The sequence below is a fragment of the Cupressus sempervirens genome, chromosome 3, assembly GCF_028749045.1.
Source record: "Cupressus sempervirens isolate cs-2001-9-10 chromosome 3, ASM2874904v1, whole genome shotgun sequence".
In the NCBI taxonomy this organism is placed as follows: Eukaryota; Viridiplantae; Streptophyta; class Pinopsida; order Cupressales; family Cupressaceae; genus Cupressus; species Cupressus sempervirens.
The window spans coordinates 1,093,310,441-1,093,382,529 of record NC_143120.1 but is presented as its reverse complement, the minus strand read 5'-3'; positions in this window follow the sequence as shown (position 1 = coordinate 1,093,382,529).

Sequence of the window (72,089 nt, the reverse complement as noted above, 5' to 3'; positions counted from 1 at the left end):
TGGTTCTTTGTTCCTAACTTTCTCTTTTGGTTTAGTAATCAGAGAATAAACTTGAAAATCCTCTTTCTTAGTTAACTAAAGGAACTCCTTACCTCTGATTAGTTTAATTGCACTATCATCTTGGTCTTTCACCATATGATTAGGCAAAGGTTCCATCCTAAACTATCTGTCATCCTTCTCTATCAAATATGCATTATTTTCACCATTATTTTGTTCTTTCACATCATACTTTCATGGCCTTCCTAGGATCAAATGATAGGCATCCATTGGAATGATTGCACATAGAACCCTATCCTTGTACTCACGAAGCTCAAATTTTACCCATGCTTGCTCTTCTACTATATAGCTATGACTCTTATTTAATCAAAAAACCTCATGGGGTGCTAAATGAGGTAACCTCTTAAGCATACACTTTTCAACCATTTCTAGAGATACAACATTCTCTGTGGATCAAGAGTCAATTATAATTCTGCACAATTTTTCTTATGCCTTATCTTGAGTTCTAAATAGGGATTTCCTTTGTGGTGGCTCTTTATTCAAAGGCATCTTCAACATAGTCCTCCTTAACATCATGTTCTCTCCATCAAATATTGGTGTTACACTCCCCAGTTGTGTGGTACTACTACTGTAACAAGCTTCATCATTTATGATCAATTGATTCCTTCTATCTCTATTCTAGTTAGGAGGATTTGTGGTTTTGAGTGGACACTAAACCATTGTATTCCATGGATACCCATAGAAATAACACTTCAGGGTCCCATGTCCCCTTCCTTATCCACCTTCATATCCTCTAGCTTTGTTAAATGGCCTTCTCTTCCCTTTGAATCCTTGATTTCCCATGTGAGAGTTTTCACCCCTGTTACCACCTTCATTTCTTAGCTCATTTTGCTTATGGTCTTCTAGCCTCCTTAGAAAGTATCAAATTCTCCTTTATTGATTAGTTCTTCCTCCTCTACCCCTATTTGAATTCTTTGGTCTCCTCTTTATCTTTTCTTTTAATCTTTATTGCTATCTGAAAGCATTTCACCACTATATTGGGCCATAAAATGGTGACTTCTTCCTATATATTGTAACTTAGACCAGTTAAGTATCTAGATACCTTCACACTCTTTGGCTCCACCATCCTTGATCTTATGTAGAGCCTATGAAACTCCTATGTATATGAGCTCACATCCATCTTCTTTTGCATTAGATTTTGGATTCTCATGTGTAACTGGACTTCATAGTGTTAAGTAACATGGATCATTTCTTCAAATGCATAATCATTGCTATTGTAATTGATGATTTTCAAATGCAGATTTGTATCTCATATAAATATGAGAGGAGGAGACATGTCTCTATAGTTAATTGCCATTTAGTTTATAAACAACTATATGTCTAACTCATCTTTAACATATATATAATATTAATATATTAACCATATATGTAATATAATATAATATTATTATATTATTATATAATAATATATAATGCATAATATATATAATACATATTATATTACATATTTTATATATATATTATCAATATAAGATATATAATGTATAATTTATAATGTATATATATATATATATATATATATATATATATATATATATATATATATATATATATATGTATATATATAAGATACTTATCATAACGACAATTTATCATCAATGAGGTAGCTTTAATAAAATCAATCCAATAGAGGCTACAACAAAGTCATGTCCCATAGCTTATGTAAGTCATAGACATACATACACACACACACACACACACACACACACATATACATATATACATACATACATATATACATACATACATATACATATATACATATACATATATACATATATACATATATACATATATATATATATGTATATATGTATATATGTATATATATATATATATATGTATATATATATATATATATATATATATATATATATATATATATAATATGACACATAAAACAATGTTCATATAAATCATGAATACAAATACTCAATGTAATGAGTATATCACTTCGACTAATGCTATACTTCAACATTCTCTCTTAGCAAGGGAGAAGTAACAAAAACATTTTATGAGACATCAGAGTCAAGGATATCTATACACAACATATTATTTGGCTTTAACACTTTGAAACAGTGACTTGTCAAATAACTATAATCACAATGTTATGAACACTATCATAACATATATTATGATCTCTAATTGTCTAAAACAATATCTAGAGTAATCGTAATAGATATGCTATCTATGATCTCTAATTATTTGAAACAATATCTAGAGAAGTCCATGATAACACAATATATTCGTTACCTATGATCTCTAATTTTTCAAAACAATATCTAGAGATGTCCATGGTAACATAATGGATTCATTATCTATGATCTCTAATTGTCTAAAACAATGTCTAGAGATTTTAATGATAACATGCCTATCATTTGCAAGATCGTTTCCTTATAAACAATTTCCTTTTGTTTGTTTGTTATCATGGTGTCCAAAAAAATCCGGCCCAAAGAACTAGGATAATAGGTCTACCATTTACAAGATCATCATCTTATAATGGTTACCTTCTTTTTATACATGTCAATGAAATATTGTCACCTTTCATTAAATATCATATGTGAAATAGTAACTACCATGAACCTAATCATAGGGTGGTACAAAGGGTTTTCACTTATATTTCTCTCTCATATAGAAGAGCACATTATAAAGAATTTCTCTTAGAACTTTCCCTCATATACAAGATATCATCTACAAAGGATTGCATCACAAAAATTTCTCCCTCTAAACATTGATTTTGGGAAGTCAAGTCCTCTTGTTACTTCCTCAGAAACTCTCTTTACCCAAGGATACTTGTCAAACTCATCAATTCCTTATGATATATGTAGGAGTAGGCCTACCAACATCATGCAGTCACCTACATGTATTTCTAAACTCCCTTTGAGTATCAATCTTCTAAGCTCCAACATTTTCTTCAAAGAAGTGTCATACTCCCTCTTAATGTATAATAATCTCATAATCTTAATCATCAAAGATGTTTTCTTCAAAAGCCTCACTTTATCTATCTTAATCATTAGGGTCTTTAGAGCTACTGTCATTAGATTTAGTCTGCACAATATTTGGTAGCATATGTGAAGTACGAACCTTCTTTTCCTGTAAGAATATCTTCAAACATAAAGGAAAAGATCAAAGCAAATAACCACTACAATATTTATAGAATTAAAAATAAATGAATAGATAAATCTAAAAGACGCAAGTTTTTATCTACCCATGAGGGTCATGGAATATTTCCTTTCCTAAGGATGGTTCAAGTGGGAATCAAACATTGCCTATTATTCCACCCACAATGTAAAATTCCCACTCTTATATTATTGAACACTTTTACATCACATCAAGTTTGACAGCTTCTTTCTTGCTCTTTTCATCCATTGAAGCTTCAAACATTCATTAAGCTTAATAGTAGATGCTAACACAAACTCATCCACAATACACCAATATCTTAATTGAGTATGATTGTGCTACTTGAATGACTCTACAACTCATATGTCAAGTTTCATTTATCAAAGAGAGACTTGTAGATAGTTTAATTTAAAGTCACAACTTTCTTATGATGTAAACAAGGGGTAGGCTCATTCACATAGTTTTATGAATTTCAGTCCTCTTGACTATTATAATTTATTGATCACTGAAGATTCCATCAAAACATTTTTTTACTCCCTTTGAATTAATATGATCGATATCACTGATGATTAATGAAGCCATATCCTCTATTTACTCCCTTTGATGAATGTGTCTGAATCCTTCTAAACATAAACCTTCTAAGCTTCTAAAATAAACTTCCCTTTATCAAAATTTTAGACTTTCTCTAAATCTAATATTAATCCTCCTTTTCCTACAAGAACATTCTCGGAGGAAAAGATCAAGGCAAATACTTGTATAGAAAAAACAAGCGAGATATTACAAAGATTAGATAAACAAAATACTCAGGGATAATAAATAAGATTATTTCAATATATTATTTGGTTATGTAAATAACTATGTTTGAAATACTTCCTTATTCATTATTCAAATAATATATTAGTCACCATAATGATTATAGAATTTACATAATATTTTCTCTATCCTCAATATAATATAATTATTTTTTTACAATACATGCAATTTTATAATTAAGAGAAACACATGTATAACTCAAAAAATTCATATAAAATATATCATATATCATATATATAGTATAAACAAATAATTAATTCATAAATTGCCTATAAATGTATTCATGATAACTTATAGACATAAATGTATCCACGTTAGCCTTTAAATACTAATGTATAAACATAATACATTACTTTTTAACTCGCCTTATTGGCTATATAGAGAGAGTTTGGGCTTTGCAATACATTACAACCCTTTTCTACTATATTTCTCCTCATGTTAATATCTCATTTTATTAAATAAATTAGAAACTCATATTTTGTTTAGTGGTAATTTTGATATTAGAAAAACAATATAAAATATGTTTATAATATAAAGGATGTGTTACATAGTAAATTCATTTAACAAATAAATAAAAAAATTTATAATAAAACAAATTATCTTTACATAACATACCTCATGTATTTCCCCCCCTAGAATTTCATCCTTTATGAATTCATGTTTATGTTTATCTCCATATGTTTCGGTGCTAAATTTATCTCCATGGTTCCTGTGCTAAATCTTTCATATAAATTCCCACATATGCTCATCAGAGTTGTATATTGAGGTTTCAAATCATGTTTTAATTTCCACGAGAAAGTTGTGAGGTAGTTTTATTCATTATATTTGTATCTCTTAGTAGTGGTGAAGAATATAAAGTAATGTTAGTATAGAGAGAAGAAGATTTGATCTCTTTTAACATGGCCCATCACTCTTGGCAAGAGATATAAGATAACCATTAATATATAGAGACAACTCTCACATATGGAATGGGGGTGGTCTAAGGAAGGCATGCCAATTGAACAACTTGAGACTTTCACTTCTTTCCAAACCACTCATCTAGTGATGTGGGCTGAATTTAGAATGTGTTTATCCCTGGGATTTATGACAAGTCAACTACTAGAAGCCATCCAATTGCATATTATGCTAGAACATTTAATTGCATATAGTCATCAACGTCCATAGTCCACCCAATCGACATCTCAACAAGGAGATGCCCTTATCAAAATTCTCTCCACTTCCTCACTATAATTCATAAAATCTTTTAGAATTTTCCCTTGCAACTTTGTAAGAGTAGTGCAATGACATTAAATAGAAAGGAAACAACATCAAAATAATCATAAAATTTATTAAACATGGCCTTTGCAATAGTGGTGTAGTATGTGAAATAAATCTCACATTTGGCAAAACAAGATAAAATTATTGATTTTTGGCCAACGATAGCACTAGAAAAGCTTCTCAACTGCAACATCATATGATATCTGTAATTTTTATTTGGAACATAGCACGAAAGATTTAATTATGAGCCAAAACATACTGCCATCACCTAGATGCAACTTTGATATGCAAATAATTTTTTCACACATCTGCGATAAAGACAATAGTACTGTGCCAGACAAAATAAAATATGTTATTGAATAAACTATGAGTGTTATACCAATAGGTTCAAGGTTCATTCCAATCAAAACCCTTTAGGTAGAGTCTTATTTTCAATTTGAAGATCTTTACATGACTTTTATACACTTGGTGAATATGCAACATCTTTCCTTGGGGTCTACTCAATTTATGTTTACCATATGCTATATATACTCTTTCCAATACTCATGACTTTTAATATATTTGGTGATACTATTTATTTCTGATTGCCAAATGTAGAACTCGCACACTCTCATGCTTCACAATCTCTTTATTATATTATTTTTTGATTTACATCTGCAAGTAGGTTCTAATACAATGTTAAGTAACATGGATCATTTCTTCAAATGTATAATCATTGCCATTGTAATTGATGATTTCCAAATGCAGATTTGGATCTCATATAAATATGAGAGGAGGAGACATGTCTATAGTTAATGGCCATTTAGTTTATAAATAGCTATATGTATAACTTATCTTTAACATATATAATATTAATATACTACCCATATATGTAATATAATATAATATTATTATACAATAATATATAATGCATAATATATAATACATATTATATATCATATATATATATATATTATATATAAGATACTGATCTTAAGGATAATTTTTCATCAATGAGGTAGCTTTAATAAAATCAATCTAATAGAGGTTACAACAAAGTCATGTCTCGTAGCTTATGTAAGATATAGGCATACATACATACATGCATACATACATATATTTATCAGTAATATGAGATATAAAACAATTTTCATATAAATCATGAATACAAATACTCAATGTAATGAGTATATCACTTCAATTGATGCTATACTTCAACACATAGTCCTCTGGAACACAAGTATCCATTATCATATTACACATTACCTTCCATGAAGTAATTTTGTTCTTACCTTCTCTAAATCTCTCCTCCTAAATGAAATTCCACCATTTGAGATCTTCTCCTTTCATTATTGATTGGGCTAGACTCACTCTCTTTCCCTCTGCTATCCCATGGCATTCAAAATGACTATCAAGAGCCTCCATGCAATCCATTATAGCACCAGGATCCATCTTTCCTCCAAAAATAGGAGTGCCAATGAATTCACTCCCAAAAGTCTCTAGGGCTTTTATCACTGTTGGATGGTCTACAGGCATGTTATCATACTCATCATCTACATACTGCTCTTCCTTCTTATCCATCTCTCCTCCTTTGTTGAGATCTTCCTTAATCTTTTCTGTAGTTTTCTCTACTACTCCCATCTTGTTTTCCAATTTTTCTAGCCTCTCTTTCAATTGATTACTCTCATCTTTCTATTCTTGAATTTCCTTGGTGAATTCTACATTTGTCACCATTTAGTTTATCCCTAATGTAGATCATTGATCAGGTGCAAACATCCAATCCACAATCTCTAATATGAGCTCTGATACCACTTATGATGCAAGTAATGGGTGTTAATCACTCGATTATCCCCAAAATCCTTCCTTGAACTTATCCTATCCTCAATCTCTTCCTTAGGACCTACTCAAGATTAGAGTGGTGGTGAATGGCTTCCCTAATATCCTCACTTCACTTCCCAATACCATCTCTATCTTCAATGTATCCTCAAGCCTTCAAAAAGGCCACCAAATCTTCTCCACACTTCACTCCCTTACAACCTCTAGGATCTCAAACTCTACTACACCTCTTTGTACTCTTTTCCATCATTTCACCAAGTTTCACAACCATCTGATAGGTTTTGGGATTCCTTCTGAGGCAAAACTACCAGTTGCTCTCGGAGGCCTTAAAGGGGCTCTTTCCTAGCAACCTTGTCCAACCAAGTTATTCACCAAACTTCCAAAACTTACAAAGAAATCACCAAAAAAATTACAAAATCTCTAATGAGATATGAAAACCTAAAAAACTCTATAAGATAGGTTTTGGGTTGACTCTCCTTACCCCTTAACTCTCGAGCCCTAGTTTAGGACCAAATAGGCTTAATGCCACTGTATGAGCTAACATACCATCAACACTAAAACCCACACTAGAAATGCATTTATCAACACTTGGGGCATGCTTCCGCATTATGAGCTAAAAAACCTCAAGTACACATGACCTTCCTTATGCCTCCTATAGCATGATCTCTAACTATCTTCACGCTAAACACATGTATATGCTTAGCTCAAATGTTGTTAGAATACTACAAGCATGTGGTTGGTAGTAAAATAAGAAGCAAAAAAATCATCTCCATCCTATGCCCCTTCTATACAACAAAAGGTATGGTTTTCTAGCATGGGGATTAGGAAGGAGACTCCATTTCAATTAAAAGCCTAAGCACAGATTAGGGTAACCAAAAAACACCGATGACACAATCCCCAATTTTGAATACCATTCTAATGTTTGAGTCAAATTGAGCCCTTATAAGCACTTTTCTTGCATGTGTGCCCAACTATCATTTTTGAGGCCTATGAGGTGTCCTATGTTTCTAACACCTTGTATGCAGTATATCCATACATCCCATGATGTAAAATTTCCATTCCAAGTCATTTCGTGAAGTGTCATTTTGAGCATTGTTCATATCTACATTTTTGCCTAAGTGTAAAACATCAACAAGAGGCTTAATTTGAATTTGAATATCTTGCATTTGATTATTTTTCATGACTCACCACATTGGGAGGTTGTATTATGCATATCAAAGAACCTATCTTTCAATTTTCAATTCATTTCAATATATTTTGACTAGGTTTTGAACCCCTCAAAGTTGGTTGTTTACTGTTGTCATGCTTATGCATATATCTTAGAATTTTGGGAAGCCATGTTTGACTAGTTATAACTTTGACCTAGTTGACTCTTCTCATAAAATTCCTTTTACATTGCATTCTAGAGGTTAGACATGTGATATGCTCCAGATTTGAGCCAATGACGAATCTATTTGGCTAGTTTTCAAACATGATTCCAAATATAATTTGTAAAGTTTTACTCGTGTCTAAAAGTGCAAATTGACTAGTACCCCTATTCAGATTTCATAACTCTGAACCCATGATAGATGAGATCAAATGGATTATACCACTATGTTTCTACACGCTTTCCTAGCTCCATTCCATTTGAAAAAATCACTATCCTGCCAATGTTCCCAATTTTGCAATTTTGAGTACCTAATTTTGACCATTTGGCAAATGCACCTAATTATTTGTCATGAGACCAAATCAAATATTTATACTCTCCTTATGATAGAGAATGAATACCCCAGTTTTTGTGCTTCCAAATTTCCTTTTGACCTTTTTCAAAGCCAAAACCAAACACACTTTATTGTTTTTTGACATGTTTATTTGTAGGCAGTTTAGAGAAGGAAATTTCAACGGTCAATATATTTTGACCTTGAATTTTTCATAACATGAAATCTGATAGGGTACAAGAATGTAGACCAAAAAAGCAACATGTCAATTTTTAGGTCCCAGTTGTTTGTTTTAGTCAATTTTTAAGGCTGGCTCAAACCTTCTTAGAAGAAAGTTATAGTTTGGAAAACAAGGTAAAATAAGTTTTAAATGATAATTTAGTGGTTGATTTTGATATTAATCAGTGCCAGGTGTTCATTGGATCAATTTGAGATATTAGGTATTTCAGTTCAAATTCTTTTTTGCTGAACCCACTTTGGGGCCCAACTAATTTCATCTGGTTACTAAGATAACATTGTGGGATTCATTAGTTTTTAAAGGGTGATATCATGAAGAGGATTTATAAGTGTTCAATGCATTTCAACATGATAAGAGAATTCAAAATCACATATAAATAAGATATATTAAATCACTAATGATGAATAGATTTGTAAACATTTCTAGTACATAAAGAGGCCACTAGATCTATAAATGGTAGCTATGAGGTGTTGAGATTGAGTTGTCACTTATCCAAAGGTTGAAGAGGGCATTGTTCAAGCTTAAAATCTATCCCTCAATGTGGGTCCTATTCTTCTAAGGGTAAGATCACCATGATATTCTACTAGATACCATAGAAAAACATGCATATACCATCTTTTGAAACCAAAGATGTGTCTAGTTTATACACATAGTGAACAAAGAAACTTCAGTGAGATTGTGCATCTCTTTTTATAGCATTGAACCAAAGTTTCTTCAAATTATTTTCCTAACCTATCCAACCCATATATTCATATGCTATAATAAATAATGGGGACCATTCTTATTTACTAAAGTGAAGAGTAAAAATGTTCCTTGAGTATTGTTGTCCCATTGCTTGATTTTCGATGGATTATGCATTTTGTATCAACTACTTTCATGTCGTGCCCCAAAAAATGTTGTGAATATAATTTTTGGTGTGACATTGATAATCTGATTACACTTCTCCAACCTTTATTGATGTGGACTTTGCATTCAATTTTGTTCTGGTTTCTGTTGGGCATTCATTTTGCACGAGTTCAACAGCAAGAATCCATAGTGTAATTCCTCTCTTGAAAAGAAAATCTTTTTAAGGATCTGCTCCAAGGTTCAATGTTTGTCTTGTGACGTACCAAAATCCACTCAGTAGAAGATAAATGTGAGTGTTCACAAGGAGGCCTTTGCTAGTTCTAGAAACTCTTTTGTCTTGGAATCAAAGTAAAATATGTTTTTTGTCTCAAAATATCACACCAAAAGAAAAATATTTTTGTATTTTCTATTTTTTCAATGAATGCAATTCTAACAATGCAACTACTATGAGGTCCTATTCTAACAAGGGGGTTAGCAAAGAAAATAACGAAACTAAAAGCAAATAACATGAAATCAAATGACTTGAAATTGAAATTCCTAAACGAACATAAGCTATAGAACACAACATGCTATGAGTTAAACCTTTGAAGAAATCAATAGAAAACCAATGAAAATAGGAGCAACGCTTCCTAGAATCCACTAATGCAATTGTCGGTGAGAATCTTTAACAAATCGAATGATATTTCACTCTTCATCAAATTGCAAGGCCACGAAAGTTGCGCTCATGCGAGACAAAAAACTATGTAGACACAATAGGATGATCTCTTCTCAAGCTCATTACATCAGTGGAATTCATATATCTATAGAAAACACCAAAACTAAAAGATCACACAACTAGAAACAACACAATAAACCTTTGGCTCAATCACAATCTCATGAATAAAATCCACAAAACAATGACATATTCAGGCAAGAATAACTACACTCCGAATGCTAGCACCAAAAGCATAATTTTATTGGATAATAATGGCGGCCCTTTGTTACATTTTACAATGGGGTATTTATAAGAAATTGTCTCCTCAATTTGTGTTGAGAGTGAGAGATACCTTAATGCAATAAAAGGCTTTTAAAACATTTAAAACAAACTAAATATATACAAACTGATAATCTAACTGGTGCTTAGAGGGATTCCATCCATATTTTATTCATTAATTGGATGCATGAGCCCTTTACATGTCAAAAAAAAATGAAAGCATGAGAGAGAAAGTAGGAGGAAGCCATCAGTCAAAGTAGAAGTGCTTGGAGGCTTCAAAAATGGAAACTAGCCCTTCACTTGATGTGTGTCGAAGTTAACTTGCCATCAAAATATGCTCCCAATGCATAGAAATTGTTATTTTTGGAACTGGTAGTCAACTATCGGGGCACCTCTGAATTGTGGACCTGCGGAGCTGTGAACCTCATTTGGGTCAAAGTCTCAAAATTTTACTGAGTGTCAAAATTGAAATTCTGGCATCTGGGTTTTGCTCATCTTTATCCTAAAGATATGTTTGGATGTTTGCCCTTGAATTTCTCTATAATCTCAATAATCTTAGTAGCATCAGGAAGATCCAAAGCCTCATACTTGTCTTTGACCTTCTGTCTATAGTTGTCCACCTCAATTCGAGTTTCTACAAAATCTTCAAGTTTGGTATCCAACTCTAACAGTGCTTCTTCTATCCTGAAGGCTTGTCTGATGTCTTCATCACTAGATGCTTCCTCTAAATTTTTTTTGAAATTCTCCACAACTAACTCAACTAGTAAAATCTTCTCTTGTTCTTCATCTTCAAAAATGTCCAAGCATGCATCACTATACAACTTTTCTACTTCCAAAATTCCTCTCGGGCTTGGTCCTTGAGCCTATGTATCTCATCATGCAATGTTTCCATCACTTTATTTCCATCTGCAATCTTTTCTATCCAATCATCTATCATGTCTAACTCTTCTTTGGTATATACATCAATTAGAATGTAGTACCTTTGCCTTTTTATGGCTTGTAGAGTTTTTAAATCCTTGCTCCATACCCATACCTTATCCATAATACTAAAGTCCTGCCTCAAAATTGCCACGATCTTATCAACATTCTCTTGTGTAGCATGTAATAACTTCAGACTTCCTGTGATTATAGTGACACCCCTATCCTCAAGGCTGTCTCACCAATCCTGACAAGCTCTCAAAAATGGACTGAGCTATACACCTTCCCCTTCTCTAAGAATGGTATTCAAAGTTTTCTCAAGGTGTTAAGAATCAAGAGGACCAATAAATTTAGCTAAATATCCTTTTAAGATTTCAACTTGCCTTCAAAGTGTTCTGATTTCAATCTCATCCTATTCCATATGGTTAAGAACCTATAGTCATCATCTATCAAGAAGTATCCTGTGTAGGCTTTCCTAACATGATATCCTTCACTTCATAGTCTTGAAGGGTAACAGCTTCTTCATCTGTACCTTTCGAAGGGTGAGCCACCTGTGCAAATAAGTCCTAGTTTCAGGTAGTAGTAATGAATGCAAAAGGTGTTGCATCATGTAATGGAGAGTCGGGCTTGTTCAAAATCTTTACAATGTCACAAATATCATCCTCTGAAGCAAGGAATTGATGCTTAGCACTTCTCATTATTTCTTTCCAAAACCATCTCGAGATATGTCTTTCTATAACCTTGGCTCTAGATGATGAAGGTATGTGTTCAACTACCTCCTTCCCTTTATTTCTCTTTCTTGGAGTCTCCTATTATGAGGGTTCTTCTTCTATAGTCTCAATTTCTGTAGATCCCATAGTTTGATCCTCAACTTCCTGAGAAGGTTGTTGTATACATTCTACTACTTGTGCCTCTTTTGATGGCTCATCAGTAACCCTTGGTTCTGGTTCTTCTTGTAATAATGATTCCTTTTAAACATGTTCTTCTAAACTCAGAGGTGGAGGTGTCGTTGAAACCTTATCTACCATCATAACCTAAGGTGAAGATGGGGAAGTTGGATGAGGATCTTATGTCTCTGGTGGCATCTATGTCCAATCTTGCTGTTGAAATTCACCTGTAGGAGTATCTCTAATCTTATCTCCAACCAATTCTATAACCACTGGCATGAAATCAAAATTTGGGATGGAGAGAACATCATCACTTAGCTCCCTTTGCTCATTCACCCATTGTTGTACTTCTTCTTCCAAAGAAGAGAGTTCTATCATTTTAGTTTGGGTGGGTGGTGGGGTATTTGTGACACTCTTCTTTCTTTCCAATTCTGTGGCTTTGGCTAGTCGATTTCTCCTTTGTAGAGGCACTTGCTCCTCCTCCTCATCTGACTCTATTTCCCCCTCATCTAATTCTTCCTTAGAAATGGTTTCAGGAATAGAGGGATTAGGTACTAATCTTTTATGAACTCTTTGCCTCTTGTTCATTGTAACCTTGACCCTCTTTTTCTTCTATGGAACCATAGGAGAAGCGAGCTCTTCATGCATCAGATGAATGGATGTCTCTGGAATCTTTCCCTCTTCTTGTTGGCTTGACAAAATAGGAGGTAAACGAAAATCAACCTAGATATGGGAAATTCTAGAGTCTTGGGGCTCATGGGTAGTAGATTCTCGTTGCTGCAAAGGGGACTATTCTTCAACATGCTCTATCTAAATCCTTTGAGGAGAGGCTCTCTTCCTCTTTTCCTTCTTCTTCTTTGAAGAATGGTAGTATCCCACTAGACGATCAAGTTGGTAGACTATTTCTGGCCTAGTAGGAGACTGGAGCGCAAAGATAGGAACTATGAATTTCTTCCCCTTTACCCTTTCTAGGCGAGCATGTGCATGGAATATCACTGTATCTAGAATTGGATCAAGTGGAAAGGGTTTCTTGATCCAACTCTTTGTCATTCTGATGATATGTCTTACTCAATGATTAATATCATCTCCTTCCTCTCTATCAATTTTTGCATTCAGGATGGGCCTCTCACCAACTTTATCGATATTGAATAAGGGATCTAGTAGCTCCTATGAATCTTGTAGCCTTATCTCATCCAGGATGGTCAAATGGAGAGCCTTCTCTACTAAATACAAAGTCATTCTAAAATAGTCCCTAATAAAAACATCATAATCATTTGTGGCATTCATCCAATGATCTTCAATGGCATCCTCGTGGTAGAACTCTTTTCTTGCCAAGTTTTCCACTTTACCAACATTGTCAAAGAATGGCTAGGGAGAGTTATATTATTCAAGAGGATAATTCTCCCATTCTCACTCGAAAGTCAAGATATCTTGCTTTCTCTTTGCCTAGTATGCTCCTATTACAAAAGGCCAATCCTAATAAGGCCTTCGTTATTTTTTGATCCTCTCATAAACTGACTCAATTTACTATGAAATTTCCATTAGAACTAACTTGTCACTTGGGTATCTTGGGAGCTTCTTTGGATGGATGGATGCACCACCAACCTGAATGTATGTGAATGTCTGGAACTGGATGAAATATGCATCGAGAGCTGTGATCTATGCCTTGGCCTCATCAAAAAATATCTTCCCATAATCCCCTTCGATGAATCAAATGATGGCAAAGATGAAGGCATCATTCACAATTCTGTACTCCTTGCTCTGTGGTGAGAGTTTCTTCTTAACTAGCTGAGGATGGACTATATACAGCCATGCATTAGGATCCTACATACTACCCTTCTTGTACAACCCAAGATAGTCAATGGCTCTTGCTACAAGTAGATATACCACATAAGAAGTCATATACAACTTCTTCTTGTCCTTTACTATCCGCAACTAGTCACACAAGTTGTCATTAAGTGTGGTGGACCAATCTAGTGGCATCTTTGCGTGTCTAATGGTCTCAATGAAGTTGACCATGAATGGAGCGAGATGACCTACTATAGGCAATCCCATAACTCTACTTAGGAGAATGATTGAATATCTAATGTCATCCTTCATGTATCCTCAAGCCATATCTACTTTGCTGATTATCTTCCCTCGAGGTGGCTTCTCAATGAAGTATGAGGAATATATGATGTCGATGGCCTCCTAGTAATGATCCTTATGCCACCTCTCAGCTGCTTCATATGAAAGTATGATAAACTAATCAGCTCTAGGTAGGTGAAAAACCCTCTTGATATTATCAGGTCATAGATCTGAGACCACTTCCCTAGTGATGCTCTTTACCACCCTTTCATCAGGAACAAAATGTCGAGATAGGGTCATAATCAATTCAGCTAACTGCACGGCCCCAGGATATTATGCTACATTTACCAATCCAAAATGGATTAAGGTGAATCTCAAAGATGATCTTTCGGTTGGGTTGTTACAAACTCTCAAGAACTCTCCCAAGTCCGTGTGTCCAAGTTCTGTGTCTTTGATCTTAGAGTATTCATCGTATAACTGTGATTTTGAGGTTACGCCTTGGAACTTGTACACAACTGGTTTTGCTACTAATCTAGATGTGGAAACCATCTTATTATATTGCCTGCATGTCACAAAAGAGAAAAAAAAATGATTAATTATTGGATATAAAAAAAAAAAAAGTAAGAAAACAAAATGTCCTTGTAGAAAACTTATTTATTTTGTTGTTTTTTTCTTCTTTTCTTTTTTTTTTATTTTTTCTCTTACAACTAAATTAAACTAAAATTAAATTAAATTTAAAAAGGTGGGTGGAGGCATGGCAGCATGCATGGCTAGGGTCTTATGAGGGCAGCGCGCGCTGCCACGTGTGCCCAAAAGAGGGGAGGGGGCAAGCGGCACCACAGCTAAATAGGGCATGTGCATTGCCACGCTGCATGCAGCCCAAACAGTGCATGTACCATTGCACCATGCACCCAAAATGGCATAGTAGTGGCGGCCAGGCATAGTGCCACACCGTGCGCCCAAAAGGGCCACCACGGCGATAGCTGTGCGCAACAGCGTCAGCCACGTGCAGTGACGCTTTCGCAAGCTTCCTCTTGTGGGTGCACGTGCTGGGGTTTGAGTGTGGAAAAAAATGGAGGTAGGGGGGAGGGGGTCTCCATACCTCTCCCTCTTTGCCCTTCTAAAAAATGAACAAGTAAGAAGGGGAGAGGGGGTTTTATAATCCCCTCTCTTTTTTTGCAAAGCACACATGAGATTTTTTTTGGGTTTTTTGACTCTAAAATTCTAACTTATTTAATCAAGTTTTCTTCTCCCAAATCTTGAACTATGAGTCTGAGAGTCAAAAAAAGTAGGGGGTCCCCATTCCTAGTAAGGAATGGGGCATGTATTTTGGAGACCACAATAGTTTCTTTCTCTATGTTCTCATGCAATATGCAACCAAAACTACTCTACCTTTCTTTGTCTTTATTTATTGGGGAAGATAAAATACACACCTTGGTTGTAGATGTTGTATTAACTAGGCATATGGATCAAATTACTAGGCATCTCAACTCACAACCCTATTAGCTACATGGATACCATATAATTGGGCCTGCCTTCTTTTCATTTGGTCATGTTGTAAAAGATTTTATATGTGAAAAAGGTGGGGAGTCATCTAAATGGTGTTGTCATTTCCTGAGAGAAAATACAAGGATTAAGGATGAAAACATAGGATATAAAAGGGGGATTCTTCATGCATAGAGATAGTTGATGTTTCTCTGGCAAAGTCTAATTAATGGACATTGATACCTAGAGGCAATGGACATAGCTTATGTACTAGATCTAACTCAAGTGGTGTATATCCATATCCCATGGAAGTGCCCATTTTTTGACAAGTTTTCAATCATTAATGCCAGCAATGGAAGCATGGTTTTTGTCAAGGAATGATGTAGAAAGTATTTGGGAAGATGGTGTGGAGAAATGCCAAATAAGGATGCGCTCAAAGTGCGTAGTTTGTGGAAGATTACATGAAACATGCAAGGGGAAAAGGAAGAGTAGAGCAGCCCACAATTAAGGTAGGAGTAGAGTAGTTAACATTTTTAAGGGATTAATCCCACATTAGCGATGAGGTTGGTCTTTTTGTTTTTCTTAAGCCAAAACACATGATTCTTAAGTGTCTTATGAAACACTCTTTGTGGAAGAGTGAGAGCTCATGCTAGTGGGATGCAAATTATCAGTCAATGATAAGTGGGTAATTTTAGAATAAGAAATAGCAAAAATATTCAAAACAATATGGAATGAACAATGAATAACCAATGGACACATGGAAAATTTTGGAGACACAATGTGAGTTTGTGAAGAAGAGAGAGATAGAGTTGTGATCTTATGCCAAGTCATGAGATTGTAAGGCAAAACAATGAGGCTTATGGTGCTATGATCATTATGAGATCAATAAAGTTTCATGTGGAGACTTAAGATGAAATTATTAGTGTATAGTTGGAAGGCTGGTTAAGAAGCCACAATTAGCATATGGTCGAGAGATTAATCATTTGGAGGATACAATACTATGCCAAGTGTGAGACTGTAAGACAAAAAAGGTAGAGTTAAAATCTTACAAAAATCATAAGATTAGGGAAGTGAGAATTTGGGAAGTAACAATTCTAGTAGTTCTAAACTTATGATTAAGAAGATGTGGGTCCTGCTCGGGAAATTCGACCAATGGGGAGCTAACAAGTGGCACTTAGGTGGTAGGAGATAAGGTAAAAATGAAAAAGTCTAAAAATGAAAATCCAACATTTTCCAAGTTGAGAGTGCATTCTAAAGTGAAAATTTTGAAATGATTTTGATTATATTGTATTGTTTTAACTATATAGATTTTTTAAATTTTTCAACATTCAAGCCTTGTGCATGGCCACAGGCCTAGAATTTTCAAATGCACACTAGGAGCACCATTTCTATCCAAAATATAGAGTGGAGTATACCATTGGAAAGTTTAAAAGTCAAATTTTCCATTTTTTGTAGTCAGAATATGCATACGTATTCAGTGATGAAAGTTATATGTAGTTTTGTAAATATTGGGGCATTCACAATAGATTTGGTATCTTTTGCAATCAGTTTTGTTCTCCATCATTTTGAAGATATTTTATGCTCAATCTACACAAAAATGATGGAGATCTAATTTTTAGGTGGAGTAAGGTGGTAAGAAAATAATATAAAATTAGATTCATTGAGCAGTCTATCAAGAGAGAAATAAATGTCCTAGGAGGTAGTACAAGACAAAAGGAATTAATTTAAAGACTCCTACAGTAAGTGTCACCTACCACCTTTGCAACTACTTCCCCAAATTTTGTTCAAATGCAGAGATTGTTTTGTAAAGTAATACATAAAAATATCTCTATATTTGTTTTCCAATAAGATTTTGACATCTGTCCTCCCATTTGAAGCTTGTTGTAATCCATCTCTTTTTAATGATTTCGAGGATGGGGAGGAAGGGGTTCCAGTTTTGTTACTGTGATGCCATTAGGTTGCTTCCAATTTTTATAACTGTGATACCACAAGGTTGGTTCTAGTTTTATTATTGTGATACCATCCTCAACATTCTTTCTCTATTATGAATAAAATTTTAATTTCTTTTAAGATTTTAGATAATATAATTATCTATTGTGTATTTTCTAAGTTTTTGCAAACATTTGATGTATTGGTTTCAAGGAAATGAATGCAAGCTTTGTTGAATGTTTCAATATGAACCCTATCTCCTCTTTATAGGTTTGTATTTTTCTATGATATATGTACAAGGTGCATATTGTCTAGTTGCAGCTTGGCTTTAAATTTGTATGCCATTGTGTATTTTGCTTTTGGGTCAAGGACTTGAGTAAATTGCTTCATATGCATTGACATAATTGTAGGGATCATGGGAGGATTTGATAAGTATGTGTTTTATTTTGAAGATAGATGATTGTTTGCAAGGTGAATGGATAGATCTGATATCTTAGTGTATGAGTATAACTTGAGTATCCTTGTGCATGTTCTGACTTATTTAATGCCCAATAGATAAGGAATCGATCAGCTTGGAGATTGCATATTCATTGTTGTTGCATATGTGGGTTATGCTAATAATCTACACATTAATCAAAGGTTTTTCCCTTTTATGTTGAAGAGCTAAAAGGATTTACCATCACTCAACTTGACCAATTTATAGGTCATGTTATTAGCTATTTCATGTCTATGTTTTCTGCATGAGTATAGAATATTTAGGGTTTCAATCTATTTTATCTAGATTTAGTATATGTTTTGGAAATTGGTACCATAATAATGAATCTAAGGTTCACTAGCCTAGGTTTTTAGAGTTTGAAGAAGAAGAAGGGGTCTAGTCTTATAGTTGGCCCTCGTGACTCAATAGGTATGTTGAACATGGGAATTAGCTATCCGTAGATGTATTTTTTACTATCACTAGGTTATTAAAAAGATGTTAATTTAGAAGCTAGTAGACACAAATAAAATAAAATCAGCTATAAACTAATCCTATTCGACACAAAAAAATTAGAACTCTTACAAAGGATAAAAAACACATCTTTTCACCATAAACACATGTACATATTATAGTAGTGTAAAGAGATGTCAAAGCAATACTTGTTGTCAACACATCTTTTTGCTATCAAAAGTTGCTATATTGGTTCAAAATATATACATACCAACTCCAAGGTTGAAGAACATTTATTTATAGGCCAAGCCTCTTCAACTTACATATTCATTCCTTCATGCTCAATCAAAATATAACTCTAATTGTTGACCTTCCAATTTTGCAAGAAAAGTTTCTCATCAACAATTTTTATTGCATGACAAATTTTTGCAACTTTTCACTATTTTCAAACAAATGTATCCAAATACCTACCAAAACTTGATAAATCATGCAAGATATCTAAAAAACTTAAAATTGAAGAGTTTTTTGGTCAACTCATAACATTGACCACTGTTGACTGACCTCTAACTCGCCCATAGGCCTTATTACAATATGCAATAGAATTTACCTAAATGCATTCTAGGGATGCTTGAGATTGACTTATTGCCTTGTGTCAACTTAGACACTTATTAACCTCCTAATCTATCCATGACCTAGGGGCCTTGCACCATATAGACTGTTAATTGACAATTGTTGAAAGTATAAGAGGAGTAACTGAGAGGGGAGGGGTGAATCAATTACTACTAAAATAAATCCCATATCTCTTAGATGTCAATAACAATAAAGTCTAAGAACTGAATATTGTTGATGCTCGACAAACACTCATAAAATGTTGTAAGTTAGTAAGTGAAGAAACCTAAATCTGATTACATCAATAAGTAATCATATTTAGTCATCTCCTAGGATATTATTGATTAAATATTTACTATTTAATTAATTAATCAGCATCCCGTAGTTAATTAATTAATTTAACTAACTATAGTCCAATTGATAAAATCAAATGATCACCCAAAATCAATTTATCAATTAAATCCCTATTCCTCTATTAAATTGGATAAATCATCAAATCTATTCAATTTAATTCCATACTCCCATTTTATTTAATAATCATTTAATAAAATATCTAAAATCCTAAAAGCCATCCTAAACCCTATCCTAACCCCTAATCCAACCCATTCACCCATACTAACCTCACTTAGCCACCTAACTAACCCATCCCATCAAATCTAAGCCACTTACCCCCTAATCCCCCTCTAATCCAAGCCTAATCCGATTCTAATCATGTGCACAATCATAAACATGGGTTAATACTTTCTAACCCAAGCCAAAGTCAACAATCTCATTCTTCCCTCGCCCTCCAACATTTATGACCCAACCATCCCCATTTATGGCTCAACCACCCTCATCAAGCCTTTTACCAACCCTTATCCTATCCTCTCACACTCATCCTCCTTGTGACAAGTGGCACCTCCCTATTGGTGCTAAACAAGCATAATCCTTGTGCTCCCTTTTGAGTTCATCCTAACCCTCCCTCACCATCTCATCATCTTGACATCTTGGCCCTCCATTCCTCCAACCCTTGGCCTATAAATTGAACCTCCTCCCTTCACCAAAAAATTCACCTTCCATGCAAAGTTATAATGCTACTTTGAGAGCTCATTAACTACCAAAATACCATTATAATGTTGGAATCACTCCATGAATTCATTGTTAAAACCCTCATCCATGCATACACTTGGTAAAAACCCCCATTGATTGGAAGCTTGAGCACAAAGTGAGCATACATCCTCTCTCATTAGGGACAAATCTATTGCATCATATGTTATACCATTAGGAGCCTACCATTCTTGGTTTGCTTCCATTTGTGGTGATAACAATCAGTCCTATCTTAAGTGTTAACTAATTTAGTTGTGTTAAAGCTTTCATTTAATAGTTAGTTTTCAATTTGCACTACTAAACTAGGTGATACAGTAAGTACTGAAAATGTTATCCATGATTACCATTACTTTAACTTAGTTGCAAACAAATAAAAGAAAATAGCATGAACACATTGACACCAAGATTTAGCATGGAAACTAAATTTGGAAAAAACCACCAATTGTAACTAATTACTATTTTCACTTTTTTGAAGTGAGACCTATTAGAAACCAAACCTGTTAAAGTCTACAAAGCACACTATTGGGTGTGACCCTATTAAAGGATTTAATGAACTTGTTAAGAGTGGTGTTGTTAGAGGTCTTAAGACAATTCAATAGAATTACCACCTTGTTAGATAATTAACAAATAGTTGTTAAGCTAACTCTGTTAAGAGATTTAGATCACTGCTACAATGGTTAGAGAGTAACAATGAGATGACTAAATTTGAATGCAACTAAATTGCTGATTACAGATCTCTATTCTAGCTTGTACTTGATCCTTCCTGACCAAATATTTCTTTTCTTCTCCACAAGGATATTCTACTTATCCTTCAAATTTTCTTCCTCTCTTCATCCTTAAATCTTCAATACATTCATAACTTCTTACTTTTTGAATCCACAACTTGACCTTATATTTATATCTTTCATACTATCAAGTTGGCTCATATACAACTTAAAATAACTCATATTCATCACCTCAGTCAACTAGAAAAATAGATAAATCAATTAAGCTTAATATGTCAAAACAAGAAAATCCTTTGTTAGCTGACCCAACTCAGTAGATACAAACTCAAAAATGATTTCCTATATTAACCAACATAATATCAATTAACACTACAAACTTGCAAAGATCCTTTGGCAACTGAGTGAGCTTGGTTAACACTGGTTCCATCCAACTTTTCTTCATTAACAGAGTGAGCTTGATAAACACTCATTTTCTACAAACTATCCTTCAACACCTAAGTGAACTTGGTAGACATTGCCTTCTAAACTAGGCAAACATAGGAATGCTCGGTAGACACAAAAAATTGTCTTCACTACTAGAGTGAGCTTGGCATGCACTAATTGATAATGATTTGAAATTTTTTTAACATCAAAGACAATGCACAATTAATCAATTGTATCCAACAATCTGCATTGATCGAAACACAACATGTCATAACAATATGAAATTTTGGAACAAGAATAAAGTAAGGAACATATCCTTAGTTTTATTCATGAGAACTCCCTATGTTAGTGTAAGCTCTTTTCACCTTCAGTTCCTCCCTCTATCTGCAACAACTTCTTCCAATTTTATTCTTCTTCACAAATATTTCTTCATAAAGTTTCTATGATAGCAAACTTCTCCCTCTTTGGAAAAACAAAAAAGTTCCATGAGATATGATAGTAAACTTCTCCCTCTTTGGAAACACATGCCAAAGATAACAACTCTATTAATATCAATGTATCTTATGCACCAATTCATTTGTAATATTGCTTTGTCAATTTGGCACCAACTAATTGATCTTCAAATTGCTCTAGTTGATGCATCACTAAAATTTATTTAGTGAGCTTCAAATAGGGGAATGAACCCTATCTTACTCCTTAGATACATAAATACATCCTTAGGTAATGTCTTGGTGAATATGTCTACAATCTATTCTTTTGTATTTACATATTCCAATCTGACTTCTTTATCCTATACCAATTCTCTTAAGAAGTTATATTTTGTAGCAATGTGCTTTGTTTTGGTATGCATCATTGGATTCTTTGATATATTTATTACATTGGTTTTATGTCAGTATATGACTACTGGATCCTTGATCTCTATCTTCATTCCTTCCAACAATTTTTTGAACCAAACAATGTTAGAACAATTAATTGTTGCTGCCACATATTCTAGCTTTGTTGTGGATTGAGAGATGCAATTTTGTTTCTTGCTTGTCCAAGACACTAGTCTTTTACCAAGAAAAAATGCTCCACCACTAGTGCTTTTTGTATCATCAAGACTTCCTTCCCAATAAACATCAGTAAACACCTTCAAGTCCAAATTGCCTCCAAGTTTGAATCATAAGTCATAGTCTTCAATACCTTTCAGATATCTCATGGTTCTCTTGATTGTCATCATGTGATTTTCTCTAGGATTTACTAAGAATCTTGTCACCATACCAACTACTAATGCAATATCAGGCCTTGTATGTACTACATATTGCAATTTTCCAATCATTGATCTATATGTGGTTTGATCTACTTCTTTGAAATCATCATTCTTGGAAAGCTTATGTCCAGTAGACATAGGGGTTCCAACTAGTCTTGAATCTTCCATTCCAAACTTCTTTAAAATTTCCTTGATATTCTTAGATTGAGTGATGTAGATATCATTTTTGTTCTGATGCATCTACAACCCAAAAAAAAAATTTATCTTACCAAACATGGACATCTCGAATTCTTTACTCATTTCTTCTAAAAATGCTTTGCACGAGTCATCATTTGCTGTGAATAAAGTATCATCAACCATTTTTTTCTACTAACACAATCTTCTTATTTGGTCCCTCTTTGATATACAAACTACTGTTATCATTTTTTCTTTGAAAGCCAATCTATACCAAGTAATTATGAAGTCTTTCATACCAAGCTCTGGGAGCTTGCTTGAGACCATTTAATTTTTTGTGTAGCTTGAAAACAATGTCTCTTTTTCTAGGATCTAAAAAACCTTCTGGTTGTTCAATGTTGACTTCCTCATCAAGAATTCCATTTAAGAATGTAGATTTAATATCCATTTGATATACTTTAAATCCTCTATGTGTTGCATATGATAGTAAAGTTATAACACCTTCTAATCTTGCAATAGGAGCAATAGTCTCACCATAATCAATACCTTCTTCTTGAGAATAAACTTTATGTACTAGTCTTTCCTTGTTTCTAGAACTTTTCCATCTTCATTCAGCTTATTTCTAAACGCTCACTTTGTGCCAATTGCATTTTTATCCTTAAGTCTAGGAACAAGAGTCCAAGTTTTGTTCTTTTCTATCTATTCTATTTCTTCATTCATTGCTTCAACCCAACTTTCATTTTCAAGAGAATCTTTAACATTTCTAAGTTCAAATTTAGCAAGTAAACATGTACCTTTTAATTTGCTTCTCGTCATTGTTCCATCAAATTTGTCTCCAATGGTCTAATCAAATGCATGATGCCTTCTGACATATCCTACTAATAGAGGTTCTTTGGATTTTGAATGAGTTCCACTATTCTCATCATGAACTTTAGTATCAAGCTCAGGTCCAACTATCTCTAACTCAGGTCCATCAAACTCGATTTGAACTAGCTTGGTAGCCTTTGACTATGACTTGGGTGCTTCAAACTATGACTCAAGTTGTACAATCTACAACTTGGTAACTATTGGAGATTTTGGAGCCTTAGGAGATGAAGCCTCCTTTCTTTCAGATAGGTTTGGTAGGGTATCAAGTTCATAGTAAACAAATCTTCTGTAATCTTCTAGCTCCTTGCTCCTTTCTTCTTTACTCTTTTCTACAAACTCATCAATTCTCACATGTGCACTTTCTATTATTTTATGAATAGACAAATTCAAACATTTGTATGCTTTACTTCTACAGGAGTATCCTAGAAATATGCTTTCATCACCTTTTACATCAAATTTTCCTTTTCTAGATTCTTTCAAAATATAACATTTGTTGTCGAATACCTTCAAGTAACTTACATTAGGTTTGTAGTCATACCATAGTTCATAAGGAGTTTTATTTGAATACTTCTTCAACTATATTCTATTCAAGGTATGAACTATAGTGCTGATAGCTTCCTTCCAGTATTTGATAGCAACATTCTTTTCTATCATCAATGTTCTTGCACAATCCATGATGAATCTATTTCTTCTTTTAGCTATACCATTCTTCTCTGGTGTTCCAGGGGCTGATAGTATTGGAATTACAAGTGGGAAGAGATTAAACCTCTAGAGGGGGTGAATCAGGAGTTTTAAAATTGGAACCATAAAACTTTAACCATTCATATATCACTTGCATTCATGTACTAAAATAACATATAAATCATATGTATCAATCATGTAATCAAACACACATAACACCAAATATAATTACCCAAAAACCCTCCAAGTGAGAAGGTAAAATTAGGGTGGGGATAAAACCCACAAGTCATCACTACTACATCCATAAAGTTTATCCAATTAAGGTTAAAATGGTTTGACCATGAATCATGATCTACCATGTGAAAGGCTTGTCTTATTAAAGGCTTACAAAGACTATTAAGTCCCACCTTTTTAGAGGTTTTCAACACCCTGTTGGAAGTGTGTCTAGGTAGAGGACTTCAACTTACAATTAAGTAAGCATCCTATTAAATGATTTCATATAGCTTGTTAGGACTACTCTATTAAGAGATTTAACTAAAATCACCTGTTAAAATGTCTCAACATAGATCCTATAGTTGACACTTGCTTGCATGATAAAATATCACCTCTATACAATATTTAATTGATCTTTCACAATCTAATGTATCAATGTTGTATCCTTCTCTATCCTTTTTTCTTCGCTAACTAATTCTACAATTCACTCTTACTGCTAAGTCACCTTGAATGCTCTACAAACTATCTTGTTCACTCTTCCAATTTGATCATTCACCCCTTATACACTATTCTCATCATTGTTAAAAATTTAAGGTTTCATTCTCCTTAAGCAGACTCTGGTGGCTTAGGGTTAGGTATGAATCTACAGCTGAGATTCATCTATTTTCCCACCTAAACCTTCCCATTTTCTGATTGGCTACATGTAATTGCATAGGGAATCCACATATAGATTCATCCTTCTCTCCAAAAGATCATAATCTATCCCTAAGTCAGCTCAAAAATGGTTTACATAGTTATTTGTGCCATTTCAAACATATATGTAAAAACTATGTCACTTGACATATGAAGTCTCTAATGCTCGACATACATTCTATTTCTACATCTGACTCAGTACCTAAACTACACAATATGTACTATTTACTTAGCACTTGAATCACTTGGCATGGTCTATTTGCTTGGTACTTGAGTGACTCAGCACATGAGTGACTCGACACTCATTGCAACTCGACATGGTCTAATATTTACACGTTGTGCTTAGCATGTATTACTAGTTTGACATGAATCGAGTAAATGGTTTAAGTGTGTTGGCACTCAATTATCAAAACCAATCTAAGATCAACAATATCCCCTTTGATATGAGTGTCAAAAAAACTTAAATATACAATACTCTACTTAACTTCTTGAGCATAACATATCCATGACTAAGCTTATATACAAAACTTCAAAAATTTCAAAATTTTGCAATAACCTATATATCTCAAAATTGATAACTACCCTTGAGTTAATGTGACTATTTGTATCCAAAATTTGTGATCCTCTATGACTTCAATGCACTATTTTTGATAATTTTTCATCTGATATGCTCTATCATAGCTGATATCTATATCTGTTTGCTATTTTCTTAAAAAAATATGTCTCAAAGATGTATATGTATATCATCGCAATGATATAGCTTTTTCTTCTTTTCTTTTATTCGTTGCTCCCCCTTTGTTCATAATCCCTTTCTATATTTCTCTATTTTTGGCTCCCCCTTTTCTTTATTCTCCCCTTGTGTTATATTTCTCCTTCTTGCTTTACCTCTCCCCCTTTTTGACACTTATGTCAAATGGGCTATAAATGTATAGTGTGTTTGCCCAAAAATTATTTATGGACTTCCATTATGATTTTAAGAGCTGCATCCTAGTTGCCACATACAACATCTAATGACTTGATTTGGATAGCAAGCTTGGTAGCAAGGTGTACTAGGCCATCTGGAGTACAAAGATTGGGGTCTTTCTTTAGTAGAGTTTCTGCATAACCTAGTTCCTTGTGCAAGTGCAATATTTCCATGTGTGGGTGAGGGATGCTTGTATACATGTCAATTTGGCTCTTATACTAGCCTCTTCTACTGTTAACACAACTAATTGAGTTTGTGATTGAAGTATTTTATAAAAATTCTTCTCACTTTGAGTATGGTTTTAAGGTAACCTTGTACCTGATATATTGAAATTTCTCTGCAGGCTTAGTATATGATGTTTGGTCTCTTGGGTGAAGATTGTAGGGTCACACAATTTGGTGTACAATGATAATATACTTTCAAGAACCTTTTTCACATCCTCAAGCTTTGTAGCCAATGCAACTTGAGTAAGTGCTATATCACCATATATCTTTTCATTTACCTTGTGCTAGAATTTCTTTTGAGACCATTCTAAGAGTTTAGCATTAGTATCAATGTCTTCATTGTTGACCTTTTCACTATATTTGACAATTGTTCTAGTAATGGCTTGGTCTCTTAAGGATTTGGTAGACTAAATGCATCCAAAAAGATGTCTTTAATGTCTTGAAGTGCTTTCCTGTACCTGTATTCTCTCCTAAGAATTTCTTGATGCTTTTTCTTCTCTAAAGCTTGTTGTAAAATGCTTATTTGATCTAGTGTTATTGTATCATAATCAAATTTTGGAATAACAATATCTTCATCTAGAGTGATATCTCCATAGTGAATTACCTTTTCAACTTTTGAAGGGCTAGAGCCTGGCACCAAGATTTGCAATGGTATAACTTTTGTGCTTAGCTTCTAAAGAACTTTTGTAGTGGTAGATGTTGGTAGAGTTACCAATTCCTAGATGGCTTCCTGCTCCTCTACCTTAGGTGTTTTCCCACTCTCTTCAAATTTTCTCTTTTCTATTAAAATGACTTGAATAGCACCTAGTCCTTGTGCTTCAAGTACAAAAGAATCTTTCTATCCTTCTTCCTACTATTCAGTAGTAATCTCTTTTCTTCTTCTATAGTCTGCCTCTACTCAATTATGCCAACTTTAGAAAATTTACCAACCTTAGTAGATGTATCCACTGTTGTTTGAGTCAAAGTTTATGCTTGAGTAACTAAAGGGATGATAGAAGGTGGTTCTTTTGGATTCACCTATCCCTTGTGACATCAATTACTGCTTTTTGGAGCTTATCTATATTGACCAAAACTAGATTTTTACATAGCTTGGCTTGTAGTGTAGATTGGTTGAGCATTTTATTTCAGTCTTATGTAGTCAATGAATTGATGTTATGAGTTGAAATATTAGAAACATCCTTAACAATAATGGTTTTAGTAGACTTGACTATGTCATGTGGGGGATTGACACTTGGCACTTGTGTGTCCTGCACATTGTATTCATCTCGCTATTGTTTAGCTATTGCCTTATCATCAGTTTGTTTTTCAATTTCCTTCCCCACTGTATCATCTTCCTTATCATCATTTTCTTTTTCATCATCATTATTATCATCATCCTCTTTGTCATCAAGTTTCCCTTTAGAGGGATCAACTTCTCCTTGTTTAACAGTGGTCAACCCATAGCTAAATTTCCATATTTGGGTAGATTTCTTGACCACATCTTCAATATTGTTTTGAAGTATGCTAAAGGCTTGATATTTAGGAGTAAACCTAACTCCATATTTCTCACTAGCCTTGGCAATTTTCCCTTTTGTTAGTTCTAGTATTACTTGGGCTAAAGTGGTTTCTCTTATTTGTTTTTCCAAATTTAAACAATAATGCCATTTTTTCTCAACTAAGTCATATAGTTTCTTGGGTACTGAGTTGGAAAATTCTAATGGTGTTGTCTTAAATTTAGACATCATTTCATATAGGGATTCTTCCACTATCTTCTTCTCTTCTTTTCCCAAATCATCAAAATTTACATGTCTAAAACTAGATAAATTGCATTATTCTTGACATTTTCACACAAACTTTCAAGATTAGAAAGTGGTTTGTGACTTACCCCTTTAAATTAGCTTATATCATTTGATTCAATCCTTTCCTGATCTGAATCAGGATGTGCAACATATTTTCTTCTTTGTTTCTTTTGTAGTTGGCCACCTTGCTTTTTTTTCTTGGATTTCTCCTTGGCCTTTTATGTCATGTCTCATGTACTGGCTCTAGTGGTAGGGGTTGTTGGATTGACTGGGCTTGGTTTAACATTTTTGTTTGCCTTAGCCACTAGCTATGTCTTAGCCTTTCTCTTCTTTGGCTAGATATGTGTGGGTGCATCCTCAACTTCTTCTCCCTCGACACCCTCTATTTCTTCCTCTTTCTTATGCTCTCCCATGCCTTCAATGCAAGAGGCTCTTAATTTTTTTCTTGTTCTTCCTCTTCATGCTCTTCATCTTCTTCCTCTTTTTCCTCATCTACACCTTCACCAAATTCTACCTTTAGCTTCTTTACTAGCTTATCTTTCTACTTAAGTGTGGAGGAAATTTTCAACTCCATGGTAATTTTTGATTTTCCCATTTCACAATTGCCAAATATCTTTGTACTTTTCTCAATTTCTTCTACTAGAAGTGTAGTTATTACTACTGATTCTTAATCAACATTCAACTCATACCAAGTAGCCTTAACCATCTGACCCTTGGTGTGGTAGCCTATACAAAGGTGTAATCAACATTAACTAGAAAACATATATCATTGTAATATTGCTCAACCAATGAAATAAGTATCCTCATTCCTTCCTTCATTGATTTCTTAAAGTCTTCAAAATAACTTGTCATTAATGATTCAAAATTATCTCCCGTCTATTCAATAAACTCAGTTATCTACACTATTATTGACCTGTTTGTTTTCTAGCTTATTATACCAAAGGAGGGAAAATATATTCTACACATAAAAGAATATACAAACAAGAATTGAACCAAATTTACATTGATCACTCTTGGTTTTTCTAATTGCTCCAAGATTTTCCATCAATTGTTGTAGTTGAAGCTCAGTCAGATCATAATTATGATCCTTCTTCACAATCTTGTAGCCAACATCCACTGTGATATAGATTTTTTTAGAGATTTCCCTAGCAAAAGAGTTCAACAATGGATTAGTAACAGTATCTATTGTCATGCCTCTTTTATTCCATTTTACTCTGGTGTTTTTCTCTATCACTTCATTGGAATCACTTGTCAGAGTCTTGGGCCAATCTAGGGTTGGGTAGCCAGTAACCCTATGAATTTTCCTCTTGGTAATATTAATTGGTCCACCCTCTAGCCATAAAGATCCATCATGTATTCAACTCAACACAATTCCAATCTGTTCAAATTTAAATAGACTTGGAAAATCTAGGGCATACATCAAACCCGTCTTCTCAAGTATTTATACTCTTCCTTTAGAATACCATTTCCACATAACCTATCGTATGCTTCTCTAATTTCTAGGTCACCAATGCTACCAATTTTGTAATTATAGCATCTCCTTACATTCAAAACCTCTTTCCCTTCTACATTATTTGAAGTAGACACCATTTGTCAAACTAGGGTTTATGCAAAGTAAAATTGCATAGCTCAGCTTGTGATAAATACCCTGTGAAATCTAGAGAATTGGTGTGAGATCACTGCCAAATTCTCTACAGATGCCATGAACAAGTTCTAAATTGCCTTTCACTTTGCTCACTCTTTGCTCAAATTTGAAATGATGAATAATGAGTGAAATCAATCATATATCCTTTGAAAAACCCTGCATTTAATGTTTAATGCTTGTATAGCTATAAAATCAAAAATCAATTCAATTTCAAAATTTGACATCCATTAATATTACCATCACTTGAAAGCTACTATAGATTCAACATCAACCAGCTAGTCTAGTAGTTCAACATCAATTACCTTTCCACTCAACATACACATAAAACATTTCGTGCTAGGCAATAACATGAAAACTTTAAAGATTTAACTTGAATTTATAACATCTTGCATCTTCATTCATGCAAATGTAGTCTTTTCAGTACTATCTCCCTTATAACTGAATGATCTTGCAACTGATTAGTGCCTTATCTACTAGGAAATTACATGAATTACAACCATACATCTTATGGAAATCATTGACATAAATCCTACATCAAGATCCTTGATCTATCTTTCACCTTATGAATAGATATTTGCATCAAAATGAATCTCATACTTGACCTATCCCACCATGAAGTCTACAAACCCTATGATAATAGCAAGAAATTACATGGCTATTTGTTCCATAAGCAAGATACTTTGACCACATACATTTTTTAAAAAAATACAACCTAATTTATGCTCTTGGTTCACAAATCAAAAGAAATTACAAACCCATTAATAGGAGACGAGATTCAAAATGAATGAAAACCCTTTGCTATGTTTTATTTATTCTCATTGAAAAAAAATACATGAAAGATGTACAAAAATGACTGACAAATCACCTAACAGATGAGAATTATCTGTATAATACTTAATGCTACTCATTACAAGAGAAATTGGTAAAGGAAATGGTATCATAGTTATGAAAAAATATCAATGTGTTTGACTTTAGAGCTTGGTCAGAGGTTTGGGTCAGTTTTTAAAGCTAGTCAAAGGACCTCTTAGCACAAAGTCAACAAGTTGCAATAAAGTGATAAAATAAGTTTTTAATGACAGAGCAGTGGTCAAATTTTTTTCAAATCGGTATCAAGCAATCTATGGATCCATTAGAGATTTTATTTGTTTGAAAACAAATTGATTTTAGCCAGACCCACTTGTGGCCTGACTGAATACTTGCAATATATGCACCAATCTCGTAGGAATGGTACCATTAAATTGATTCATTGACAAGTCTACCACATAAGAAGAATTAAGAAGAGGAAGTGAGCCTCGTAAGTTGTTATTGTGCAAATCTAGATAGCTAAATATGGGGATGTTAGTGTAGATAGGAGCAAAGCTATTAATTGGTTAGAACTAAGGTTCAAATAAAAAAGACTGGATAAGTCCCATATCCATGATGGAATATCTATTGGGATACTATTACTAGATAGGTCCAGATATACCAAGCCATATTGGGTCATGAGAAATGATGAAATCCTATCTAAATTGCAATTGCCTAATCCCAAAAAGTGAAACTTAAATTATGGAATCCATGTTGAATCAATGTTTACAATTAAGTGATTGTAAGAAATAGACTACCCTCCAAGTCTAGTGATATTATCAAATACAAAAAGGGGAATGGAGCTACTTAAACTATTGGAGTCAAGCCAAAACAAAGAATTTTAAGGGAGGAAAGCGAGTCCAATGAAGGTGGGATTACCCTTGTTAACTTGTATTTAAAAAGGAAGCCACTAGAAGGTAGTCAGCTAGGAGAGTCTAAAAGCACATGAAAAAAAGCTGCCAAAGTTTGAATAGGATGAACCACCTTTTGAGAGAGCCCCACATGAAGAATGGGAGGCGACAAGATATGAACAACACTGTGGCATGTTTGGAGAGCACCAGTCAATGAAGGAAGAAATTTACATATAACTACAGTAGAAGGCATTCATCCATAGTAGAGGAGACCTACAGAAAAGACTCCCTCCACATTGAAGATGCATTCAATAGAAGAGTAGGCATGACATAATGAAATAATCAAGAGGCTCAACAATTTTTATAGTTTGGGGTGATATCCATCAGCAAGAATCCCTCCACCTCCAAGCCAAATCACAATGAGATCTTTTATGGTAGGGGCATCCAAGAGTAGACAAAAGACTAGCATCCACAATCTTCACACTAGGTAGAGAATGTGATGCCCATGGTGGGGAAGGCACTACACGAGAGGAAGATTGCATCAAAGAAGGAGAGTGCCATTTGTAAGAGGACCATTCATGTCCACAACACAGAACTCATGGCTTAAAGAGGCCAATGTAAAATAGGGTAGTCCACATCCAAAGCACAAAAGGAGACCATGCACACAAATGAAGGAGTCGTTGCATACAAGGAAGGTCCACAAGCCATCTCACGAAAACATTGAAAGGTAGAATATGCCCACACAAAGGTAAGCCACGATGGAGGCAAGTGCCAAAAAAAGGAGAAATTTGTAGGGGTGGCTTATGTAACAAACAAAACCAAAGAGTGACGTGAACACCCATAGAGAAAAGGCAATGAGAAGACATTGATCCCACATTGAGTAGGTTGCAAGAATTTTAAATGTATAAGTACTAAAGTACATAGTATACAAAATGTCTTAAAGGACAAAGGCTTTTGGAAGCAATAGGGTTAGGAGGGTCCCACTGTGGCCAACTAAATGGTGCAAGAATTGAGATATTTTTACAAACCATGTAGTCCAAGATATTGATGTCATCGGCGATGTGGAAGCTTGCTGGAGAAGGTCACTAGAATTTGGTGGTCACCATGTCGCCACCAAAAAATGGGAGGTTTTCTGGCAAGGAACATGGTGACCTCCCAGAAAACTAAAAATTTGGTGAGATGTGTGGACCGAGGTAGTAGTTAAGGTGGCCATTCAAAAAAAGACAAGTGGCAATATGTGGCAGCCATTGGATTGAGTCAGATCTCATTGAGGCACAGGATGGTGACACATGTCAGATCCGATGGTGGTCACCATGTCACCAAAGGGAAGTTTCTCAACCATTAACCAAATGACATGGCAAGCTAACTAAAGTCTAACATGTAGCACTGCTATTGTGAAGTTGAGATGCATAGGTGACTAGAGTTGAGGTGGCAGCAGGTGACACATGTCACATGGTCACTATGTCGTAATGACATGGTACAAGGCTGACTCAGCAAGTGACATGGTAATCCAACCAACAAGTGAGACATGGTAGACATGTGGCAGCCATGTGTCAAATGTTAGACAATAGTTAGGATTCAACCAATTAAAACATGCCACATGGTGAGGGGCAATCAAACAGCTTTAAACTAGATTGAAAAATGAGGGAAATTTCAAACAGGCTTTAAAATTATTTTTAAAATGTTATTCCTAGAAAAGCACATGTAGGTCAAAATATTAAATAAATTTGATGTTATATCCTATAGTTTAGACTTTAGGAAAGTTTTAATATTTGTAATGATGTTGTCTAAAGAGCTTGACTAGAGCTTGGTTTTCAAAATTAGATTCTAGAAGTTCCCAGAAGTTCATATAGGATTATTATATATCGCCAGGATTGAGAAAAGAAAAACTGTGTGATTCTAGAGTTTTTTTTTTCATAGGTGGTTACTGGTTCAAATTATGCAGGGATTTGTCTCAGGTGTCCAATATCCAGCTTCATACAGTTGGGGCAGTTTAGATCTAATTTTTAGTAAAGTGATGAACTAAATAAACATAAAGGGCATCATGAATGTGGTTATGGGAAAGTTTTGTCACATCTAAGTTAGTTAAACAAAGGTTTTATCAGAATTCTAGATGTTTTCAGATATTTTGGCAAACAAAATGGTTTTCATCATTAAACAAGAGATATTTCAAGGTTGTTACAAAATAATGATGAGAACTATATCAAATCTCAAGGGTAGAAAGAAGAAAGAGGTTTTGCATCTACAATAGGATGTTTTCCAAGTAGACACATTTCAAACATAGAGCATATCCAGGAATTGTTTCCTCTATATCATTCTCTTTCTTTCTCATTGTAGAGGTTCCAATTTTTCACTGTGAAACTGGTTGGTTCCAGTTTTGGAGAAAAAAGATTCGTTGTTGTGATACCATTTGATTCTAGATTTTCACTATGAAACCAGTTGATTCCTATTCTTGATATGTTTTCATAACTATAATACCATTTCCTTCAGCAATTTCTCTTTTAATGAGCAACATTAAGTTTTATATAGATAATTCCTATCTGTTAGGTGATTTGTGAGTCATTTCTGTACATCTTTCATGTATTTTTTTTCAAGGAGAATAAATAAAACACAACAAAGGGTTTACATTCATTTTGAATCTCATCTCTTGTTCATGGGTTTGTAATTTCTTCTAATTTATGAACCAAGAGCATAAATTTGGTTGTATTTTGTTTAAAAAGTGCATGTGGTTGAAGTATCTTGCTTATGGAACAAAGAGCCATGTAATTGCTTGATATTTATCAAAGGGTTTGTAGACTTCATGGTGAGATAGGTCAAGTATGAAATTCATTTTGATGTATATGTCTATTCACAAGGTGAAAGATAGATCAGGGATCTTGATGTAGGAGTTATGTCAAAGATTTTCATAAGATGTATGGTTGTAATTCATGTAATTGTCCAATAGATAAGACATTCATCAGCTATAGGATCATTCAGTTTGGTTGCTCATATCTAGGTCTTGTTGTTATCAACATATTAAATCATCTTTTCCCTTTATGTTGAAAGTTATTCAAAGTCCAACCCTCACTTAGCTTATGAATTGCATTATCTTACATTTAGCTATTGCAGATCTATGTTATTGCATGAGTCAATAGGAGAAAGAATGGTTTAATTTGTTGTTAATAGATTCAAGAATATGTTTAGCACTGATACCATATAAGTTGAATCTGAGGTAGAAGAATAAGGGTGTAACACCTTACCAAGGGATCCAAAAGAATTAACCTAAATTTTTACTAAGTTTGCCAAACATTTTTGTTTTGAAGTAAGAAAGTATAACATGCACATCAAACACATAGTAGCAGAAGCAATAACATACAATTAACTAAAGCATACATAACAGGTTACATTCCTTAAGGATCCCATGACATTGAATTACATATCAATTTAACTAATACTAATTATAGCAACTACCACATCCACATGAAAGAATAATGAAAATTCCAATGTCCTTATAATGTACACTTGTTCTGAATGCCTCTTGGAAAATTAATTCAGAATGCTCAATCATCCACTGTACATGTCATAGGGTATGAAATGCTTAAAAGAATATACATATGTAGAAATACAAATACATCATCCTCCTTAAATACATGATATAAAGTATAGTAAAATAAATGAAACCATCCACCATAAATGATACATCCATCCATCATAAAAGATATAAACATCCAACATGAAATACAACTATCCATCACAAAACATAACTAACTAAGTGCATGGTTCCTCTGTACCATCAATAGCATCATAAGACCATCGTGGGCCCTAGCCATCCCCCATGTGTTACATCTCAAGCCATCGAACAGATCATTGGTACTATCGTAATAGGGACATCACTCCTAAAACATGCTACAACATATGCATAAAGAAATCTAACATACTAGAATAAAGCATAAGATGATCACACAAAGCAGATAACATCATCTATCACATGTTAATCATCAATATGAAGAAATGCATCAATAAATAATATCACCTAATCATGATAAACAAGCATCCCAAGAAGCTCTAGCCACAGTGACTATGGATAGATCTCAAATGGTAAGAGTGAAAAAGCACTACCACTCGACCATGTGGAACCTAAATGGCCCACTCCCATCATGCTGAGGAGATAGTCTCAAGTCCCAAATAGCATATCAAATCACATATCAAAATACTCTCTAAGTCCAAGAAATCCTAAAAGTATACTAACTCAAAGGTTCCAACACATAGATCGACATCTAGACCCAGAGGCACACAAGACACGTAGGAAACCTACTATGTAAGAAAGAAAGTGTCATCGCACGAATCATGTAGGAGTTACCTTGGTAGTTAGCTTAGTACTCTAGGTCCCTAGTGATCCCTATGCAGCCACTAGTATCCTCTCATACTGACAAGGCATACTACAGAATGCAAGGTCGTAACCAAGCGTTCTCCCAACTCCCAACCCTAGTCTATACTAGTACTCAAGGCATGGAAGAGAACATATAATTATCTTGTTAGGTTAATTTTTCTCTCATTTAGTGTAAATGTTTTCACTTATTAAAACAACTTACGATGAGTTATCCCCAAGGCCACTTAGAGCCCCCGTCCCCCATTGCAAGCCACTTCCCGACACTACATATAGATAATCTACCCTAGGCTCAATTAAAGCACAAATCAATAATCACATAAGATCACCTCAGTCCTATACAAGTGACTAGAAAACATCAAAAGATAATCCATAATAATTACACCAGTTCTCCACAAGCAATTGGAAAGCACCAAATGATAATCATAATGATCACAACAGTTCTCAACGAGCAACTGAAAGACATCAAATAATAAATCACAATATCCATCGGTTCTCAATGAGCAACCATAAAACATCCCAAAGTAAATCACAATATCCATTGGTTCTCAATGAGAAACTAGAAAGCATCCCAAAATAATACTGATTGAAGACTCCAAAATGGCCAAGTCAAACATGTCACAACATGACATCATCAAGAACAAATCATCCAAAACATCTCAGTCCTCTCAAAGCGACTAGAAAGAAAATCAAATATAATTGATCAATGACTCAAAAATGGTTAAGTCAGGTATCTCATATACATACACTTCAACTTCACACAAGAAGACTGGAAAGTAATAACAATTAATAATCCACACACATTAGAGAGCATGCCATAGCATTACCATGGTTGGGTTTAAAAAGATCGAGATCAAACAACATAGCATCACAACCACATAACCCCTGAGCCTCTAGTAACAACCTAAGACTAATCAACTCTGGGAAAAACCCCAAAACCTCAGAACATAAACAGTACATAGAAAACATCATAATCTCATAGTTGGTTTGATTTGAAAGTATAGAGTTGAGTAGATCAATAAAGCTTAAGTTTCAATTTGCATTTTCAATGCTCATTTCAAGTGTATAAGATTCTTAGTTTATTCCTCGAAATAACCCATTCATTTAGGCCCCGTTTGGTTGCAGGCATAGGAATAGAAAATTAGAATAGAAAAATGGAATGGGAATGGAAATGAGGAATGGGAATAGAAATAGGCAATTCCAATCATGTTTGGTGCACTTGGAATTCGACTGAGAATATGTTAATCTATTGTTTGGTTGTACAAAAATAGAATAGGAATAAGGTTAAGTTTTGTATTTTTAAAAACATATTTTCTAAAAAAAAAAAAAATTTATTATTTTTTTAGTTAATTCATTTTCATTTTTATTTTTTTAAACAAATAGATATAATTTAAAAAAATGTTATTAAAAAAAATTTAAAAAGTAAAAGTAAAAAATTAAAATTTAAAAAAAAAAAATCGAAAAAAAAAAAAAAAATTTAAATAAACAAATTTAAATAAAAAAATTTTAAAAAAATTTAAAATATTTTTTAATGGAAAATCGGAATGGGAATGGAAATGGCATATTCCAATAACAGATATTTTTTGGCATAAACATATGCTCATTTTAGAGGCAAAATTGGAATATGTCTTCCTATTCCCAATTCCGATTGAGCTTACCAAATAGCGAATATAAAACATATTCTAATTTCATTTTCCTATTCCACTCATATTCCAGCAACCAAATGGGGCCTTATAGAATTACCCCTATTAGTTAAAAATCAATTTTCTAAAATAACCTAAGGGTAATCTATTTAATTCATTAAAGTAAATCTTATTGATAGAATAATTTACAATTCTATTAAAGATTATTAATAATAATCAATTAGAATTTACAATTCCATAAATTTACTTTCATTATCAATTAACTTAATTAAATATTATTTAATCAAATTAATTAATAATTATCAATAAAATTATATGTACACCTTTATCAATTATTTATTGATTTCCAAAAATCAATTAACCTTTTCTTTTTAAAAGTCTCAATATTATTAATTAACTTTAATTAAAATAAATTTAATTAAGTTAATTATAAAACTATATTAAAATCCCATTAATTATTCATTATCAATAATTAATAAAACTATCAATAATTTTATTAATGAAAAATAAACTATATTTAAATGCATTACAACAATAAAACTTTATTAATAAATATTAGCTAAATAATAATAAAGAATTATTCAAATCTCATTAATAATATATTATTAATAATTAATAATATTATTATTATTAATAATTAACAATAATATTAAACCTTTTAATAAATATATTTTAATTAATTATTAAAATGTTTAATAAAATTTAGTTCAATAAATAATGTTTAAATTAATTTTGCATAGCACTTGTAAATTTTTGAAAATCAAATTACAAACAAATCTTGCAAGTTGATATTTATAAAACAAAGGGAGTGCTTTTAATTAAGCTGTCGGCCCTTTTGGTTTAGCCGTGCGGCTGTTATAAGCCTGTCGACACTTAATACATGTAACAACCTTGCAATTAATGCAAGTACTACTACAAATTTGCAAGCCAGTATTGCATACGCCACTGGGATTAAGAAGGTACGTGAGGGTGCGATGGGTATAAACCCTGCCCACCAAATGATATATATATATATATATATATAATTCCCCCTAGTTGTGATATGTATTATTATCCCTCAATTGTGATATGTATTATTATATTATTATTATTTTTTAATACTATTATTATTTTTTAAAATTAAATAATATTCATACACATGAACCCCATCTAACATATATATACATTTTTTAAATACTATTGTTTAATTAAAACAAAACCCTCCTTATTCGTAATTAATTTTATTTATTACTTTTAAAAATATATATATTTTTTAATAGCATTTATAATTCTAATCTAATAGGGAAAATACATTTAACTAATCAAATTTCTAATTTAAAATTTCTTTTAAATCTCAAACCCTTCCTGGTGTAACTATGATTTCCTTTTTACCTATGGACAAGGTTTTCAAATGAATTTGTTTTTCTTTCAATGCTATTATACAGACGAGATACAATACACGTAGAACAAGAGAACCAAAAAATTCACGCAATGAAATCCAAAGACTTGATTTCAACAATCATGAAGAAGATAGGAATATCAACTTGCTTAATTTAGTCGGTGATCAAAACACAAGACCCTACCTAAACCTGATGCTAATACGCAACCCCAAAAATTTCCTTCCACAATTCACTTCCAAAATTTGTATCAAAATTCCTCTCTCAAAAAAATGAACCCCCCTAATTGTGATAAAGAGTTCTCTCCTTAAATCGAGGCACTAATTGTGCGTTCACCTAAGAGACTCCTTGCTCACCACCTTTAACTTGTAATTAACATTTATTTTATCTTTTCTTTAATCTTTCCCATGCATGTTAATTGCATTATTAGATAACTTATTAAATTTTCACTTGACTTCTTTTAATTAATTTATTAAATCTAATCCCATGTGCACTTCATACAATTAGAAAATCTTTATTAAATATACATGGGTATATGCACTGAGTTGTGGTGCCAAAAAGGTGACAATTTTTTTTCTTTTCTTTTTTTCTATTTTTTGAATAGCATGTACGTGCTATGGCTTAGGTAACCCCAGCCATAGTGCATATGTGCTATAGCACATACACACTTTGAAAAAAGTAAAATTTTATAAATGGGTTGCATACCTGCAGCCTATTTATTTTATCTCAATTTTTTAGCTTCTTCCAACAGCAGCGCATACGCAAGTTGCATAAAACAACACTTTTCACCACTTGCCTTACTGATATGCCTCCTCGCCAGTGAAATTTGAGATCATAAGCACGCCCATGCCCATGCCGTATGTGATCTAAACTTCATTTTGCATTGTTTTATACATTTTTCATATTGTTTTGTAGGTTTTTTATATTATTTTGTAGGGTTTTTTAATTTTTTATTTAGATTTGTTTATTTATTTAGATTTCAATTGATTTTTTATTAGGAAATGTCAATAATCAACCAAAAAATCCATAAGAACCTCAAAACCCTCAAGAACTTGAAAACCAAAACTCTCCCCAAGAAGAAGAACAAATTCTGCAGCCTGAACCAATTGCAAGACCTCCACTTGGCACACAAGAAAATATAATAAATAAAATAAAAAGAAGAAAAACTAGATTAGAAGGACTCATTGGCCAGTTGAAAGAATCTGGACAAACCAATCCATTGAGGGCTCAATTGGCATCATCCCTTGAATCCATTAAGACCTAGATAGCCTCAGTTAGTGGTCAGTTAGATATTTGGCAGGTTAAGAGGGATGAACAAAAAAGATTTTATGCAAATAAATTGTCATATGAAGATGTTAAAAAAAACAGAAATACCAAAAGGTAGAATATGTGCATTATTTAGAAAACCTAGTGAGCAAAATACTATTAGAGAGGGTACTAAACGGTTCCCCATTCATTGGTGCATACACGATGCTATTAGAAATAATTTTTGGGATAGATGGTGGATGGTTTTTGATGCCCCTCCTTCCAACAATCACAAGGTCCCCCTATATTTTTTGAAGAAATTGTATTGTGAGTTTGTCCTTGGGGAGATCCCCAATTATTTTGATATATTAGACTCCCAGGGTAGAGGTGGGGGGTCATCATTTGAGAGGCCGAGAGCATGTCATGACCCTAATGTAGTTAGGGCACCTGTGATCAAGCCACAACACGAGCATGTGACTATTCCTTCAGTTGTGAAGGAACATGTAGATGCCAGTGCTCTAGGGACCATTAATGCTTTGACATAGACTCTCATCCATTCCACAAGCCCATTAGTTGAGGGGGAGCCTTTTGCACATCGCGGTCACATGTGCACTTCATGCAGTTCCTTATGCAAATTTGGCATTGACACATAGGTAAATTACAATTATAATTTACTAATTTGATCACATTTCATATGTATAGTGAATGATTAATTAATTGGCATCTATTGACATTGTTTGAAATTTAGGGTCAGAGCATTGGCGAGCCTAGCATCGATCCTCTGGCCACATTTTTTGTCTCATCCATGAATGCAGAGGTATGTATCAATTTAATCATTTAAATTAATACATATATTCATTAATTAATCATATTAAGGATTGATGAAAAAATCATGCATGTGCATCGGTTCTCTACAGGACCGTCAACATTTACTACAGACTTGAAGCATAGACATTATATGACCTACATACAGGTACATTTATTTCATGTTAATTTAATTCATTTGATTATATTTGTTTCATGTTTCATGTTACATGTAACATGTATTGTATGACATGCAGCTCATGACGTCTAACACTCCTCATCTATGACAGTCCATCGATCGTGGAGTGGCCACAACTATGGCTAGCTCACAACCATTGACTGAGGTATGAAAGAATGGTTTTAGTTGTTGTTTATAATATTTAGTATCAAGATTTCTAATGTTATTTATAAGTGATTATATTGATTGAATTATTGTAGGGTATCATCATACCTAATCATCCACAAGCCTTCAAGGTGGACTTATAGAGCGACTATTTGATGGTGGTAAGAAAATAATAAAATAAATTTTGTGTGTACATATATTTGATTTCAACATATAATAAATATTGATTCATATCTACTTTGTTTGTATCAGCTCAAGTTAGAGAAGAGCCTCAACAAGAGGATGAGCGAGCATGTTAGGAGGACCCCATCATCTCCACCATCTCCCTCTACATGACGACAAAAGACCTTGAGAGATTTGTTTCCTTCCCCTCATGGGAAGGAAAATATATAGTTGATAGACATGTATATATATAGGAATCAATGGACATATTTGATACACATTTGATGTATATATGACATTTTATATTTGATGTATGACATTATTCGATTTATGACATTATTGGTTAATATATGATATGTTTGTTCATATATGACATTATTGGTTATCATAATATATTATGTGTTTGTTAATGTACATGTGACATTATTGGTTATCATTTTATATTATATGTTTGTTCATGTATGACATTAAATTAGATATTTTCATGTATGACATTAAATTCAATACCTAATCTTTTCAAAACTTTGATAGAATATTGTTTAACAATAAACTTTATCATTGTTTAAGCATAAGTTAATCATTTCCAATATGTCATCATCATATGATTTATGATCTTGTTCATGTTTAAATTTTCCTTCTCTGTCATTTGTTTATGAAGTTTAATTCAATACCTAATTGGTTTGAATTTTTGATACAATATTGATTGGCAATAAACTTTATCAGTCAAGATTGATCTCACAGAATTTAAGAGACATTGTTTGATAGCTTGACTTGTTTCCGAGGTAGTCACAAAAGGATCAAATGCCTTGGAAGGAAATACATTACTGTAATATACCTAACACTTCCCCTAACATAAATAATATCTGCCACTAGTTCATTCCAAATTTAAGCAATCAAATTCAAAATACATTGAGCATTAGATAAAACAACTGATAATATAATATAGGCCCTAATAAGCATAGTAACAATGCAAGATTTATAATGGTATTACCTACAAATCAACATTGCACCAATCCTACCCTTTATAGTATCAACCCAATTGACAAAGTGATATTATAACTATGCTCCTACCCTCTATTTCACCCATATATTTTATGTCCTAAGTTTTCTATTAGGATTAGTGGCATGGAAAATACCATGGGAGGGATCACTAGATAGCAAGAGTTGTGTTATCTTGTGTTATCCAAGGTCAAATTCTTCAACTACACCAACTTTGCATTCATACAAACAATAATCAACCATGTAGGTGTCCTAGATTAATGTGTAGATTAGATTCATTTTAGTACAATGCAATCATTATAAACGGTTCTCTTTATGTAAAAAAATTGTAAATTTAATTATTCAGGTTAATATTAAATATTATCAAATTAATATATTGTATTACCAACATATAAAAAATTATTGCACAAACATACATTGGGTTAGCTTTGAAATTGCTCTGAGAGAAGAGTGTTAATCAACAATTTAAATATTTAAAAAACTTAGAATTGGACTATGTAATATTTCCCTTGCATGCCATAGAAAGGACTCAAGATGGGGGATGATGTAGAGTATGCACAAGGAAGCACCAAACAAATCAACCTACTACCCAAATTCTCCTAACTACACAAGGACTAAACAAGGGTTATGACTCACTTCCAAATGAATACAACAAAAATAATACAACTTTCCAATAGGTTACAAACTTGACTCACCCAAGGGAGACAAGAATCTGACTTCCCCTTATTGGATCAGCAATGACCTTCTTCCCACAAGGTAACAAAGTGGGTTTTGATGTTTCAAGACATCCCAACACCAAAAGTGGAAATTGAGCAGGTCTATTCGTGGACCTCCTAGTAGTTGGTCACCTAAATGAGAACCTTGAGATTTATTAGGAACTCCATGAAATAAATCAATAGCTTGAGAAGCTCTCCATTTGTTAGCTGAATAAGAAGAAGAAGATCAAGTTTTACAATTGCTAATAATCATTAATGTATGCACATACACTTAAACCTAAAAAGGATGACTTAAAGAAGACAAATTAAGTATTAAGTTGATACAAAATCAATAAGAGAGTTCTAGCATGATATCTTCAATATTTTTTGAATTAGAGAAAACTAAGTATTAATATGATGGTCTCTATGAATCTATATCACCATCTAGATGTCTCTCTGCATCTCCCTAACTCTCTCTATTTTATCTCACATTCATCCTCTTCTTATATCTCTATTCATTTATCACTATCTTTTTATTTTCTTTAATCTTCATGTCTACTTACACCTTCTTTTTTTTCTCTCTATCTCTATGCATCTTTCCTTCTCTTCCTCTCTCCTTCTCCTTTTATAAATATATTTCTCTACTTCTCTATCTCTATCTCTCTATATAAAAAAATTTCACATCTCTCTATCCTTGTATCCCACTCTCTCTTATTCCCCCCCTCTTTATATTACTATTTTTTCCATATCTATTTTTTTCCATATGTATGTAGCCATCTATCCTCTTTATCTCCCCCTCACTAATGCAGAGATGTTGAGCAAGAAGTGAGGTTTAAGCACTTTCTTCTTCCTAATCTACCAAACTAAACTTGTGGCCTTCTTAATATCTTACTCCTTTAGGATATCATTTTTTTGGGTTATCCAAAGTGATAGGGTCATATGTGAACTCCTCCAAGGTGAGTACTTCTCCAATCAAGATCTTGCACCTTTTTGTTTTAGGGAAACTAGCCCTATTCCAAGCCAATAATTGTAACTCTTCACCAATGGCTTCACCAACCCTAAGTTTCTATTGGGATAGCTTCCTTATGTTGAACTGATCGAGAATCAACTCTTGGTTTAACCCTCCAATTGTCATGCAATACAAAATGTTGACTATCATAGAATTCCTTATTGGTCTCCTACTCTGATTTTTTGGACTTAAATTCCTCTTAGGTTAAAATCTAACTAATCTATGGGTAGATTCAAACACCTTTTGGAATTTATTTAAGACTCCAAAGCCTAGATTCCCAATTCCATTCCTATGGCACCTAACCCATGTAAAGTACATAGACCTAATAAGGTCACACTAGGTTTGGTTTTCAAAGTAATTACTCAATAATTGGTGCCTGAATTGGTACATGGCCTTAGACCTCCTCTACTAACCAAAAATAACTCAAATCCACCACTAAACTACACCCATCAATTCAATTCAATATTTTAAAATCTTTTTGGTCTCAATCCTACCTGAATACACTAAGCTATTCAACTTAGGGACTAATGCAAACATAGTTTTTCCATCAAGACTTCTTGAGCTCTAGGAATCTATAATTATACCTTCCTTACTTGAATTTTCTAGAATCTTAGAGAATTCCATTGGTTCAAATACAAGTTAGGGCTTCATTTGTAGAATGAGCTCTTAACAAGTCTTTTCCTAGATTGTTTCTAGAAAACTTGCCTTAAACACTTTAAATCAAAACTAAACTATCTCAAACCAATTTAAAATATCATAATAACACAAAGGATCTTCAAAAAATCAACTTAGTTTGTAAGAATCACCATAGATATGATTGCACAACTAAAACCATACTCCCTAAGACCAAATAATTTAAGTCCCTTTAGTTAGGAGTTCTTCTAAATTGAAAGCAATCTTCTTAATGTTTTTAAGTGTCAACCAAGTAGCATCCTCCAATAAATGGTGTTTCCATTTTACTAGGTATTCATAGTAAGTAGACCTCTTGGTTTTTTTGGCAATCCTCTTGTCTAGAATGCATTCAATTTCTTATACTGGTGGTTGAGGGAGGTCTTGTACCTCCTTGTCTTATGGTAGATCTTCATTACCTACAATTACAATACCAGTAATAGGACCTTTATATGCATATAGGTTAGCTATATCATATAATAAGTTGAAATTAGATAACCATTAAACACTTTGTAAAGTACTACCTACATATCATTACAACCATGTTAACTGAGTTCAAATTAATATTTAGAATCTAGGAACACATCAAGAAAGACATACGAAAGGTGAGAGAGATTTGGCACGTTTACCTAGCCAAATTGATTTAGCCATGTTTACCCAGCCACCTGGAGCTAACAAAATAGACAGTTCAATCCCACAATGAAAGATGAGAGAGATTTGGTAGTTGACAACTTTGTACTAGCTGACACTACAAGTTTCAGCATCACCCAAGATGGTGTCATAAAATGAAAATAGAGTGTGATCTCCAAAAAGTGAGAGAGGTTATTGTAGGTCTTTACAACATAGTCCTATAGGAATTAGAATTGCATCCATACCTCACATGAGCTCTGAGATATGCCCCATCAAAGATCGCAGTCCTATGGCATTTAGTGACCCTTAGGGACGTTTGGGTTTGGCATGCCTAAGAACTTTCAAGCACTAAAGGGGATAGGACAAGGTTGGGTATAGGGTTTACTTGGCCACCTAGAGCTAACAGAGTAGATAGTTTGATCCCATGACAAGAGGTGAGAGAGATTTGGCAGTTGGCAACTTTGTACTAGCCAACACTATAAGTTTCAACATCACTCGAGATGGCATCATAAATAAAAATGGAGTGTGATCTCCAAAAAGTGAGAGAGGTTATTGTAGGTCTCCACAACATGGTCCTATAAGAATGAGAATCACATCCATACCTTGCATGAGCTCTGAGATATGCCCTATCAAAGATCGCAGCCCTATGGCATTTAGTGACCCTTAGGGACATTCCAGTTTAGCATACCTGAGAATGTTTGATCGCCGAAGGGGACATGATGAGGTTTGGGATAGGGTTTACCTAGCCACCTAGAGCTAATAGAGTAGATAGTTGGATCCCATGATGAAAGGTGAGAGAGATTTGGTAGTTGGCAACTTTGTATTGGCCAACACTGCAAGTTTCAGCATCACCCAAGATGGCATCATAAAATGAAAATGGAGTGTGATCTCCAAAAAGTGAGAGAGGTTATTGTAGGTCTCTACACCATGGTCCTATAGGAACTAGAATCACATCCATACCTTGCACGAGCTCTGAGATATGCCTCGTCAAAGATCACAACCCTATGGTATTTAGTGACAATTAGGGACGTTCCGGTTCAGCGTGCCCGAGAAAATTTGAGTGCTAAAGGGGATAGGATGAGGTTGGGGATAGGGTTTACTTGGCCACCTAGAGCTAATAGAGTAGACAGTTGGATCCCATGATGAAAGGCAAGAGAGATTTGGTAGTTGGCAACTTTGTACTGGCCAACACTACAAGTTTCAACATCACCCAAGATGGCATCGTAAAATAAAAATGGAGTGTGATCTCCAAAAAGTGAGAGAGGTTATTTTAGGTCTCCACAACATGGTCCTATAGGAACTAGAATTGTATCCATACCTCACACGAGCTTTGAGATATGCCCCATCACAGATTGTAGCCTTATGGCATTTAATGACCCTTAGGGACATTCCGGTTTGGCATGCCCAAGAATGTTGGAGCATTGAAGGGGATAAGAAGAGGTTGCGAATAGGGTTTACCCAGCACTTGGAGCTAATGGAGTAGACAGTTCAATCACATGACCCTTTTTCCACTAAGTTGCAAATTTGAGCAACTTTTACAACTTTCAACAATGCAACTTTGCACAAAAAGTGCAATTTTTAAATTTTTCACTTGATTCCAATTCTATGACTTAGAAAAGGTTCAGAAATAGTAAAATAACTTATTTCCAAATGCTCATCCCTTTACCAATTTTCAAACTCTTGCAAAGTTGCCAGCATTTTTGCAATTTTGCTTTGACAACTTTGGCATTTTTTTGCAATTTTTGACATCTTAACTCCTAGATGCCTAAAATTTAACCTAATGACCCTAAGGAAATTTATAACCTTCTAAGAAACATAAAAAACTTTTTTTCGTTGAAAAATCACCTATATTGCTCATTTTTATGCCTAAAAAGTGGCCCATAGGCATATTTGACAGAAAACCCCACAAATACAAATAATGACCAGGGATGACTTCCAAGCATGGAAAGGGTCTATTTAGGTCCAAAATAACATGAATCCAACATTAGATTCAAACTATGCAACTTTCATTGGCTAGTTGCTTCACAAACTCAAGACTAGGCTTGTAGCCTTGAACATGGAAAATCGCAAACATCTCCTCACAACCCAAAGAAAAGAATCATGGATTTGGATACCCTTTTGGGTTTTATAAAACATACTAAAGCCTTGGGATTTCAATATAAGTATGCAGCAACTAAGTTTTTTAAGGCTCACTTAGGAATGTAGGCAATTAGGCATCCATTAACAAAGGAAGTAACCTACCCCTTGAGAAAAAATTCAAACCAGAAATTGGAACATGAGGGGGATCATGTAATATGACCACATACTAATTTTCAAGCCTCAAAACCTTCTCTGTAGCGACTTATAGAAGATGTTGCTATGAATTTCTAGCATGCACATGGATCTTGCATGCCTAGGGCATCAAGTTTTTCTCTCCAGCCTCATTCGTTTGACCTAAAACCAAAAAGAACATTAAAAAAAAATTCCTAACTCAGATTTCACCAAAGTTCATTAATTTCCCATGGTGGAATCTCAAGATATGAGGAAAAATAGATGAAACCCTAGGTAATGGCACAAAATGGGGACAACAGTTAGTAAAATAGTAATATCTTGAGTTGTAGAGTGAATTAGAACCTCATTCAAAGTGCAACAAAAAGAAGATTCACAAAGCTATCCAACCATACTAGCTATCCATACTTATATGTGATCAACTTGACCAATGAGTAGCAAACATTGAATAAAACTTAGAATTTTTGCCTTTTTCTCTATTGTTTCAATTTTGTACGGCGTGTACGGATTGGTAGTAGTGAAATTTTCGTATGGTTGGTATGTATGGATTGGTAGTAATCATACTTCCTTTGTTAGAGTTTGATCTTTTGGAATCTCTAAGAAGTGGTTAAAGGGTGTCTAAAGAGGTGAAAAGATAGTGTGGCCCTTTGCTAAGTGCCTAGTTGTATGAATTAATGTTGATCCATTAGCATTGTCTTAGAGAGATATGGAATAGGAGGATGGGCCTTATTTGTCATGGATAACTTAAATTTCTTCAAGAGATAGTGACATGTATTCTAGAGATAAACATAGATCATTATGATGCATGTAAAGGATTTTTTTGGGGAAGTTTACAAAAGCATCTTTTCTAATGAGTGACACTAGATTTGAGGTTATTCTTGATCTAGTACAAAGGGAATACTAGGGAAGGAATCAAAAGAGATTAAAATACTCTTTATAATATATAGTAGAATGGATTTTTTGAGAGAAAGAATCATTCTATATATAAGGTCAGAAGTGTTAAATGCTACATGACCAGGACATGCATTGTTACCAAAACTCAAGTTCATGCACAAACCAAGTTACCCCCCTTGACTATGCTGCTCTCTATAATAGGCAACAAACACTATTTTTTGGACTTATCTCACAAAATTTCCATTACACCAAGAAAATAAACACTTTTTTCAAATACCCTTTTCAAAATTGTATAACATATCTAAAAATAAGATATCACTCCTTTGTAAAGATTGTATAGAACAGGGTAGTTTGTCTCAAAATTAGGTCTAATTAGGCCACTTTTACAAAGAAAGTGTGCTTTAAACTTAGCTCCAGACTTCCAAACTATCTATAGTATTGTATTTTGATGCCAAACTAAGGATTCTGCATTCCTTTTGCCAAGTTGACTCTTCTAGGCATGCTTTCCAACAAACCCTCTCATTAAATGGTGCAAAACAAGGGTTTTATGGTTCTCCCACTTCCAATCACTTCTAAGACTCATTCAAAGACTAAAAACCATATTTAGGACATTCCCTAACTCATCCAAACATAAAATCATACCCTCATTAAGGTAAATGTTCTACTGGTGTACTTGTAGCAAAATTTTCCTCTCTTTTTCCCACTATTAGTCAGAGTGATCACCCCTTAAATGTTTCTTCCTATACTCAAATTAGTTAGTATAATTTGAAACATGTTATAATAGATCCATAACCTAGGAAACAGAAGGAAAATACCCAAAGAATGGATCACATCATCATAAATGCCCTCAGAATAGTTAATTTTTTGGGATTGTTACAACACTATTAGTGTAAATAACAAGACAATGAGACTTTTAATGCTTCAAGATCACTTTAAACAACCATGAAATGACTATATGAAAGTCTTAATTCATCCCTACAAGATTTGAATGATGTAGTCAATGAAGATACAATGAAATCATTCAAAGAAATAGTGCAAATGACAAGAAAAACTTAACTTTATTCACTCAAATCTAGAATTTTTGTACAGTACCCTCCTATTCTTCTTCTTGATGAGATCCTAGGCCTCTCCAAGCTTTATAAATTCCTATTCTAACTTCCTCTATTCAATTGTGGGCCTTTACAACTAATAAAACATTAAATAATCGTAAAAAGCCCATAATCCTAACTAGCCATTAGGCTTATTTCAAATTTGAAACTTTTTAACAAAAAGACTCTAACTGACTCCTAATGAATACTAAGACCTTTCAACTGATCCTATGACTTGATTAAACTTATTGATAAATCTTTGTAGACTCCTAAGGCATTATTAGCCCATTTACATTGCATTTTAGATCTAAGGTCGCTATTAGGACCTTTTGGACATTTATTCATTACATTGCATTTTTCATTACAAAAGGCCATAATAGGCTTCAAAATATTCCAATTTATTGGCTTTGTTGTCAAGATCTCCTCCTTAGTCCTTGGTGTCTTCAATGAATGTATCTTCATAGAATGACCTCGGTGCCCCTACACCATTAAGCGATGATGATGAACATGAGTAAAATTATGAGATCTTTGCTTACATGTTACAATGAAAAAGTCATATCTATATTGAAATTAAGAATTATAAAACAAGCTTCAAGAGAAGCTTAGGCTGGAAGACTTTTTTTCTATTAGATGACTACTCTTGGTAATAAGCTACCAAATATTGAAACTACACTTAAATCCAATATATATCAGGATAAGGAAGAACTTTTGAAAGATAGTAGCTATGATAAGTGTAAGAATTTGCTCAAGTCAAAAAATGAAAATGACAAGATTTGGTAGCTCAATCGATAACACAAATTTTCCAATTGTTGGCCAACACTAAGGTCAAAAGCAGGAGGCAAGATGAGCAGTTGGGACATTGATGGATCCTTAGGTGGATTGGAAGAAAAATGGCCTTCTAAGGTCACTAAAACTTGTAATGAGTTTAATCATGGACATGTGATCTTGTTTTGATCATAGATTGATCATATTGTAATGAAAGCTTTAATGTAAGCCTTAATGGCATTATTGAGCCTACAAGGTACCTAGGGGTCACTAGGAATGGATTTGGATTGATCTTAGGTTAGGGGTGGATAGAAAAGACCTATAAAGATCTTGAATAATGTAATAAGGCTATCAAAGCCTCTAAAAGATGTAAAAGGCATTAAAAGTGCAATATTTTGTAAAATTGTCAACATTGGTAATATAAGCCAAAATGGGCTTAATGGAGTCATGTAAGGGGTTCAAAGGGTAGATATGATTTTTCTTTAATTTTTTGTGTTTAATAAGGTCTCAAATGACCATATTAATGTAATGGGATAGTCATGTAGCAAGGAAGATCAAAAACTTGTCAATTGACAACTAAAAGTGTCAATTTGACAACAAAATAAGGTGATTAATGCACAAAGGTGGTTAGAGGAGTAGTTAGAGAGGTTTCATTTGGTTTTGAGAGTCTAAATGAGTTTAAAACCTCATTCCCATGTGTGGGAGACAAGTTTGGATGGCCAAAATTGATTGGTAATGTAAGATTTTTGAAGTTTGAGCAATGAATGCATAATTTTCCCTAAAATTTTGATAAAAAATCTACTCTCTCTCCCATCCTTTCACTTTGTCTCTCCCATCCCATACTCTCTCTCTCTCTACCACCCCCTACTCTCTCTCTAACTCTCTCCCATCCTTTCACTCTATCTCTCCCATCTCATACTCTCTCTCTGCCACCTCCACTCTCTCTCTCACTCTCTCCCATCCTTTCACTCTATCTCTCCCATCCCATACTCTCTCTCTTCCACCCCCTACTCTCTCACATTCTCACACTCTCTCCCATCCCCTACTCTCTCTCTTTCATAGACACACAAAAAAACTCCCATCCCCTTCTCTCTCTTCTCTCCCATCACCTACTCTCTAGATCTTTCACACACACTCCCATCCCCCTCTCTCTATCTCCCTCTCCCTACTCTCTCTCACACTCTCTCCCATCCCCTACTCCCTGTCACACTCTCTCCCATCCTTTACTCTCTCTCTCTCCCTCTCCCACCACCTAATCTTTATCCTCCATCCCCTACTCTCTTTCCCCCCTCTCCCATCACCTACTCTTTCTCTTTCATAGACACACACACTCTTATCTCGCCACTCTCTTCTCTCCCATCCCCTACTCTCTAGATCTATCACACACACTCCCATCCCCCCTATATCTCTCCCTCTCCCTCTCCCACTCCCTCTCCTACTGCCTTCTCTCTCTCTCTCTCTCTCTCTCTCTCTCTCTCTCTCTCTCTCTCTCTCTCTCTCAAGTTCTCTCTCTCCCTCCCTCCCTACTCTCTCTCTCTCTCTCTCTCCCATCCCTTACTCTCACTCTCTCTCCCATACCCTACTCGCTCTCACACTCCCATCCCCTAATCTCACTCTCTCTCTCCCATCCCATATGAGCTCTCTTTGCCACTGAAATGTCCCTTTCTCTGATTTTGTATGATATTTCCAACCTCTAATCAGATCTTTAAGATCAAACAACTAATATCACAAAGATCCACCAAATTTCTCAAGAAACCCCAAATCGGGTATGCTGAAAATAGTGCCAAAAGCTTCACAACTTCACAAATTATTAATAAATCTGAAAATGGACATTTTTACAAAAATTTAAGCAGCATAACAGCCTACAAAATGAAATTTTCAGATCCATATGGCCTTTACACAACAGTTCACAAATGTAGGACAAAAACTATGCTCATCGGGCTCCCGAAATTAACACAAAAATGCCCGGAAACACCACAAAAACACTAATAATCTATCTTAGAAGTTTAATCATGTCCCAATAAATATATTCAGCTCTATTTTAACACCTTAAATTCTGAAATACAGCAGCAACCCAAACTGATATGAAATACTCAACTAAATCCACCAAACTCATACAAAAAACACACCCGAAAACCCACAAATCTGCACTGTTCAGCACAAAGGCAAACTCTGTATGAGCATGCACATGGAATGGCTTCAAACTCCCATCCTTAGCCTTCTTGGAAACTTGAAAACTCCCATTCTTGGGTCTCCTTGGAAACCTGCAAACTCCCGTTCTTGGGTCTCCTTCTCCACAGGTTTGGCAGCCTCTAAAAAATAACAAAGAATAAGCAAAAATCAAGTTCTAGAATCAGCCCAAAATGCCTCCAAACCCCTTAAAAGAGGGCATAACCATAACTCACGTCCAAGAGATGTTAATGAAACATATTTTAATAATAATTTTCATTTATTATTCCAACGGTTTCCAAAGATTAACCCCCTTTTTCCGAAACTTCACTTTCTTGGGCCTGCCTGCCTTAGCAAAGATTATTATTTTTTAATTATTTGAAAAGGGGACATGACAGCCACCACATACTCTCTCTCTCACTCTCACACTCTCTCCCATCCCCTACTTTATCTCTCTTACGTACATTCCCATTCCCCCTCTCTCTCTACCTCTCCCACTCCCTCTCCCACTGCCTACTCTCTCTCCCCATCCCCTACTCTTTCTCTCCCCTCTCCCATCTCATACTCTCTCTCTTTCACAGACACACACTCCCATCCCCCCTCTCTCTCTCTCCTCTCCCATCCCCTACTCTCTAGATTTGTAACACACACTCCCATCCCTCCTCTCTCTCCATCTCCCACTCCCTCTTGCACTGCCTACTACCTCTCTCTCTAAAGTACTCTCTCTCCCTCTCTATTTTCTCTCTCCCATTCCATACTCTCACTCTCTCTCACACTCTCTCCCATCCCCTACTCTCTCTGTCTCTCCCCCCTCCTATATGACACTAATACATTTTGTACCAAATTATAACGGCAGTGCCATTGCAGTTTTTTCATCACAACCTTGTTGTTGTCGCAATTGCGACAATAGACCATCTCAATTGCGATGACGACAAGATTGTGACAGAAAAATTGCAATGACACTACCTTTGCAATTTGGTACCAAATGTATTAGTGTGAGCTCTCTATGCTGCCCCCTACTCTCTCTCAAACTCTCACACTATCTCCCATCTCCTACTTTATCTCTCTTATACACATTCCCATTCCCTCTCTCTCTCTCTCTCTCTCTCTCTCTCTCTCTCTCTCTCTCAAACACACACATACACCCTCTCCCACTGCCTACTCTCTCCCATCCCCTACTCTATCTCTCTTACACACTTCCATTCCCCCTCTCTCTCCCTCCCACTCCCTCTCCCACTGCATACTCTCTCTCTCTCTCTCTCTCTCTCTCTCTCTCTCTCTCTCTCTCTCCCATCCCCTACTCTTACTCTCTCTCTGCCACCCCTACTCTCTCTCTCACTCTCTCCCATCCCCTACTTTCTCTCTTACACACATCCCATCCCCCCTCTCTCTCCCTCTCCCACTCCCTCTGCCATTGCCTACTCTCTTTCTCTCCCAACCCCTACTCTCTCTCTATCTCTCTCCCCTTGCTCATTCCCTACTCTCTCTCTTTCACACACACACACCCATGCCCCCTCTCTCCTCTCCCATTTCCTACTTTGTCTCTTACTCACTCTCCCTCTTCCACTCCCTCTTCGCCACCTACTCTCTCTCTCCCTCTCACTCTCACTCTCACTCTCTCTCTCACTCTCACTCTCTCTCTCACTCTCACTCTCATTCTCTCCCTCTCTACTCTCTCTTTGCTACCCCCTAGTCTCTCTCTCTTTCTCTCTTACACACATTTCCATCCCCCCTCTCTCCCCATCTCCCACTCCCTCTCCCATCACCTACTCTCTCTCTCCCATCCCTTACTCTCTCTTGAGCTACTTTGTCTCCCCCCCTCCCATTCCCTACTCTCTCTCTTTGACAGACATGCACTCCCATCCTCCTCTCTCTTGCTCTCCCTCTCCCACTCCATCTCCTACTACCTACTCTCTCTCTCCCATCCCCTACTCTCAATCTCTCTCTCCCAACCTGTACTCTCTCTCACACTTCCTCTCTCTCCCATCCCCTAGTTTTAATCTCTCTCCCAAATCTTGTACTCTCTCTTTGCCACCCCTACTCTCTCTCACACTTCCTCTCTCTCCCATCTTGTACTCTCTGCCACCCCTACTCTCTCACACTTCATCTCTCTCCCATCCTGTACTTTCTCTATCATCCCTACTCTTTCTCACTCCCTCTCTCCCATCTTGTACTCTCTCTACCCATCCCTACTCTTTCTCACTCCCTCTCTCCCATCCCATACTCTCTCCCCTCTCTCATCTCCTACTTTCTCTCTATCTCTTTCTCTCTCAAACACACACACACATAGCCATTCCCCCACCCCCTAGCTCTCTCTTGCTCTTGCATTTTAGCTTAGGCCTTAATAGTGTGTGCGTCCTATAGCACGCATGCGCTACTGAGAATTCAAATGGTTCTAATAGTGTGTGCGTGCTATAAGGTGCACACACTATTGAAATCTTTGCATTAAAAGCAAGCCTAAGGCTTGGTTTAATAGGTTTGAGATGTGTTTTCCAACAAACATTAAAAAATGATTGATTTTTTTTGTGTGCTCTCCTTCAAGATTCCTCATGGTTGGGTATCGATAAGATCAAGTTACATGGCATTATAGGTCTCTATGTTAGCTATCTAACCATATAATTTATTTTTAATTTGAACTATTTCAAGCCTTTCATCTATAATTTCTTTTGAATGTATGTTCATTTTTTGTCAAAAACCACCATGTACTAATTGGGCTATAGATTTTAGCTCGTTCATCGAATTTTGCAACAACTTAGTATTATAGAAACTAGACTCCATTGTACACACTTTGAAAAAAGTTTTGATTTTAGATTAGTTTTCAATTATTTCTAGGGGGAGCATACTAATATTTCACATTTTTGGGATGTGTCTAGTTAAAAAATTCATAAAAAAAAAATACACATTATAAAATTACCCAAAAAATCTGGGATAAACTACATAGTGTTAAGTAACTTTTGACTAGAGCGATTAAAGAATTTTAAAAAAAAAGGTTAAAGTTTTAGGGGGGCCACACTTTGTACTATGTTTTGTTTTTTTGGAATAAATAGTACCACTTTTTGTGGCCCCCTTTTTTGAGGACCTAAAACTAAACCATTTTGGAAAAAAATTAGTAGTTTAGAAACTAGATTCAAAGGACTATGACTTTTGGTTTTGTCATATCTTCAAATTTTGAGCGTAACTATCTTCAAATTCTTGTTGAAGATAAGAAATTACTGATTTCAGGAAAAAAAGTGTTCACTTATACCCCCTTTTTGGCACCACAACTTGATGCACTTACCCACTTGTTTTATATCTTTAATTAATTTCTTATATTTTAATCTCATGCACCCACCATGCGAACTAACAACTTTTAATAATTGTGATCTTGCTATAAGGATTTAACTGTGTGATTTTTGAGTCAAACTCATTGACCCATGTTTCATGAGTAGTGGCCCTCATGTTGAATCACTACTCATGAAACATGGGTCAATGAGTTTGACTCAAAAATCAGACAGTTAAATCCTGATAGCAATATCACAATTTGACTTGCTTTGGAAACTATCTCCTTCTTAGTAACTTTTAATAAATTAATGTATTCTCACTTTTAAATTTATTTTTGAAACTTAATTGATAAAATATTTATTAACTTAAATAACAATAATATTTAGCATTTATTTAAAAATGAACTCTGTATATATAATTAAATAAAATAAATATTATCATGTTCTAAATTTAAACTTATAACTTTTATCTTCAAATTTAATTCTTTCTTATTTAATTAATTAAATATAATTAAACATTAAAATTTAATAATAATTTTTAATTTAATCTTTTAATTAGACTTAATTAATAGAAAATTCATCAAAGACACATTAAACAACATATGAAAACCCATCATAGAAAACCACATACCAAATCAAAATAAATGGTTATTATCATGAATTAATGTCATCTAACACATTTGGAGGGTACTCAACTCAGATACTTGTCCTAATTTTCAATTAGAACAAATGGCTTAAAGGTTTGGGATTTGGACTCAAGGATTTATCTCCCCTCTCTTACCATTGAGATAATGTAATAGGGTATGCTCATCCTGACAATTCAAGGAAGTCGATACCCGGTACCTACAACCTGCATAAAATCCATGCATGTACAAACACAATATTCTAAGCTAAATAAGCATTGGCAGGAAGTGGTGCATCATGTAGATCCTGACTAGCAGGTGACTATGACACCCTTCCTTAACCACATCAGAAATGCCATACATAAAGAAAAAAAACTACGCACACCATACACATGCAAGTATGGGGTAAGTATCCATAAGAAAACACATGTGATAATAAACCATCTAACTAATCATCATCAATAACTGAAAGCACTTTAATAATCATCATGCATACATGAAATATAGAGTATCAAGTAATCTTATCACATAATTAATTGAATCTAAAAAAATATTTGATAATCTTAAAATAATGCCACTAATCAGAAGCCTAAAACTAGCCTAAAAGAGTTCAAAAATGATAGCAAAAATGCAAACTAGGGGCAGGCACTACAAAGGGTCTAGCCTTATAGTTGGACTAGTGTTTGAAAGGACATGTTAAGGATGGGAGTTAGTTACCCCTAGATGTGTCTTGTTCTCGTCGGGCTAATTTGAAACCTGTAGCATTTCAAAACACCAACAAATAGATACTTGTCTTTTAATTCCTTGTTCAATGTAGAAATTATTGAATTCATTGGAGATGAATTCACCACCTCTATTTGATCATAAACATTTCAATCTCTTTCCAGTTTCCTTTTCTACTCTCACCAGATACCATTTGAACTTTTGAAAAGCTTCTAATTTTTCTTTTAGATACATTATAGTCATCATTCTAGAATAGTCACTACCAAAAATAATGAATTTTTTTTCTCCATTGTAACCCTCTATTCCAATAGTTCCACATAAGTCTGTATAAACAATTTCTAAGACTTCTTATGACTGATAGTTTTTCCTTTTAAAACTAGTCTTTCCCATCTTACAAATTTGTCAATTCTTGCATAAACTCATATCAAGTTTCTTCAAACTAGGAATACCTCTTACTCTTCTATGTTTATTTATCTTAACTAGATTATCAAAGTTTACATGACATAAGTATTTTCTACCATAACCAGCTTTCTTCTATTTGATCAACAAATCATGAACAATCACTAAGATCAAGATAAAATCAATTACCTTTTGTTTTCTTGCCAGATCCAACTAGATTTCCTTTTTCATCCAGTAGTTTGGCATGTCCATTTATGATTTCTACCTTGCATCCAATGTTATTCAACTGTGCCACACTCAATAGATTATTCTTTAGTCCTTCAACCCAATAAGAATTGTTACAAACAAGTTCTTTAGTCAATGAAATACATCCTTTTCCTTTTATGTTACAAGGTTCATTGTTTCCAAATCTCACACTACCTCCATCATAATATTCCATGTGCTCAAATTTTGTTTTATCTCTAGTCATATCATGTGAATAGCCACTATGAATAATCCATATATCATTTTTTCTAACATGGGAGATAAGTGCCATCTTATCTCTTTCATCATTAGATTCATCTTTTACAACAATATATACTATTTCATCTTCACTGTTATCAGAATCTTTAGCTATAAAACAAGATTTCTTACCTTTGTCCTTGTAGTTCTTGTAGTTCTTGGAATCCTTCTTGCCCTTGTGCTTATTGTTTTTCTTTTCATCTTTTATTTCTTTGTTTGGACACCTTGCACCATTGTGACCAACTTCTTCACAAGAAAAACAAATCAAAGGAACTTTACCTTTGTACTTTCCTCTACCTTTGGAATACTTTCTTGCAAGTAGGGCTTCAACAACTTCAAGATCACTATCTAAACTTTCTTCTATTTATTCTTCACTTTCCAATTGATTGGACTTTTATTTCTTACCCTTTTCTTTGAGTGAGATTTTAGCTTTAAAAGTAGACTCAATAACTTTTGAACAAGGAACATAGTTATCAACATTATTTAACTCAAAAGTTGTCAATCTTCCAACTAGAGCATCCAAAGATATTTTATTATTTCGATCACATTTCATCTCTTGAATATTAGACACTATAATTGCATAAATAGGAAGAAGAGTTCTAAGTAACTTGCTTATAACTATTTTCTCTTCAACATCTCCTCCAAATGCTTTGATTGCACTTATGCTTGCTTTGATTCTTTCCACATATTTTGCAATGTTCTCATTTTTTCTCATTTTCATCTTAGTCAAAATGACCTCTAAGACTTTAAGCCTTAGCTCTTCTTACATTGTCATCTCCTTCATTTATGTCTTTTAGTTTGCTCTGCATCTCATGAGCTATTTTGTAGTCTTTAACTTCACCCAATTTAGCATAACTAAGAGCATATGCAATATCAATCATCATGATGTTATGGTTCTTCTTTTTAGCAATATCTTCTACTCATAATATTCTAGTGGGAGTCTTGTACTCAGCATTCACCCTAAATCACTAATAGTAGCCGGATGTAAACTCATAAGTCCTTGCCATGCTACAAAATTGTCTTTGTTCAGCTTGGGAATCTCTCTTGTATAAGACATCTTGATCTTTAGCTTAGGTCCTTGAAACCTTCTCTGCAAGAACCAAAAGCTCTGATACCAATTTTTGAAAATATAAGAGGAGTACCTAAGAGGGGAAGGGTGAATTAGTTGCTACTAAAATAAATCCTAGATCCCTTAGATGTCAATAAAAGCAAATTTTGAGAATTGAATAGTGCTGATGCTCAAAAAACACACATAAAATATTATAACTTAGTAAGTACTGATTATGAAAATATTTAAATATTATCTATGACTAACATTACTTTAACTTAGTTGTAAACACATAAAATAAAATAGCATGAACACATTGACACCTAGATTTAACGTGGAAACCTAATGTGGAACCACCAATTGGAACTAGTTACTATTTTCACTCTTCTAAAGTGAGCCTTATTAGGAGCCAACCCTATTAAAGGTTAGAAAACACACTATTAAGTGTGACCCTATTAAAAGATTTAATCACCCTGTTAGGAGTGGCCTTATTAGAGGTCATAAGATAATTCAATAGAACTGCCACCTTGTTAGAGGATTTACAAATAGTTATTAAGCTAACTCTGTTAAGAGATTTAGATCATTGCTATAATGGTTAGAGAGTAACAATGAGATGACCTAATTTGAATGCAACTGAATTGCTGATTACAAATCTCTGCTCTGGCTTGTACTTGATTCTTCCTGATCAAATATATCTTTTTTGCTTCATAAGCTTATTCTACTTATCCTTCAATACATTCATGACTTCTTACTTTTTGAATCCACAACTTGACCTTATACTTATATCTTTCATACTATCAAGTCCACTCATATACAACTTAAAATAACTAATATTCATCACCTCAGTCAGCTAGAACCAATAGATAAATCAATTAAGCTTAATATGCCAAAACAAGAAAATCATTTGTTAGTTGACCCAGCTTGGTAGACACTAACTTAGAAACGATTTTCTATGTTAACCAACAGAAGCTTGATTAACATTTCAAACTTGAAAAGATCCTTTGGCAATCGAGTGAGATCAGTTAACACTGGTTTCATCAAACTTTTCTCCATAAACTGAGTGAGCTTGATTAACACTCATTTTCTATAGACTATCCTTCGATGCTCGAGTGAACTTGGTAGACACTACCTTCTGAACTAGGCAAATATAGGAATGCTCAATAGACATAAAAAATTGTCTTCACTACCCAAGTGAGCTCAATACACATTGACTGATAATGGTATGACATTTGTGTAACATCAAAAATAATAAAAAATTAATTAATTGTATCCAAGAGACATACTATTGTACTTGTAATAAATTAATATTCTTATTATAATTAATTGGAAATGCCTCAAGACCAACTCAAGAAATTATTTTGAAGATACTAGATAAAGGAAACATTTTTTCCTTGTTTATAATGTATCCATCAAAGTGCAAAGTGTAAAAAAGAGCAAAGTGTTTGGTAAATGCATGTAAGTGATCCAAGGGATTATTGGATGTGAGTTTTGTGATCTAGTTACAAGATCAAAAGGAGAAGGGGAAGTAAATACATTTCATTTCTATTACTTTGCAAGGAAAAATAAAGAGATGATTTGGATAGTGGGTTCATTGGTCTTGCCCTTGAAGGTGTTTGGGCAATGGGTCCAGCTATCTTCCACAACTCTTAACAGGGTTAGAATCTCCTAATAGGGATTCAAAGTCTCCTAATAGGGACTCATATGTACTGAATGTATTCATAGATACCTAATAGTGTCCATCCTCTAACAAGGAATATTTATATTAGTACATCACTTTGTGGGTACCATCCCCACTGGGGATTTCCCTCTGATCAAGGGTTTCTCTAGTAAACATATGTGGTGTTATTGTGTATGAGTATCTCATTATGGTTTTAGTTTATATTGCTCATATGGTTAAGATTTTTTAAGGTTGATAATTGTGATAATAGTTGGATACCTAATTCACCCCCCACCCCTCCAACCCCACCCCACAGTTATATTAATGGACTATATATTCTAACAATTGGTATTAAAGCATCAAGTCCTTGAAGGATAAGCTTAAAAACTTTGGGAGATCGATGGAAAATATTTTTAGAAAGGATATTCATAGATTTTATGGGGCCAACTATGATATTTGGAAGATGAATATGAAGCCTCATCTGTTGTGCATGGGTCTTGTTTATTTGATCTTGAGAAAGAGTGAAAAGATGATTGTGGAAGAAAATCAACTTGAACAATGCACTAAAGCAGAGATAGATCTATTAATGTGTAACATGAGAGCTAGAAAAGCTCTACTATCATCTCTTCTAGAGAATGAATATAGTTAGGTAAATTCACTTCAAACATCTCATGAAATTTGGAAAGCATTAGAACATACTTTTGAAGGTGATACACATGCAAAAAGAATGAGATTGCAAAATTGGATATGTGCATTTCAAGATGATAAGATGATGGAAGATGAATTTTTAGGAAGCTATATTGGTAGAATATCATAAATTTTTGCAAGAATTTGGTCTCTTGGTGGAACCAAGGAAGATAACGAAGTAATATGGAAAATCTTGAAAAGCTTAACACCACCATTGAAGCAAGTAGCTTAGATGATTCGAATAGTAATTCTCTACACTAAAGATTTCACAAAGTAAACATTGCTTGGAAGATTAGATTATGTAGAAGTAGATCTGAGATAGGCTAGAGATCTAGAAAAAGTCAAAAGAACCTTAAGTTCCCTGAACATTTGACCTAATCTTACAAGGAGTGCAAGCACACATGAAGATTTTGCTAGTAGCATCAGATCTAATGAAGACCAGAAGATTAATGAATGTATAGCCCTTCTTTTGAGGAGATAAAAAGATGGTAATAAAATATTTAAATGTTAGACTTGTGACAAATTTGGTGATTATGCATCAAAATGTCCTAAAAGAGAGAAAATGTATAAAGGAATGTTTAAGCTTGAAAGAGGTAGAAATTGTTTGTATGCAAATGAAGATGAAGAATCTGATGAGAAAGGTCAAAGTGAAAGTTATGATGAATTATGATTTGTGGCTATCCAAGAAGATGATCTTGATAGAGAATTTAGAGAATAAAGATCTCTAATTTCTCAAGTGGAAAATAAATCTAATTAGATAATTGATGGTGGTTGTTCACATCATATGAAAGGTAATATGAGTAAGTTTTTAAAGTTTAAGAATCATGATGGAGGTATTGTTAGAGTTGGTAACAATGCAACCAGTCATATAACAAGAATTAGATCTAGTACTCTTGATGGTAACACTAACACTAGTGATGTTTATTTTATTGATGGATTGAAGCATAACATATTGAGTGTTGAATAGCTAGTGGACAAGGGTTATTAGTTACAATTCAGTGAGAAGACTTGCATTATCAAAGACATATATAGTAAGCTAATTGGAATAGGCACAAGGTCCAGAGGTAATGTATTTTAGTTGAATCCTACTAAAATGACATGTTTGGAAGCTAAAGTGGACAATAATTGGTTGTGGCATAGAAGATTCTATAACATAAAATTTGATAACATTATCAAGGTTAGTAGCACATTTGCAGTCAAAGACTTTCCTAAGATAACACAACCTAATAATGTTGTTTGTAATGAATGTATTTTGGCTAAACAAAAGAAAGTATCATTTCCTAGGAAGAAATTCACTACCATAGAGAGGATGGAGATAACTCACAGATCTGAGTGTTCCCTCTAGAAAAGAGGATTTTATGGTGAAAGGTATGTTAGTTTGGCTTTTTACATGTTAAAACTTTACAAATTTGTAGTAAATAATCTAGTTGAAATTAGGGATTGTGTATATTTCAATTGATTATGCCCTATAAAAGTCCCTAACTTTTATCACCCTAATGTATTTTGTGCCCCAAGTTCTTAAAAGTTGGTTCACATTGTATTTTCAAAATGTGCATGGGAAGTTTTTTTTACATAAAGCCCTAAAGTGTTTGAAAAATCTTTTATTATATAATTTTCATGTAGTCCTTTATTATTTTTATGAAAATATAATTTACCCTAGCACATGATTCCTTTTCAACCTTAGGTTTTCCTTGGGTTAGCTCACCCATTCTTTTGTTGAAATTCTTAACCCTTGGTGAGTTTTTTTTTGTGATCATTGATCAAGTCAAGATCATCGATCATCACATTCTTGCATTGTGAAGATGTGTGATGTTTAACTACAGTGAGAATATGACATTTTGACATCTGTCCTCATAGGCCCCCTTTCCTTTTGGTCTTAAAATTGTGTAAGATCATGTGTGCTCCTAACCGTCGATTAGATAAAGATCAATGTTTTTTGAATTCTCGCATTTTGCAAGTGTCCAAATTTTGACTAAAGTGGAGACATGGAAAGCTACTGTATGAAGATGGTGGGTCTGTATCTTGTTGTGGGCCATAAAAAAAGAAATGTGTCAGAATAGGACTGAAATGGCATGCTTTTATTATTTTTGGACATAATTTCTAACAAAGCAACATCATCTTCTCAACATTGTTTGAAGCTCGTACAATGTCTATGCTTCGAGTCTGTGGTAAAGGTTGAGGGTCCTATGGAGAACTGATGCACATGCATAATTTTTTTTGTCAATCCTTAATATGATTACGTAATAAATATATGTATTAATTAAAATGATTAAATCGATACATACCTCAGGACTCATGGAAGGGACAAAAAATGGGCCTGGATGATCGTTGCTAGGCCCACTAACACTCTGACCCTGAATTTTGAACAATGTCAATAGATGCTAATTAATTAATCATTCACTATACATATGAAATGTGATCAAATTAGTAAATTATAATTGTAATTTACCTATTTGTCAATGCCAAATGTGTCGTTCAGGAACTGATTGGTGACAAGACCATCATCTGCACCATCTCCAACATGAGTGCCAAATGTGCATAGGGATCTGCATGAAGTGCACATATGACCACGACGCATAGAAGGCTCCCCCTCAACTAATGGGCTCATGGAATGGATGAGGGTCTACGTCAAAGCATTAATCATCCCTAGAGTGATGGCCTCTACATTTTCCTTCACAATTGAAGGAATAGTCACATGCTCACACTGTGGCTTGACCACAAGTGCCCTAACTACATTAGGGTCATGACGTGCTCCCAACCTCTCAAATGATGACCCCCCAACTCTACCCTGGGAGTTTAATATATCAAAATAATTGGGGATCTCCCCAAGGACAAACTCACAATATAATTTCTACAAAAAATGCATGGGGACCTCATGATTGTTGCAAGGAGGGGCATCAAAAACCATCCACCATCTATCCCAAAAATTGTTTCTAATAGCATTGTGTATGCACCAATGGATGTGGAATCATTTAGTACCCTCTCTAATAGTATTTTTCTCACTGGGTTTTCTAAATAATGCACATATACTACCTTTTGGTATTTCTTTTTTTTTAACATCTTCATATGACAATTTATTTGCATAATTTATTTTTTTTCATCCCTCTTAACCCACCAAATATCTAACTGACCACTAACTAAGGCTATATGGGTGCTAATGGATTCGAGGGATGATGCCAATTGAGCCCTCATTGGATTGGTTTGTCTGGATTCTTTCAACCGAGCAATAAATCTTTCTAATTTAATTTTGCATCTCTCTATTTCATTTATTATATTTTCTTGTGTTCTTGGCAAAGGTCTTGCAATTGGTTCGGGTTGTGGAATTTGTTCTTCTTCTTGAGGACAGTTCTGGTTTTGAGGGGTTTGAGGCTCTTGTGGATTTTTTAGTTGATCATGGACATTTCCTGATAAAAAATCAATTGAAATTAAAATAAATAAACAAATCTAAATGAAATTTCTAAAAACCCTACAAAACAATATAAAAAAACCTACAAAACAATATGAAAAACATATTAAACAATGCAAAGTTAAGTTTATATCACTTATGGCGTCGTTGTGGGTGTGCTTGTTGTCTTCGATTTTGTTGACGAGGAGGCATATTGGCAAATGATGGTGAAAACTTGGGTTTTTTGACCCGCGTACACACTGTTCTCTATGAGAATAGCAAAAAATGAAGATAAAAATGATGGGTTGCAGGTCTACAACCCATCATATATACTTTTTTGATTGAGAAAATAGTGCGTACGCACTATAGTGCATGTGTGCTATAGCGCATACGCGCTATTGAAATTAGGGAGAAAAAAAAACTTTGTCACCTTTTTGGCACCACAACTCGGTGCATATGCCCCATTCATATATATGAATGAGTTGTAGTCTTCAGGTTCTTTCCTACATTCAACTTCATTCCTCTCTGTATATTCATCAACTTTCATATTTGCACTTCCCACAACTTTTTTAGTGTTAGAATTCAAACACTTATAAGCTTTACTCTTTGTGGAATATCCTAGAAATAATCCTTCATCACTTTTAGCATCAATTTTCCATTTCTATTATCTTTATGTAGCATTTTCTTCCAAAAAACTTTTAAATACTTCACATTAGGATCATAACCATACCATAGTTCAAAACTTGTAGTATTGGTACCTTTTTTGACTTGCACTCTGTTCAAGGTATAAATAGTTGTACTTACAACTTCTCTCTAGTATTTTTGTGACACATTTTTCTCCATTATCAATGTTCTAGCATAGTCCATGATTGATTTATTTCTCCTTTCAACTATTCTATTCTAAGGAGTGGTCCTAGGTGATGACATCTATCTTTTGATTCCTCTATCATTGTAGAATATGTTAAACTCATTGGAAATGAATTCACTACCTTTTTCATATCTCAAGCACTTCAAATTCTTCTCTATCTCCTTTTCCACTCTGGCCAAATACCACTTAAATAACTAAAAAGTGTCATATTTTTCTTTAAGAAACATCACAATCATCATTTTAGAATAATCATCAATAAATAGAATGAAATACTTGTCTCCACAATGACTTTGAACACCAATGGATCCACATAAATCAGTATGAACCAATTCCAAACTATCTTTAGATGAATATGTCTTGCTCTTGAAACTAGATTTTGTCATTTTTCCCAGTTGAAATTGCTTACACATAGCATTGTCAAGTTTCTTTAGTTTTGGAAAACCTTTTACTCTTTTCATTTTTCTAATGCTAACCAAATTTTCAAAATTTACATGACATAAGCTTTTGTGCCATAACTGAATATCTTCATGTTGTGAAGAGAAACATGTCTCATCAGATAAATCTAGATAGAACAAGTTACCTCTTGTTTGGTCACCACTTCCAATTAGTTTACCATCAACGTCAAATATTTTGGTCTTTTTGTGATGGAATTCAACTTTGTAGCTTGATTTTTTTAACTATGAAACACTCGATAAATTATAGTTAAATCCTTCAACCCAATAAACATTGTCACATTTGACCTTATGAGTTAGTTGTATTGATCCTTTACCCTTTACAAGATATGGAACATCATCAGCACAACTACCCTTGTATGGTCCAATGTTCTCAAATTTACTTCTATCACCAGTCATGTGATTAGAGAAACCACTATCAATTATCCATATATCGATTTTGTTCACATAAGAAGGTAATGTATTTTTCTCATCTAATCAAAATCCTCTTTCATTGCAACAAATACTACTTTTTCATCATTACTTTTAGATTCAGTATGAATTTCTTCTTTATAAATATAGCAATGTTTCTTATATTTTCCTTTGTAGTCCTTATTCTTCTTGAAGTTTTGATCAGCTATCCTTCCTTTGCACTTGCTTTCCTTTGCATCATCCTTGTCTTCTCTATCAAGGAAACCTTGCAGAAATATGACCAACTTTGTTGCATGAAAAAAAATTTATAGGAAGTTTACCTTTGTATTTTATTTTGCCTCTTCCAAATATCCTAAATATTAGTACCTCAAGTTCATCAAGTTCATCATTGGAAGTATCACTATCAATTTTTACATATTTTCATTTTCCTTTCTTTCTAAGAATCAGTTGTGTTTTAAAAGAAGATTCAATAGTAAGAGGACTATAATTATCACAATTAGATATCTCAAAATTAGTAATCCTACCAATCATACCTTCCAGAGTTAGGTCATTACCTAGCGTACATCTAGAATCTTGTATTATAGAAACCCTAATTAAATAAATAGGAAGTAGAGTTCTCAATACCTTGTCTATTATTATTTAATCAATATTTCCATTTTATCCTCTAATAGCATTGAAAACCTCTTTGATTCTTGTACAGTATTGAACTATGTTCTTACCTTCTGACATTCTCATTTCATTAAACTTTCCTCTCAAACTTTCTGATTTGGCTCTCAAGACATTATCATCTCCTCCATATATGGTCTTTAGTTTATCCCATATTTCCTTTACATTTTTGCATTCTTTTATTTCATCAAACTCAACTTAGCTTAGGGCTAAACAAATCTTTGTGATTGTGTTCTTTCTTTACTTTTAGTTATTGATTAGTCAGAGGGACTGTTGTGATATTCACATATGCATTATCAAGAAACTCCAATGCAGCATCACCAATACTAGCTATATGTAATCTCATAAACTTTTTCCATGCAAGGAATTTCTCTTTATTCAACTTTGGTACCTCCCTTTTGTATAGCAGGATCTTTATCTTTGACTATCGTTCAAACTTCTCTTTGTAAGCACCAATGCTCTGATACCAAATGTTAGAATATTTAAAATAACTGGGAGGGGGGTGAGTTAGCTATCCAAGGTGTAGATGTATCAATTCAACAAACAAACACTTAATCAATTTCATATCCTATCATTCCATTACACAGTCTCTACTATAAATTTTTAGTAACATCAACTAGAAGTTCATTGTCTTAAAATAATAGACTTGCAAAATGTTAACATTAATCAATAAAATATCACAATAACATCCACACAAGTTTAACACCGGGATTTAATGTGGAAATACAATTTGGGAAAATCCACAAGCAACATGTCACTCATGTTCACTCTTGTGAAGTGAGCTTTATTAGAAGCCAACCCTATTAAAGGTTACAAAACACACTGTTAAATGTGATCTCGTTAAAGGATTTAATCACCCTATTACTAGTGGCCTTGTTAGAGGACTTCAGAACATTCTATTAGAATGTCACCCTATTAGAGGATTTACATATAACTATTATGTCACTATGACTGTTAGCTCTACCTTAATCAAAGGATTTCAAACACTCTTCATAATGGTTAGAAAGTAAAAACAAGGTTTTCATTTTTTAAGTACAACTCACTTTGCATGTGCAAATCTTTGTTCAACTCTCATAAACTAATTCAATGTTTGGCCCCCATTGTCATCCCTATCTCTGATTCACTTGAAAATGCTTCAAGAAATTATTCCAACCTTCACACTTTCTAAGAAAACTCATACACACATCAAGTTTACCTCAATACCTCATTAAAAAGGTGATTTAGATTTTTTTTTCTTAAACACCACTGTAGATCTTAGGGTTTACAATTCAATTCATCACATACAATGAATCTAATTGCCATTTTCTTTTTCCTCTTCTTCTCTAGAAACTTCTCTTGGAATCCAATCCTTAAGTTCTTTACCTAATCCTCTCCTGGTATTAAATGATCCAACTCATTGATACTTATCTTCAACACACTTTCCATATCCCAACAAATCAACTTAGTCCATTGGAAATTATGATTCCTCATGAATATTTAAAATGTTGTTCCTTGACCAACACTAAGTTCTGACACTTGTTCATCACTAGGTTACTTGGTCACTATTAAACTTCTTGTGCAACACATACATTGTCACTCATTCTATACGGATTCTCATTCAACACTAATTTTTCTCAACTTGTCCAGTTGGTTGACACTAGCATCACTCAGCACATACTTCAAATTTATGACCCTTTTCTCTATTACTTGGTCATGCCTATTGATTTGATCTAGCTTTGATCACATCTTCAAGGCTTTATCATTGCTATCTTCTCCACTTGTAGTGTGATTTAAATAATCAATATATCTTTTCAAATTCCAACTAATCAAGTTTCCATTTATAGATTACTTTTCATAACTCATACTTTCCTCTAGATACTTTTGTTATGAACAATCTCTCAAATCCTCTTCATCAATCAAATAGATATGATACCTAAATCAGGTAGGAAAATATCTCACCAATATATATAACATCAATGAAAATGAAACAATTGTTTCAATTGTAGTTTCCAACATTGGTTACCTTTGGGGTCATCATTGTTGTATGTGTAGCACCACTTGAGATAGAGAAATTTTAGGATCCTTTTCCTAGGATTTATGATGTTAATTTTATAATTTAATATCTGAGTGGGACCTGATGTTATCTCCTCAACATGGTGGGAGTGGGCCATTTAGGTTCCACATGGTCAATAGGTAGTGATTATATTACCATTGAGATTCTGGAAGACTTGTACTAATGTTGGATGTTACTATAGCAATTGTACCTCCATGTTGAATCATCTTTCTTGGAAACTTTTTCTTATCTTTAGATGTTGTTCTTTGGATCATGTATATTTTATTATTTTCATTCATAATGGGACAGTGTATTGAATTTTTACTTTTTTTTTATTACATACCATGTATATTGTGTAGTGGATTTTGTCATTGAGTATACCTCATGGTATTAGTTGTATTTGTACTTTCATTTATGAGTTGATGTTTATTTATTGTTGTACAACATTTCACTTAAGATCAAATGTAAATTAATGAAACTTACACGTATGTAATTCAACATTAAGGAACCCTTGTCAAATGTAATCTTTATTTATATTTCTTATTTGTATGTGATGTGTATTTATTATATTGTTCTTGCATTTTTATCATTGATGTTTTATAAACTACTAAGGAAAAAAAAATCTGTAAATTTAGTAAAATGTTTATTGTAATTTCTCTTAGGTTCCTTAGAGAAGCATTACATTATACATTATCCTAGGGTAAAAGCACAAATCCATATCACCTTTTATAAAGAAAAGGATCCCAAAATGCAAATTATTTAACTTTAATGACATAAAAATGGTATTTGTGTTTAGAATTTGAAGATGATGTAAACTACTAAAATGTGTGAAACTGGATTAGTTTTGTGCCTATAATTTATTTGAGTAAGAATTTATTCATTTTTTAAAATTTTGAAGTCATTTTTTAACTCTAGAAAATATAGGTTGTAGTTCCTGTCAAACAAGTATATGTCAATCATCTTTTCTTGCTTTGATTTGAAAATATGTTATAGATGACATGTATTGCTAGGGCACAAAAAATAAAATAAAAATTTGATGTATATTTTTTTTTATAAGTAATTGAGGTTGACCATATTACCTCTTTTCAAAACTTCCCTATCAAATCTACACCTTTTTGAAACAAAATTACATATTTGAGTATGTGCAGGGTCGTGGTGGGCCAAAAAGTGACTACATGAAGAAAAAAAAACAAGTCTGAAAATATCCACAAGAAATTTAGAAATCATGTTGATTTCTTCCTCGCAATCCTAATACCAAAGAAAAAATATCATTACCTCAGCAAATCAAGTACTTGGTCATGTGTTGCTCATATGAGAAGAATCCCATGCAAATTGAAGGGTTTGGATTCAAACTTAGTGAGAGGTTGAGATTCTCTCCTCCTTATCCATGAGATTAAAATTCAATTGGTTAACTTTATGCCTCTTTGGTTGTTATAGAATGAGACAAATAAACAAATTTGTCTTTTAATTCCCTTTATAATTACAGATTATCACATACATTTAATATTATGATTTTATACCATATACTATATAGGATAGTGTTATATTATATTATAAATTATATAGGTCAAAATATTTCAAAGGGAGTTATATTATATTATAATATTAACTATTATATTTCTTATGTTTGAAAGCAATGAAAGGGACATCTTCATGTTGTGCAAACAAACATGTCTCATTAGATAAATCTAGATAGAACAAGTTACCTCTTGTTTAATCACCAATTCTAATAAGTTTACCATTAGCATCAAATATTTTGGTCTTTCTATGATAGAATTCAACTATGTAGCTTGATTTGTTTAATTTTGAAACACTCAACAAATTGTAGTTAAGTGCTTCAACCCAATAAACATTGTCACAGTTGATCTTATGAGTCAGTTGTATTGATCCTTTACCCTTAACAAGATATGGAACATCATTAACATAGCTACCCTTGTATGGTCCAATGTTCTCAAATTTACTTCTATCACTAGTCATGTGATTAGAGAAACCACTATCAATTATCCATATATCACTTTTGTTCACATAAGAAATTAATGTAGTTTTCTCATCTTCATCAGAATCCTCTTTCATAGTAATACAAACTACTTCATCATTACTTTTAGATTCAATATCAATTTCTTCTTCAATAATATAATAATATTTCTTACCTTTTCCTTGGTATTCCTTATTCTTCTTGAAGTCTTGATCATCTATTCTT